The following is a 72,089-nucleotide window of genomic DNA, read 5'->3' on the forward strand; positions in this document are numbered from 1 at the left end:
ACAGAGAATAGTATGTTCAATAGGGAAGATAAGTAACGAAGAGCGTGCACTTCATTCACGCGCCAACAAGACCACTTTTCTAATGAGAAACACCTTGTAGTTTTTTCAACTACTTGCTCATTTTTCAAAAAAGCCTGAAACCCTTTCCAAAGACTGTTGACATCTAGTGGAAGCCATAGGAACTGCAATCTGGGTCCTATCTATTTGTATTTCCCATAGGCTAGCACTGAAATGGCCTGTGACCTCAAAAAAATTATAATTCCGGATGGATTTTCCTTGTGTTTTCACCTGCCATATCAGTTCTGTTATACTCACAGACATTATTGTAACAGTTTTAGAAACTTCAGAGTGTTTTATATCCAATACTACCAAGTATATGCACATCCTAGCTTCTGGGCCTGAGTAACAGGCAGTTTTGTTTGGGCACGTCAGTCATCCGAAATTCAAATAAAAAACCAGTCTCTAAAACAGGTAGGCTACTATCAATATAGAGTAACAACCTTTCATTCAAATAAGAAGCAGTTTGACTATGTTCCTCTTTGACAACTTAGAAAAAAGAAACGCACACCTATAAAGGCGAGGTGCTGGCTAGCGGAGTAGAAAACTAGAAAATAAGGGAAAGCCGCACACTCTAAAAGCTCAGATGCAAAAATTGAATAACCAACGTTTCGACAGCACAGCTGTCTTCATCAGGGTATCATCACAAACACTGCGAGATGAGTAATTTATATAGTGTCAAGAGACACACAGGTGTTTGTAATCATGGCCAAGTGTGGCCTAATATCATTGGTTAACTCAAATATTAAAAAAAAATGGCATACAAAGAACATACAAAAAAAAAACATTTGATTTCGTCTCTGCGTTATATTGGCATCGAACATGTCACCCTCCCGAGGAGAGGGGGTGACCTTGATCATTTATTGTTAAAATGAGAGGCTGCCTGGATCTTTAATTTAAAGACCCTTGCTCCCTTCGGTCTCAACATAGACTTTGATCTGAAGCCATTCTTGTGATTATTGTGATTTTGCCATTGTAATTGTTTGTTAGATACATTTTAGACTACAAATGCTATGATCGTATGGTATCCATTTGTTTGTCTTTTTGTATGTTCTTTGTATGCCATTTTTTTTAAAATATTTGAGTTAACCAATGATATTAGGCCACACTTGGCCATGATTACAAACACCTGTGTGTCTCTTGACACTATATACATGACTCATCTCGCAGTGTTTGTGATGATACCCTGATGAAGACAGCTTTGCTGTCGAAACGTTGGTTATTACATTTTTGCATCTGAGCTCTTAGAGTGTGCGGCTTTCCCTTACCCTCTTTGACAACTTACCTTCAGAGCAGATTGTACATTCTTCAGAACCTCCATTTCCCACTGTGAGTATACCTTTTTGAGGCTGGTCAAGAACAGCGTGATTCTGTCCTGCTTGAGGATAGGAATATGGAACGTACTCTGTGGACCAGTTTCTGTAGGCAGATCTCCCTCCATCAGACCACTCCCAGTCATCATACAGCAGGCCGATCCAGTAAGGAGTGGTGCTGTTCATCCCTTCGTTCTTCACTTCCTCCTTCTGTCCCTCATTCCCGATGCTGACCAGGTCAGTGTAGTTCTCTCTGCAGTAACTCTGAGCCTTATACCAGGTCATGTTCTGTTCAATCAGGAAGTAATCACCAGACCCTGCACACAGAGAATGGACTAACATTTTACTCTACTCAACTTAGTTTGATATAAAATAATTATATCTTGATATTGTTGAAGAAATATATTAATATGAATTGGATGTTGGTGAGGCGCAAGGAAACACGAAATCTGATGTGTTTTGTAGTATGGAATGTTTTACCTTTTCTGTAACACATAAAGTATTTCTGCTCTGTACATTTCTCCCATGTTGTATTATCTTTGAGTATGGCTGAACACATTGGCTCTGTGCACGGGCTTGGAAGTGGTGACCATGTAGTGTCATTAACAATGTCTCCATTGGACCACTTCAGACTGTGCTCTTTGCGATGGAGACCTATCCAGGCTTTAGTGTTGCAATGAGATCCCTTTAACTGTATTAGATGCTCAGATTCCTCCCGATTGTACAAAGTGATGAGGTCAGTATAGTTCTTCCGGCAGACGTCCTGTGCTTCTGTCCAATTTAAACTCCTTTCAATGAGATGGAACTGTTTGAGGCGGCTGAGTGAGACTGTGCAGCAGACAACTGAGGACAAAAACAATTTGATTAAGTTCAACATTAGCATGCACATGACCAACAAAATAAGGCGGTTTTCGTAACACTTAATTAAGGGGTCCTTATTATAGTGTAATTACACTCACACCTATTGTAGTTAACTGTATTATCTCATAGTTACAGTGTAATAACAACATGTGACTAGTAGTAATTGTGGTATGTATTTACAAAGTTGTAACAATGAATGGTTGTTACTATGCTTGTTACAAATGGGCAGGTTTTCACTAAATTAACCTACTTAGTGTTTAATTTGTTCTCAGAGGCATAAAGTAACAACTGTCACAAAGGTTTTGACCCCTCGTGGATGAGCTGGGTGTCTGAGAGATTGTATCCTATGCTCAATAGGCTCTAATTACGTACCCTTGAATGTCCACTTTTCAAGCTATATCTCCACTCCATGTTGTTGCTAGCACTTGCCCCCAAAATAAAGTGTACCATCTGGGTAATTTCACAATAAGGTACAGAAATAAAGTGAAACTTCCAGAAACATTATAATGAGGGTCAGGTTGTCAGGATGGGTAATGTATTATATATGTACACATTGATTACAATTACCCCTCAAAATACACTTCATTTTAACTAGCTAAATCCTGTGTAATACCTAGTAATTACATTGTACTTAGGCAAACATTACATGTACTATGGTTTAAAAGAAGAAACAAAACACTATCTTTGTGAATTTAGTGGAAACCTGCCCATTTGTAACAAGCATGATAACAAGCATTCATTGTTACACCTTTGTAATTATAGATCACAGCACTTACTACCATTTACATGTTGTTATTACAGTGTAACTATCAGTTGTTACAGTTAACTGCAATGCTTGTTAGAGTGTAATTACACATGTAATTACACTGTAATAAGGACAGCTTAAAATGAAGTGTTACCGAGGTTTGTTTCATGGTTTGTGATGTCATACATGTAGCTATAGAGTATGTTTTTATTGATGGGGTTAACGAAATTTCTTCTTTCTGTAAAATCGTTGTCTGGTTTATATCTCGAAAAGCAGGTATGTTCACTGTGAACAATCAGTGTTACAACAATGTATCAGCCAAAATAGAAGACCAGCAAACAATCAGGCGCAAGAGGAGTTGCTCATTTCTGTGTTAGATACACTGTAAAGTGGTTAACATGAATTTAGAGGCAGGCCAGGGCAAGTAAACTGCTCTATTTACTCTGAACAAAGCTATAAACGCAACATGTAAAATGTTGGTCCAATGTTTCATGAGCTGAGATAAAAAAATACCAGAAATGTTCCATACGCTAAAACCTCTTGACGCACGCCCAGGATAGGGGGCGCTACAGCGATTTTTGAAAAAAATATGTGCCCATTTTAAACGGCCTCCTACTCAAACTCAGAAGCTAGGATATGCATATAATTAATATATGTGGATAGAAAACACCCTAAAGTTTCTAAAACTGTTTGAATGGTGTCTGTGAGTATAACAGAACTCATATGGCAGTCAAAACCCCGAGACAGATCGTAACAGGATGTGGAATTCTGAATTGCGGACTCAACTTCATCACTTTGCCTATAAATCACACCGTGAGCTATGGTTCATTGAGCACTTCCTATTGCTTCCACTAGATGTCCCCAGTCTTTACAAAGTGGTTTGAGTCTTCTATTGTGAAAACTGACAGAATGACAGGCTGTTGATCTTGGTCACATGGGGAGGGCCATCACCATTATGACGCTGGCGCCCCTGGCTACCCTCCCCTTTCGAAACGTTTTGAAAGACAATGCAACCGTCCCCCTTGAATATTATTGGAGCTCTGGTTGAAAGAGGCCCTAAAGATTTATGTTATACAACATTTGACATGTTTGAACAAACTTAAATATTTTTTTTTTGCATTTTGGTGACAGAGAAGTCCCGCGGACGACGGTACATTTGGTGCAGCCTTCAGAACGCGCTAACAACAAGAAGCTATTGGGACATAAATTATTAACTTTTTCGAACGAAAATACATTTGTTGTGGACCTGGGATTCCTGGAAGTGCCATCTGATGAAGATAATCAAAGGTAAGGGAATATTTACAATAGTATACAAGAGTAGATTTGATATGCGATTGTTCCAAGATGGTGCTGACCTGTAACGGTAGCCTACTTTTAGTATCGCATCCCCTTTTATCGCAAAGTGTGATTACCCAGTAAAGTTATTTTTAAATCTGGCATTGCGGGTGCTTTCACGAGATGTTAATCTATAATTCTTAGAATGACAATATTACATTTTTAAAATGTTTTCGAATAGTAATTTAGTAAAGTGTAGCGATGCATTTGAGGGAAAATAGTTAGTCAACGTCACGCGCCGATGTAAAATGCTGTTTTTATATATAAATATGAACTTTATCGAACAAAAGAATGCATGTATTGTGTAACATGATGTCCTAGGAGTGTCATCTGATGAATATTGTCAAAGGTTAGTGCTGCATTTAGCAGTTTTTTGGTTATTTGTGATGCATGTGGTTGGTCGGAAAATGGCTATGTGAATACTTTGACGATATACTCCTCTAACATTATCTAATGTTTTGCTTTTTCTGTAAAGCCTTTTTGAAATCGGATAACGTGGTTCGATTCAGGAGAGGTGTATTTATAAAACGATATAAAATAGTCCTATATTTGAAAAAAAAAAGATGACATTTTTCTATTGTTCAGTAATGAACATGGTGAAATGATTTTACGCTGGATGTTGATCCCGCATGCGGGACGGGTGCTTCAACAGGTTTTAACACAAGAAATGTACATAACAATAACGAGACTATATACAGGGGGTACTGGTACCGAGTCAATGTGTGGGGGTACAGGTTCATTTGTAAAGTGACTATGCATAGATAATAAACAGCGAGTAGCAGCAGTGTAAAAACAAAGGAGGGGTGGGGGGTCAACTTAAATAGTCCAGATGGCCATTTGATTAACTGTTCATCAGCCGTATAGCTTGGGGTTAGAAGCTGTTAAGGAGCCTTTTGGTCCTGGACTTAGCGCTCTGTTACCGCTTGCTGTGCGGTAGCAGAAAGAACAGTCTAGGAATTGGGTGACTGGAGTCTTTGAAAAAATCTTGGGTTTTCCTCTGACACTGCTTAGTATATAGGCCCTGGATGTCAGGAACCTTGGCCCTAGTGATGTACTGGGCCATACACACTACCCTCTGAGATATATACAGCCTGTATTATACAGTACACATTTCAATTCTTCTGTAGTGGAAAATGAGTGAATGTGACACTCTCAAATTGCAATTTGCTGGCTCCGAGGCCCAGCTTGAGGATTCATGACATTGTTTGCATGGATGGCTATACTGTATATATATCTCACAGGAGAGAGTCACATCTTTGTCGTGGCAATCTTTAGGAAGAGACGTTCCCACAGATGTCCTGGGGTCACTGACAGAAGGAGAGGTGTGAAGAGGTGTGGTCATTTCAAATAAGGAGCAAATATGGGGTGCACTCCTATCATTTAAATTGTGTTGATTAGATTAGAATCTGGGTGTGTTGTTCCTGTCTATTGTTTTTCCTAACAAAGTGCAAAGACATTTTAATTTAGGTTGGGGGTGAGTTGCTGCTTCAATTTGGCTAAAAGGGCAATGAGTTCGCTCATATTTTGAGAACTTGTTAGCAAGCTCCTGTAATGGGCGTCGTATAGAGGGGACCAAGGCGCGGCGTGTTGATTGCTTATGATTATTCTTTAACCTGTCTGGGATAGGGGGAAGTATTTTCACGGCCGGATAAAAAACGTACCCGATTTAATCTGGTTACCACTCCTACCCAGTAACTAGAATATGCATATACTTATTAGATATGGATAGAAAACACCCTAAAGTTTCTAAAACTGTCTGAATGGTGTCTGTGAGTATAACAGAACTCATTTGGCAGGCAAAAAACTGACAAGGTTTCATGCAGGAAGTGGCCTGTCTGACAAGGTGTCGTTCTTCTTGTCTCTGTTTATTGAAGAGTGAGGATCTTAGCTGTCCCGTGACACTTCCTATGGCTGCCATAGGCTCTCAGAAGGCGGTAAAAAGCTGAATCGTGGCTTTGCAGGCTCTGGCTGAAAAAAAGTATCGTGTTTGGGTAGTGGCTGGTTACAGTACTGTGAGACTCAGGCTCGTGCCCGCGTTGACCGAAAGCTTTGTTTACTTTCCTCTGTTTAGCTAAATGGACGTTCCCGGTCGGAATATTATCGCTTTTTTACGAGAAAAATGGCATAAAAATGGATTTAAACAGCGGTTGACATGCTTCGAAGTACGGTAATGGAAAATTTTGATTTTTTTTGTCACGAATTGCGCCATGCACGCGACCCTGATTTACCATTTCAGATAGTGTCTGGGACGCACGAACAAAACGCCGCTATTCGGATATAACGATGGATTATTTTGGACCAAACCAACATTTGTTATTGAAGTAGCAGTCCTGGGAGTGCATTCTGACGAAGACAACAAAAGGTAATCAAACTTTTATAATAGTAAATATGATATTGGTGAGTGCTAAACTTGCCGGGTGTCTAAATAGCTAGCCCGTGATGCCTGGGCTATGTACGTAGAATATTGCAAAATGTGCTTTCACCAAAAAGCTATTTTAAAATCGGACATATCGAGTGCATAGAGGAGTTCTGTTTCTATAATTCTTAAAATAATTGTTATGCTTTTTGTGAACGTTTATCGTGAGTAATTTAGTAAATTGTTAGCGAATTCCCCGGAAGTTTGCGGGGAATTTGCTAGTTCTGAACGTCACATGCTAATGTAAAAAGCTGTTTTTTGATATAAATATGAACTTGATTGAACAAAACATGCATGTATTGTATAACATAATGTCCTAGGGTTGTCATCTGATGAAGATCATCAAAGGTTAGTGCTGCATTTAGCTGTCTTCTGGGTTTTTGTGACATTATATGCTAGCTTGAAAAATGGGTGTCTGATTATTTCTGGCTTGGTACTCTGCTGACATAATCTAATGTTTTGCTTTCGTTGTAAAGCCTTTTTGAAATCGGACAGTGTGGTTAGATTTAACGAGAGTCTTGTCTTTAAATAGCTGTAAAATAGTCATATGTTTGAGAAATTGAAGTAATAGCATTTCAAAGGTTTTGAAAATCGCGCCACAGGATTCAACTGGCTGTTACGTAGGTGGGACGAATTCGTCCCGCCTAGCCCAGAGAGGTTAATGAAAACTAAACACTTTTACAAAGAAACAAAACGACAGCAAACAGTTCCGTCAGGCAACAGACAACTATACGGAAAACAACTACCCACAAAACACAAAAGAAAAAAACCCAACTTAAATATGATCTCCAATTAGAGACAACGCAAACCAGCTGCCTCTAATTGGAGATCATCCCAAAACTCCAATATAGAAATAGAAAAACAAGAACTAAACATAGAATGCCCACCCATATCACACCCTGACCTAACTAAACAGTGAAAAAACAGCTCTCTTAGGTCAGAGTGTGACAGCTCAGTGTGTATGAAACGTATACAGTTTTTCTCTTAGAGATTATTCTGAACTGAGACACATGTAACCACTGTAATGGAATTTTAATGTTTGTGCTTTTCTTATAACTAATTTCTGTGTTCTATATGTGTGCTGTTCTATAAACCAATTTCTGTGTTCATGCAATTGGTTGACTGAACATATCCTCACTATCAATAACGACAATTTGGCAGTACGCCCATACCTTGTTTTGAGAACGAACTAAAGGTATCTCAGTTTCAAGGTCTCAGCTTAGAGAGAAGAAGCCTCATGAGGTATTGGTCTGTCACATATTATGAACCAGTATTGATCAGTCACATGAATGAAACAAAATGGTAATGATTAAGTATTTATGCTAAATCATGCTGTTATAACTTGTCTGTGAATAGCTGTATATAAGATAACTGCTGGGACTGCCCAGGCAGAGCTCCTGATTGACATGTGTACTATGGTGCATTGAGTTGGTTGGAACCTCTCCAGCACGCTGACAATAAACAATGATTCATTTAAGATTGACTTTGAGTGTCCCTGTGTAAGAATTTCCACAACACCACATTAAGTCTTATTTAGTTGTTAGTCAATAACGCTGTGTCTTCTGTAATTTATCATGTATTTCATGTACACTGTAATTGTTTGAGTGTCAATTCTGTTGTGACTAATACATTGGACTAGTTGAATGGAGTAAATGCATTTCACATTTTACAGAGTAATTATTTGAATGACTGTACGTTCATCATTTAGTAGGTCTAATGGTAGTTGTTATTTACACTACACACATAGCATATGCTTGGGTTCCTTCTTAACATCCCTGATCTACTTGCCTCAATAAATTAATGCTAGGACATTGGTTGCCAAGATTAGCTATCTGTATCTGGTCTTATATCGTTATAGTCAAACTGAGTGGTGATGCAAGGCTCGCTACCTTGACTAGATCCTGAAGAGACGCACAGGGCCTGTTGCTTTTATTCACTTAATAATAAAGTCAGATGAATCATTTCTAAATAATGGTAGATTCACAGTATTTTACTGCAATTAAAAGGGATTGGTGCAAGCAGATTGGCTGCACTTTACAGTAAACTTTACATTAATGTACTGCTCAACCAAAGTTTGTTTGGAATTTACAGAAACATACTGTGCTTCTTTTTTTTTACAGTAATTTACAGGTAATAGGCTGCCTGTAAGTTACAGTGAAAACAGTGTACCACTCAAAATACAGCAATTTTCACAAAATGCACCATCATTTACAGTATGCTGCAAAAAAGCATTTCATAGTTTTTTTAAACTTTCTTGTAATACCTAAAATTACCATGTGAATTTGAGTTTTCCGTAACAGTGTAGAGTAGGTTGACTGAATACTTACCGGCTGAGAGTAGGAGCAGGAGAGGTGTCATGTCTATGGTGACAGCAGGGTCAGGAGAGACAGCGGAGAAGTGATAGGATGCTGTCATGTATGAGGATATGTGTAAAATGTATGAGTTTAAGTTTTCACACTTTGACCATTAGTATTTTCAATCAAGAAATCAAGATCAGAACACTGTAACACAATGAAAGTTCCAAATTCCAATTCCCCAAAATCTCCTTCTCCATTTTGTCAACAGAACAATTATATTAGAGCAATACTACAATGGGTCAAACAAATTCCAAATCTAGCTGTATCTAGAAAACTGACTATAGTGTTGCATGAGTTACATACATTTAGTAACCTCACAAACTGTTACAGTGTTATCATCATCTCAGATAAATTGTTGTTATGTCTCTCTTACCTGCTGAGGGCTGTGTAGAGTATGATACGGTCTTGTCTCTGTAAAGTATGACTGTCTCTGGCCTGTGTAGAATGAAGGTGTCTAGTGGAAACTCAGGTATTTATACATTTGAAATAGTATTCTTGTTTTGCCTACCTATAAACATATTAAAAATACAATTCCTGGAGAGAGGGATGACACATGTTTTACATGAGCAAAACATTGGGACTATGTTAGGCAAAACAGTTGGTAACCACAGATGGACCACAGCCTTCCTTAACCCCCACCTCTCAATGAGACAGAAGTTCAGTAGTGTATCTGTAGATGTAGGATTTTAATTTGAGCCAGTTTAAAATAATCCTGCAGCAACAGGAAATGTGAATTATTATGTGAATGAATGGATATTTGTAGGGGTTGATATATTTGTTGCAAGGGAAAATTTTTATTTGAAATTTTAAAGTGGATATTACAAACTTCAGAAGCCTTTTTAATCCTCAAATACACTTCAAGTTGAACCTTTCCTGCATTGAAGGGAAGTTCTCCTACAACAAGGTTCAGTCAAATTAAGACCCTACATTTGTAATATAGAAAATGAGTTTAGCCTCATACACACCCATGTCATACAATGGATGTACAACACATTTGACAGAATGGTTGTGATACAACTGAGAGTTTGTCTGTGTAGCAGTGTGATGTTGTTTCCCTAATGTTGTTTGTCTGTGTAGCAGTGTGATGTTGTTTCCCTATTTCCATTTGATAATAATAATAATACTTCAGTGTGTTTTTTTTATTTAATTACAGCTGCATAGCTAATGTTATTTTTTGGTGTACAAACACTTTTTCATATCTATATTGTACATACACGTGATTGTAAAAGTTGTGTATATTTTGGTTTGGTCCATCGTGGGTTATCTGTATTTTCCTTGTTGTTCTCTTTAGTCTGACCTTCCGCTAGAGAGGTATGTTGTCCTTGGTTCCTCAATTGTTCAATATAAAACTGTGGTAATGTTACACAATGTGCTGTTATGCAACCATAAGTTTTGTTACAATGTGGACAATATAAAGATTTATGTTAACATGTTTCACCGAGCTCGCTAACTAGGGTACCTATTGTAACTTGTGGGTACCTGGGACAGTGTTTGAGTTTCCATGTGCTCGCACAGGTGCCTGAGAGCTGTGACTGCGCCAAAGGCTAACATATTGTGCGTTGTCTCTTCGTGCGCAGGTATGTCTGTCATTTTGTAGGAATTATGTTGTATATCATTTTACTTGTATTGTGCTGTTGTGCACTGAATGTGTGCATGCAGCACTAGTTTAATTCTTTTTGGTGCTCTTTTGCCTGACCTTCAGCTAGCGATTTGCCTGAGAGCTGTGACTGCATCAAGGGCTAACATATTGTGCGTTGTCTCTTCGTGTGCAGGGCAAATAAAGATCCAACAAGCAGACCTCCAGTTGTGGCAGTGTCCTCATTAAAGTACACAAAGCAGAACGAACCACGCTACACAAACATTGTGCGATGTCTCTGCGAATGTTGTGTAAATATCTTTGTGCAGACAATCTGTTGGATCAAAACAGTTATGGCAAATGTCTTGTACATCAGTTGTACAAACTGAGTGTGTATGTGGTCAGAGATGGGTACCAGAAACTATTTTGAATAAACTATCTACTAACTAGGTACATTGAATATATTGCTGTGTGGTTTCATTTTCAAATCAAATCAAAATCAAAATGTATTGGTCACATACACATGGTTAGCAGATGTTAATGCGAGTGTAGCGAAATGCTTGTGTTTCTAGTTCCGACAGTGCAGTAATATCTAACAAGTAATCTAACAATTCCCCAACAACTACCTAACACACACATATCTAAAGGGATGGAATAAGAATAGGTACATATAAATATATGGATGAGCGATGGCCGAGCGGCATAGGCAAGGTGCGATAGATGGTATAAGGTACAGTATATACATATGAGATGAGTAATGTAAGCTATGTTAACATTATTAAAGAGGCATTGTTTAAAGTGACCAGTGACATGAGTCTCTATGTAGGCAGCAGCCTCTCTGAGTTAATGATTGCTGTTTAGCAGTCTGATGGCCTTGAGATAGAAGCTTTTTTTCAGTCTCTCAGTCCCAGCTTTGATGCACCTGTACTGACCTCATCTTCTGGATGGTAGTGGGGTGAACAGGCAGTTGCTCAGGTGGTTGTTGTCCGTGATGATCTTTTTGGCCTTCCTGTGATATCGGGTGCTGTAGGTGTCTTGGAGGGCAGGTAGTTTGCCCCTGGTGATGCATTGTGCAGACCGCACCACCCTCTGGAGACCATAGCGGTTGAGGGCGGTGCAGTTGCCGTACCAAGCGGTGATACAGCCAGACAGGGTGCTCCCAATTGTGCATCTGTAAAAGTTTGTCAAGGTTTTAGGCGACAAGCCAAATTTCTTCAGCCTCATGAGGTTGAAGAAGCGCTGTTGAGCCTTCTTCACCACACTATCTGTGTGGGTGGACCATTTCAGTTTGTCTGTGATGTGATCGCCGAGGAACTTAACCTGTTAGGGCTAGGGGGCAGTATTGACACGGCCGGATAAAAAACGTACCCGATTTAATCTGGTTACTACTCCTGCCCAGTAACTAGAATATGCATATAATTATTGGCTTTGGATAGAAAACACCCTAAAGTTTCTAAAACTGTTTGAATGGTGTCTGTGAGTATAACAGAACTCAAATGGCAGGCCAAAACCTGAGAAGATTCCATGCAGGAAGTGGCCTGTCTGACAAGTTGTGTTTCATCTTGGCTCTTTTTATTGAAGACTGAGGATATTTGCTCTAACGTGACACTTCCTACGGCTCCCATAGGCTCTCAGAGCCCGGGAAAAAGCTGAACGATATCGAGGCAGCCTCTGGCTGAAACACATTATCGCTTTTGGCAAGTGGCCGATCAGAGTACTATGGGCTTAGGCGCGTGCCCGAGTCGACCGAATGCTTTATTTTCTTTCGTCTGTTTACCTAAACGCAGATTCCCGGTCGGAATATTATCGCTTTTTTATGAGAAAAATGGCATAAAATTGATTTTAACCTCTTACATCTAGACGTTCCGCTAGCGAAACACCTGCTCCAATATCCAATGATAGGCGTGGCGCGAATTACAAATTCCTCAAAAATACAAAAACTTCAATTTTTCAAACATATGACTATTTCACAGCATTTTAAAGACAAGACTCTCCTTTATCTAACCACACTGTCCGATTTCAAAAAGGCTTTACAGCGAAAGCAAAACATTAGATTATGTCAGCAGAGTACCCAGCCAGAAATAATCAGACACCCATTTTTCAAGCTAGCATGTAATGTCACAAAAACCCAGAAGACAGCTAAATGCAGCACTAACCTTTGATGATCTTCATCAGATGACACACCTAGGACATTATGTTATACAATACATGCATGTTTTGTACAATCAAGTTCATATTTATATCAAAAAACAGCTTTTTACATTAGCATGTGACGTTCAGAACTAGCATACTTCCAGAGGAATTTGCTAACAATTTACTAAATTACTCACGATAAACGTTCACAAAAAGCATAACAATTATTTTAAGAATTATAGATACAGAACTCCTCTATGCACTCGATATGTCCGATTTTAAAATAGCTTTTCGGTGAAAGTGGGTGTCTGATTATTTCTGGCTGGGTACTCTGCTGACAATCTAATGTTTTGCTTTCATTGTAAAGCCTTTTTGAAATTGGACAGTGTGGTTAGATTAACGACAGTCTTGTCTTTAAAATGGTGTAAAATAGTCATATGTTTGAAAAATTGAAGTTTTTGAATTTTTTAGGTTTTTGAATAACGCGCCACGGGATTACACTGGCTGTTGAGTAGGTGGGACGATTTGCGTCCCACCTAGCCCATAGAGGTTAAACATTTCCACCTTCACCACTACTGTCCTTTGATGTGGATAGGGAGTGCTCCCTCTGCTGTTTCCTGAAGTTCACGATCATCTCCTTTGTTTCGTTGACATTGAGTGAGAGGTTGTTTTCCTGACACCACACTCCGAGTGCCCTCACCTCCTCCCTGTAGGCTGTCTCGTCATTGTTGGTAATCAAGCCCACTACTGTTGTGTCGTATGCAGACTTGATGATTGAGTTGGAGACGTGCATGGCCACGCAGTCATGGGTGAACAGGGAGAAACATGAGGGGGCTGAGCACGCACCCTTGTGGGTGCCCAGTGTTGAGGGTCAGTGAAGTGGAGATGTTGTTTCCTACCTTCACCATCTGGGGGCCGCCTGTCAGAAAGTCCAGGGTACAATTGCACAGGGCAGGGTTGAGACACAAGGCCTCCAGCTTAACAATGAGCTTGGAGGGTACTATGGTGTTGAATGCTGAGCTGTAGTCAATGAATAGCATTCTTACATAGGTATTCCTCTTGCCCAGATGGGATAGGGCAGTGTGGAGTGCGGTTGAGATTGCATCACCTGTGGACCTGTTGGGACGGTATGCGAATTGGAGTGGGTCTAGGGTGTCCGGGAGGATGCTGCTGATGTGAGCCATGACCAGCCTTTCAAAGCACTTAGCTTTGAAAGGCTTCCGACGTGGCTTCCGACGTGAGTGCCACGAGGCGGTAATTATTTAGGCAAGTTACCTTCGCTTCCTTGGGCACAGGGACTATGGTGGTCTGCTTGAAACATGCATGTATTACAGGCTCGGTCAAGGAAAGGTTGAAAATATCAGTGAAGACACTTGCCAGTTGGTCCGCGCATGCTTTGAGTACACGTCCTTGTAATCCGTCTGGGCCAAAGGCTTTGTGAATGTTTACCTGTTTAAAGGTTTTGTTCACATCAGCTACCGAGAGCGTTATCTTCCATGGGCTACGCGGGACACAGCCAGTGAAATATCAGGGAGGCAAATTCTAAAACAACAAAATGTCATAATTCAACTTTCTTAAATTATACAACTATTTTACACCATTTTAAAGATACACTTCTCCTTGATGTAACCACATTGTCCGATTTCAAAAAGGCTTTTCAGCGAAAGCAAAACATTAGATTATGTTACGAGAGTACATAGACAAAAATAATCACACAGCCATTTTCCAAGCAAGGACATGTGTCAATTAAACCCAAAACACAGCTAAATGAAGCACTAACCTTTGACGATCTTCATCAGATGACACTCCTAGGACATTATGTTACACAATATATGTATGTTTTGTTCGATAAAGTTCATATTTATGTCCAAAAACAGCATTTTACATTGGCACGTGATGTTCAGAAAATGTATTCCCACCAAAACGTCTGGTGAATGTGTACATCAATTTACAAAAATACTCATCATAAATGTTGACAAAATATATAACAATTATTTAAAGAATTATAGATGGACTACTCCTGGATGCAACCGCTGTGTCAGATTTTAAAATAGCTTTACGGAGAAAGCACATTTTTCAATATTCTGAGTACATAGCTCAGCCATCACGGTGAGCTATTCAGACACCCGCCAAGTTCGGGGCAACTCAGAATTAGTATTAGAAATATTCTCTTACCTTTGCTGATCTTCGTCAGAATGCACTCCCAGGACTGCTACTTCTATAAGAAATTTTGTTTTTGTTCCAAATAATCCATATTTATGTCCAAATACCTCCGTTTTGTTCGTGCGTACAGATCACTTATCCAAAGGCATAACGCGCAAGCGCGGAACCAGAGACGAAAAGTAAAAATGTTCCATTACCGTACTTAGAAGCATGTCAAACGCTGTTTAAAATCAATCTTTATGGTATTTTTAACGTAAAATTGCGATAATATTCCAACCTGACAATAGCATATTCATTCAAGAAGAAAAAGAAGGAACGGCGTGCTCTCGTGACCGAGCATATCCAATCCCTTTGTTGCCAGGCAGACCACTCAGTAACTGAGCTCCTATTATCTGCCCAGTGACAGGAAAATGCTCAAACTACATTCTGAAGGCTGTTGAAAGCCAATGGAAGCCTTAGGAAGTGCAACGTCCCCCACAGCCACTGTAGTTTCGATAGAGAATCAAAAGAAGAACTACAATTCTCACTTTCCACTTCCTTCTTGGATTTTTCTCAGGTTTTTGCCAGCCATATGAGTTATGTTATACTCACAGACACCATTCAAACAGTTTTATAAACTTCAGAGTGTTTTCTATCCACATCTACTAATAATATGCATATTCTAGTTTCTGGGCCAGAGTAGTAACCTGTTTAAATTGGGTACGTTTTTCATCCGGCCGTGAAAATACTGCCCCCTAGCCCAGACAGGTTAACACAGTCGTAAAGAGCAGCTAGTGCTCTCGTGCATGCTTCGGTGTTGCTTGCCTTGGAGTGAGCATAAAAGGCATTTAGCTCACTGGGCAGCTCGCATCTGGATTTCCTTTTCTAATACGTAATAGTTTTCAAACCCTGCCACATCCGACGAGCATCAGTGCCGGTGTAGTAGGATTAATCGGTGTAATCTTAATCCTGTATTGACGCTTTTCTTGTTTGATGGTTCGTCTGAGGGCATAGCGGAATTTGTTATAAGCGTCCAGATTAGTCTCCCACTTATTGAAAGCGGCGGCTTTGTTGTCAAGAGACTGGACATTGGCGAGTAGTATACTCGGAAGCTGTGGGCGGTGTGCACGCCTACGGAGCCTGACCAGGAGGCAACTCCGTCTGCCATCGACGTTGTTTTGGGTCGGCTTCTGGAATTAGATCCACTGTCCTGGGTAGTTCTTCGAACAAATGATCCGCTTTGGGAAAGTCGTATTCCTGGTCGTAATGTTGGTAAATTGACGTCGCTCTGAATGTAATGACACTTAAGATTTTCTTGGCTAACAAAGTAAGAAATAATACATAGAAATTACAAAATACTGCATAGTTTCCTAAGGACTCAAAGCGAGGCGCCATCTTAGATGTTTTTCAAAAGTGTTCCTGGGAAGCTAATGCTAACATACACAATCTTAATGCCATTTCTGCTGATCACACATTAGAAGGTAATTTTATATTATTGACATACAGTGCCTTCATAAGGTATTCACACACTTTGACTTTTTCCAGATTTTCTTGTATTACAGCCACAATTTTAAATGCATTACATTGAGATTTTGTGTCACTGGCCTACACACAATAACCCATAATGTCAAAGTGGAATTACATTTTTACAAATTAATTACAAATGAAAAATGTAAATGTCTTGAGTCAATACGTATTCAAGCCCTTTGTTATGGCAACCCTAAGTAAGTTCAGGAGTAAACATTAGCTTAACAAGTCACATAATCATTTGCATTGACACTCTGTGTGCATTCATAGTCTCTAACATGATTTTTGAATGGCTACCTCATCTCTGTACCCCACACATTCAATTATCTGTAAGGTCCCTCAGTCAAGCAGGGAATTTCAAACACAGATTCAGCCACAAAGGCCATGGAGGTTTTCCAATGCCTTGCAAAGATCATGGTGAAGTTATTAATTACACTTTGGATGGTGTATCAATACACCCAGTCACTGCAAAGATACAGCCATCCTTTCTAACTCAGTTGCCGGAGAGGAAGGAAACCCCTGAGGGATTTCACATTGAGGCCAATGGGGACTTAAAAGAGTTACAGAGTTTAATGGCTGTGATAGGAGAAAACTGAGGATGGATCAACAACATTGTAGTCACTCCACAATACTAACCTAAGTGACGAAGTGAATAGAAGGAAGCCTGTACAGAATACAAATATTCCAAAACATGCATCCTGTTTGCAATAAGGCACTAAAGTAAAACTGCTAAAAACATGGCAAATAAATGAACTTTGTGTCCTGAATACAAAGCGTTATGTTTGGGGAAAATACAGCACAATACATCACTAAGTTCCACTCTTCAGATTTTCAAGCATGTTGGTGGCTGCATCATGTTATGGATATGCTCATCATCTTCAAGGACTAGGGAGTGTTTTAGGATAAAAATAAATGAAACACAGCTAAGCAGAGGCAGAATCCTAGAGGAAAACCTGGTTCAGTCTGCTTTCGAACAGACACTGGGAGACAAATTCACCTTTCAGCAGGACAATAACCTAAAACACAAGGCCAAATATACACTGGAGTTGCTTACCAAGACGACATTGAATGTTCCTGAGTGGCCAGGTTACAGTTTTGACTTAAAATGGGTTAGAAAATCTATGACAAGTCTTGAAAATGGCTGTTTAGTAACAATCAACAACCAACTTGACATTGCTTTAAGAATTACAAAATAAATAATGTGCAAATATTGTCCAATCCAGGTGTGCAAAGCTGTCAGACACTTACCCAGAAAGTCTCATTGCTGCCAAAGGGGATTCAAAAATGTATTGACTCAGGGGTGTGAATACTTATTTCTGTGTTTCATTTCCAATACATTTTCAAAAACATATTTTCACTTTGTCGTTATGGGGTATCGTGTGTAGATGGGTGAGAGAAGAAACAATTTAATCCATTTTGAACTCAGGCTGTAACACAACAAAATGTAGAATAAGTCAAGGGGTACGAATACTTTCTAAAGGCACTGTATTTATGTGAATGGAAACTTTTCTTTAGGTCTTGTGATTGATGTTGTGTTTTGTAGCCATGTCAGGGAAAATCTCGTAATACCTGAAATCATTTATCTGAGAATATGAAGATGATTTGGTTTCCAGTAATCTCCTGGAGTTACTCGTACAGACGTCTTGTTGCTATTATTACTGTGTTTGTGTATCTTAAAAAGAAGACTGTTTTGTATATTTTATGTGATGTAAGAACATAAAAGGAGTAAAGAGAAACAATCGACATCATGTATCCTACTGAGGTAAAAACAAACTGGAAAGATTTGAAAAAACATTTGCAATATTTTTCACCATCAGCAATTACCTAAATACAACATGTTGATCCACATGTGTAGAATGGTAGTGATTGACAGAAGGGAATGAAAAAGGGGGAAATGTATCACTCCTCAGCTTCTGCCCCACAACCCTGGAACTTCTCAAGGTAGTCTGAAGGAGTTCAATTCATAGGGGAAAAATAAAGGTTATTTATTTTTTATTTTAACAGTTTTATAACCTTGCACTGATACATGTCAAGGATGCATTTTGAACCATCTTAATCTCTCTATCTTTACCGAACTATGTTGAAATATTGGCTGAAATAATTAAAAACCTTTTGGATAGTAATTTTACTTATTATGACTACCATAAAGTTATCCTGTATCCAACACGTGGTTGCACTTTTCTATTTGGACTTCCACTCACCCTCATAGCATAATGAATCTCCTTGGTCTGCACTCCCAAGAGCTATCAGTCTTCCAGGTGTAATGAATTTTACATAGGGTTGGTCACCACTTGGTTCCAGTAACCAGTCTCTATAGGCATATCTCCATCCATCAGACCACTCCCAGTCATCATACAGCAAACTGATCCAGAAAGGAGTGGTGGTTGTCATCCCTCTCTTCTTCACCACCTCCTTCTGTCCATCGTTTCTGATGCTGACCAGGTCAGTTTACTCCTCTCTGCAGTAACTCTGGGCCTCATACTAGACTCTAAGAACTGCCGGGTTTAAAACAACACAATTAGGGTAAATATTGGACAGAACACACGTTGGGTTATTTTGACCCAGGTAGTTGGGTCTCTCCCGCTCAGCCCAGTCAAAACTGTTCGCTGCTCTGGCACCCCAATGGTGGAACAAGCTCCCTCACGACGCCAGGACAGCGGAGTCAATCACCACCTTCCGGAGCCACCTGAAACCCCACCTCTTTAAGGAATACCTAGGATAGGATAAAGTAATCCTTCTAACCCCCCCCCTTAAAATATTTAGATGCACTATTGTAAAGTGGTTGTTCCACTGGATATCATAAGGTGAATGCACCAATTTGTAAGTCGCTCTGGATAAGAGCGTCTGCTAAATGACTTAAATGTAAATGTAAATGTAGTTGGGTTGTTGGGGTATTAATGCTGGGTTATTGAGCTATGACCCACCGGGTCAGATCAGAAAACTGGAGGTGTTGCTTAGTGGGGGCTTGGCTTTCAAATAGATCTTTAAGGCCACTCTTAAGAGAACATTTAGGTCCGGTTCATGTTGTGTTGTGTTGTCATCACATACTCAATTTAGCACTGACACTTTTGTAGCTTTTGTGAGACTTACACAAGAGTATGAGCTCCTCATGTGTCTATGTCATCAATGATGTCAGAAGCTTTGTTTGATCACATGCTTTTTCAAACTGTGTGTTGCAAAATGCGAGATCCCACAGATTTTGCTGTGGTTCACAGTACAATACCAGATAATGACAAAACAAAAACAGATTTTGGAGGTCTCTCCAGAAATGTTCGATCGGGTTCAAGTCCGGGCTCTGGCTGGGCCACTCAAGGATATTTAGAGACTTGTCCCAAAGCCACTTCTGTGTTGTTTCGGCTGTGTACTTAGGGTTGTGGTCATGTTAGAAGGTGAACCTTCGCCCCATTCTGAGGTTCACCACTGGCGGGCTCCAATTAAGTTGTAGAAACATCTCAAGGATGATGAATGGAAACAGGATGCACCTGAGCTCAATTTCGAGTCTCACAGCAAAGAGTCTGAATACTTATGTAAATAAAGTATTGCTGTTTTTTATATTTAATACATTTGCCAAAATGTCTACACACGTGTTTTCGCTTCATCATTATGTGGTACTGTGTGTAGATTGATGATCAAAAACATTTTAGAATAAGGCTGTAACGAAACAACATTTGGAAAAATAATTTAGAATTTAAGGCACACTTAAACAGCATGGCTACTACAGCATTCTGCAGCGATAAGCCTTCCCTTCTAGTTTGTACTTAGTGGGACAATCATTTGTTTTTCAACATGACAATGACCCAACACACCTCCAGGCTGTAAGCATTCCAGGTGAAGCTGGCTGAGAGAATGCAAAGCTGTCATCAAGGCATAGCATTGCTTCTTTGAAGAATCTCAAATATAAGATATATTTTTATTTGTTTAACACTTTTTGGGTTACTACATGATTCAATATGTGTTATTTCATAGTTTTGATGTCTTCACTATTATTCTACAATGTAGAAAATAGTGTTACGTACCCCAGCTTCTGTGTTGTTGTGGGTTTGTATGTATTTGTATGTATTTCATGGCTTCCCCCAAGCAGCTGATTGGTCGGCCCCATCAATAATTGGAGCTCTGACCACGCCCTCTCGTCAAAAGATACAGCTGTCTTCAATTACAGACTCCTTCTCCAGCTGTATAAATGCCAGTGTTCCTTTGCTCAGAGGGAGAGCTAATTGGTATGTCCTGTGTTGGTTGTTGTGCAGGCAGTTTTTATGAAGTAGTTTGTAGCCGGTCCTGCTGAGGTATGTTTTTGTCACAAGGACTGTGTTTTGATTATTGAAATTGTTCACGTTACGTTTGTATTATCCTGTTTCATTTGTTCCCAGGGGGAAGGGGAAGGCACCTTGGGAGTGCTTAGGCAAGAGGCCTGTGGGCATACATATACCCGTAGTACATACTATGTCTACGCACACTAGGTAAGACCTGAGCGGACCCCACCTGTATTTTGGTTAGCGCGCCAGGTGGTGCTAAAGGTTAGGTAAGTAGTGGGAAGGCAGGTAAAGTAGGATTACCGTGTGAAGGAATAAATTCCCTGTTAACGGTAAACTTCTCTGCCTCTGTCATCCTTACCCGCACCTACAATCACATACCTCTTTCACTCCGCTGGGAGTTGAGGGTAGCAGGGTGTCGGGTCTTTGGCTATGCCGGATTAAATGATATGACATGCTATTCTATAAAATCCTTTCTCTGTAATTAATATCACCTGATTAGCAAATCATGTAAATATAATTAACTAGAAAGTCGGGACACCACGGAAGAGTGTTTATAGAGCCGTTATCTTCTGAATAAACTCTTAAAAGCGTAGTAATATTTCACATCGATAGCCATCAATATTTATCCTCATCTTATTTTCAGTCTCATAATGACAGTTGTAAATTGTTGGTTATCTGCACGAACCCTGGCTAACAAGTTGAATCAGCAATACAAAATTGGGTTTAATTATTTATTTACCAAATACCTAAACTAATCACAGAATTACATATACACATAATGCAAATGATGTCATACAGAAAAGGCCCTGGTGGACGGAGCCGACATGGCGGCTTGTTACACAAAGAAAGGGGTGGGCTTGAATGAAAGAGCGGGAAGACTGAGGAACACCAAAACAGCTTTGCTATGCCATCGTAAATACATTATCGTATGCATTCTAAATTACCGCCCATTTGGAAAAGGAAAATGCAATAAATATTTACTCTGAGCTGCGCTTCGGTAGGTTGGTCGTAGATGCTGAAGGTGTTGGCCAACAGAGATCTTCCTGTCCTCGGAAGAATGTCTCTGGTGGTAAATTGGATACGTTGTGGTATCTTCGTCGTGTTAGACTGGATCCGTCGTCCGTCCTTTCCTAGCCCACGTCTACAGCGGCCGCTGCTAACTCAACGGCTAGGAAGTATCACTTCTGTAGTGAATAAGTTCATACCATTCGCAACCAAAGCTCACGCTGAGGTTGGCTTAGTTCTGTACTTGACGGGTTAGTCCTTTTAACGCAGAGGCTGCAGACCTCACGTACCGGAACTCTGGTTACATTGTCTTATATAGAGGGGAGAAGGGTGTGTTTCATCGTTTATAACCCCTGTCTCTTCACAGGGGCGGGCCACTGATTAAGCAGGGCACTTTCCTTATGAAAACCCAATTCTCTCATTTGGAAGCTAAAATTACATTTAATCTTCTAACAAACAGTTTGAATATCAAATATTTAACCTGTTAGGGCTAGGGGGCAGTATTGACACGGCTGGATAAAAAACGTATCCGATTTTAATCTGGTTACTACTCCTGCCCAGTAACTAGAATATGCATATAATTATTGGCTTTGGATAGAAAACACTCCAAAGTTTCTAAAACTGTTTGAATGGTGTCTGTGAGTATAACAGAACTCAAATGGCAGGTCAAAACCTGAGAAGATTCTGTACAGGAAGTACCCTCTCTGACCATTTCTTGGCCTTTGCCATCTCTATCCATTACAAAGGATCTCTGTTACGTGACACTTCCTACGGCTGCCATAGGCTCTCAGAAGGCGGCAAAAAGCTGAATCGTGGCTTTGCAGGCTCTGGCTGAAAAAAAGTAGTGCGTTTGGGTAGTGGCTGGTTACAGTACTGTGAGACTCAGGCTCGTGCCCGCGTCGACCGACTGCTTTGTTTTCTTTCCTCTGTTTACCTAAACGGAGATTCCCGGTTGGAATATTATCGCTTTTTTACGAGAAAAATGGCATAAAAATTGATTTTAAACAGCGGTTGACATGCTTCGAAGTACGGTAATGGAATATTTAGATTTTTTTTGTCTCGAATTGCGCCATGCTCGTAACCCTGATTTACCATTTCGGATAGTGTCTGGAACGCACGAACAAAACGCCGCTATTTGGATATAACGATGGATTATTTTGGACCAAACCAACATTTGTTATTGAAGTAGCAGTCCTGGGAGTGCGTTCTGACGAAGACAACAAAGGTAATCAAACTTTTGTAATAGTAAATCTGACTTTGGTCAGGGCTAAACTTGGTCGGTGTCTAAATGGCTAGCCGTGATGGCTGGGCTATCTACTGAGAATATTGCAAAATGTGCTTTCACCGAAAAGCTTTTTTAAAATCGGACACCTCGATTGCACAAAGGAGTTCTGTATCTATAATTCTTAAAATAATTGTTATGTTTTTTGTGAACGTTTATCGTGAGTAATTTAGTAAATTGTTAGTAAATTCCCCGGAAGTTTGCGGGGGGTATGCTAGTTATGAACGTCACATGCTAATGTAAAAAGCTGGTTTTTGATATAAATATGAACTTGATTGAACAAAACATGCATGTATTGTTTAACATAATGTCCTAGGTGTGTCATCTGATGAAGATCATCAAAGGTTAGCACTGCATTTAGCTGTCTTCTGGGTTTTTGTGACATTATATGCTAGCTTGAAAAATGGGTGTCTGATTATTTCTGGCTGGGTACTCTGCTGACATAATCTAATGTTTTGCTTTCGTTGTAAAGCCTTTTTGAAATCGGACAGTGTGGTTAGATTAACGAGAGTCTTGTCTTTAAAATGCTGTAAAATAGTCATATGTTTGAGAAATTGAAGTAATAGCATTTCTAAGGTATTTGAAAATCGCGCCACGGGATTCAACTGGCTGTTGCGTAGGTGGGACGAATTCGTCCCGCCTAGCCCAGAGAGGTTAAATTGCACAACAATTCCATGTGAATTTGATAACTAGAATATGTAGACTTTCCCAGGTACAGTTTGTCATCAGTCATAATGTCTCAGATGACAACCGAACTGGCATCCATACTCATTAAGTTCCAACGCATATTTCCAACTGGTTCTATTACCGAAATATGGTTCCTTTTCCCCCATTTGTTTGATGTTCCCAGACTCTCTATATTTAACAAAGGCTATTCAACAGTCCTTTAGTAGGGTCAGAGAGAGAGGGGAAGGGAGAAAGGTATTTATGGGGGGGTCATAAACCTTACCCACAGGCCAACGTCATGACAAGGGTGTTGCGTTCCCTCCTCCAAGAGGTGTGCGTAACAATAGTAAAAATAAAGAAAAACCCTTGAATGAGTAGGTGTGTCCAAACTTTTGACTGGTACTGTATATATTTGTAATAAATGCTCTGGCATTTGCAACCATTTTCTTTACTCACTCACATAACTCATCAAACTTTTCCAGTCACACAGAATGCACAGGCACGCCATCTTCCAACACACCCGCGCTCCCCCCACATATACACCTGTACATACCCACAAATTGTTCCTTTCATGTCCTCTGTAGTGTTTTTATTTCTACCTTGTTGATTACAGCCTAATTTTGGGCTTTTGTGTTCCAGTTCTTTGTATTTGGGGATTTATTATTTCATGAATTGTCCTATCCTCTACCTATTTATAAATAAAAAAAGAATACAAATTATTTCACAACATTCCCTAACTTAAACAGTGTAGTGTATTTTATACTTTATTAATTGCTGTATTTAATTGTTTTAAATAAATTCATTACAATCACTTCCATTGATAGTGTTGGATGTTCCATTTTATTTAGCATAGCCTTAGAATAGTTGTCTTGGTGTCTCAGAAAAGTTATCAACATACAGCTTGTCGACTACGAGAGCTACACGAATCCTTTTAGTCTATTCTCTTTGAAGTGGGTACAGTACTTTGTCATTCTGCAAGTCTTTTGCCCAGGATTTCAACCATAATTTTATCTTTAAAGGATGCAAATTTGGCAATGACTGGATGCTCGGATCGCTGTCCTCTCTGTCCGAAACAATGTACGCGTTCAAGTTTAATTTGGTCAACAGTATCGCCTGGGACCTGCAGAACTTTAACCATGAATTCTTTCACCATACTCTCTGGATCTTCACCTTAATCCTCTTTAATTCTGGGAAGCACCAGATTTTCTCACGTTGATCTAGTCTGTATATCAAGTAGGGATTCTCTTTAAGTTAAAGTCAGCTTCGATAACATTGACAGTACTAATCAGCTTTTTAGTTTATTTGTCCATTGCTGCTCAGTTTCCTCCTGATTGTTAACAGTGACAATATCAATATTGTGCTCTTGGCAGTAGTCCCCAGCTTCTGTGCAGGTGACTGAACCTTTTATTAGTTGTAACTGTCTGAGGAGGCTGAGTGTGGCTGTGTAGCAGACACCTGAAGAGAGAATATTCTATCACCCAAACGTAAGTATGCATATGACCAACAAATGAAGCATGATAAGTTGATTTTATGGTTTGATATGTTGTGCATACGGTTACTGTATGATGTGGTTAAATACAGAAGTTTGAGTCCTAATGGGTACAGAGTAGGAGATGGGGCATCACCGTGGTGAGAGCAGGGTCAGGAGAGATGGAGGAGAGGTGATTGGATGATTTTCTGAGTGAGGACACAGAGGTGTGAGATGTAGGCGTTTACATCCAACACATTGACCGTTAATATTATCAGAAATCAAGATCAACACACTACAACATTTTGAAAGTTCCAATTCAAACTCAATGCAATTCCTTCACTTTATCATCATAAACATGATATCATAGCAATACTACGATGAGTCAATGATATCATAGCAATACTACGATGAGTCAATGATATCCCAATCTAGCTTTTGTGTTTTGGGTTACATGCCTTTAATAACCTCACAAACTGCTCCAGTGTTATGAGTATCTCAGATGAATTGGCTTAATATCTGTTTTTAATGCCGTGGGCTGTGTAGAGAATGACTGGCTCTGTTCTGGGGTCTGATCCTCCTGTCTGAAGGGGTCTAGTGGGGACCCAGGTATATTAGACAAAACAGTATGGTAACTATAGAGTTCCTTAATTTACTACACTTCACCTCACCTCTCAAATGTATTTTAATTTCACCTTTATTTATTCAGGGTAAAACACATTGAGAACACGTTCTCTTTTAAAAGTGTGCCCTGTTCACATTGTTGAAAGACAAAACACAACAAAAACATGCAAGTACTCCAACACAGGCAAACATATTACAACAACAAGCATTCAACCAGAAACAAACACATTCCCCTGAAGAGTCTCCTCCATCAATGCTTTAAATTCCTTTAAAGGCACGCAGCTAATTTTACAGAACATTCCACTTCTGCTTAGAAGATGCATTTGCATTTTAGTAATTTGGCAGAGGCTTTTATCCATGCGACTTAGAGATTCTCAGAGTGTCACGTCCTGACCATAGTAAGAGGTTATTTTCTATAGTAGAGTAGGTCAGGGCGTGACGGGGTGTTTTGTGTTTTTCTATGTTTTCTATTTCTATGTTTTTTTTGGGTTGATCGCCAATTGGAGGCAGCTGGTCCTCGTTGTCTCTGATTGGAGATCAGATTTAAGTAGTGGTTTTTCTTCCTGGGTTTTTGTGGGTAGTTTTTCCGTTTTGTTGTCTGTTGCCTGACAACTGTTTGCTGTCGTTTTGTTTCTTTGCAAAAGTGTTTAGTTTTCATTAAAGAATAATCATGAGCACTCAACACGCCACGCCTTGGTCCCCTCTATACGACGCACATTACAGAACTACCCACCACGATTGGATCAAGGGGCGTGCACAGGCAGAGATGGATACCTGGTCTAATGAGGATTGGATTGAAAGGAGAAACTGGACTTGGGGCCAGGTAATAGACAGGTATCGTAGCCTACTGGGGAAGAACGAGAGGCAGCCCCCCCCAAAAAATTGGGGGGGGGGGCACACGGATAGTTTGGCGGGGTGAGACCTGAGCCAACTCCCTGTGCTTATTTGCGTTGAGCATGTGCCTGCCTCTTGCACTCTCCCTCCAGTGCGCCTCCATAGCCCAGTAGTCCTGTGCCTGCTCCTCGCACTCTCCCTCCAGTGCGCCTCCACAGCCCAGTACGTCATGTGCCTGCTCCTCGCACTCTCCCTCCAGTGCGCCTCCATAGCCCAGTATGGCCGGTGCCTGCTCTCAGCACCCGGTCCTCAGTGCGTTTCTCCAGTCCGGTGAAACCTGTTCCTGCTCCACGAGTAAAGCTTCCAGTGATAAGCTATGGTACGAAGCTTTTAGAGATGATCCATGGCACGAAGCCTCTAGTGATGATCCATGGCCCGGAGCCTGTAGGGATAATCCATGGCAAGAAGCCTGTAGGGATTATCCACGATCCGGAGCCTGTAGGGATAATCCATGGCAAGAATCTTGTAGGCATAATCCATGGCCCGGAGCCTGTAGAGATGATCCATGGCACGAAGCCTCCAGTGATGATCCATGACATGGAGCCTGCAGCAACGGTCCCTAGTCCGGAAGCTACAGCGACGCTCCCCAGCCCGGAGCCTCCAGCGACGCTCCCCAGCCCGGAGCCTCCAGCGATGATCGACAGTCCGGTTCTTTCGACAATGATCCACGGTCAGGTGGTAATAAAGCAGAAGGATCAGTGGGTGGAGCGGGGATCATGCTCCGAACCGGAGCTGCCGCCTCTGCTGGAGGTTACGTGGACTGCATTTGAACCGCCATAGGAGTTACCCACCCAACCCTCCCTCTTGTTTTTGTTTATGCTTTGTTTGGGTAGCATTCGGAGGGGGGGGGTACTGTCACGTCCTGACCATAGTAAGAGGTTATTTTCTATGGTAGAGTAGGTCAGGGCGTGACGGGGGGTGTTTTGTGTTTTTCTATGTTTTCTCTCTATGTTGTTTTTTGGGGTTGATCTCCAATTGGAGGCATACATCATTACAGTTGTTGCTCAGCTAGCTAACGTATTGTAGCCACTGTAGCATAGAAATGAAATGAGTCAAAACACCTCAAAACAAGACATGGTATCAATAACAAGATACAATGAGCTGAAATGAGTCACAAGGCAGCTTCTTGCTTTGTTGCTAGCTATCTGACCATTCAGAATCATAACACCCCGTGGCCTTCTGGCTCATCGATACATGAGCATCATGTTCTTGATGTTGTCAGCCAACCCATCTATATAGAAAACATACATCTATAGACATAAACAGATTTGACAAAACACTTGTGATACAAGTTGCAACAGACATGTTTGTGATACAACATAGTTTGTCTGCACAAAAATGATTACACAACCATCTTGTGGTGCCTCGGCGATCGTTGTGGAAATATTTTTGTGCAGACAAACTATCTGTTGTGTCAACAGATTTGTGTCAAATGTCTTGTAAATCAGTTGCACAAACTGAGTGTGTATGGGGTCAGAGATTGGTACCAGAAACTATTTTGAATAAACTACCTAACCAGTAGGTACATTTATGTTGTGTGGTGTCTCTATCGAGAGTCTTACTGGTATAAGTTAATGCTAACACGCACAGTCTACATTAAACAAAAATATAAACGTAAAGTGCTGGTCCCATGAGCTGAAATTAAAAATATCTGACATTTTGCAGACGCACAAAAATCGTATTTCTCTCAAATGTTCCGCACAAATGTATTTACATCCCCCTCCTTTGCCAAGATAATACATCAACCTGACAGGTGTGCCATATCAAGAAGCTGATTAAACAGTATGATCATTACACAGGTGCACCTTTTGCTGGGGACAATAAAAGGCCACTTTTAAATTGTGCAGTTTTGTCACACAACACAAAGCCACAGATGTTTCAAGTTTTCAGGGAGCATGCAATTGGCATGCTGACTACAGGAATGTTCACCAGAGATGTTGACAGAGATTTTAATATTAATTTATCTCCCATATACTGCTTTCAACGTCGTTGTCACGTCGTGTGTGTAGGTGGCAGGGAAGTCAGGCGCAGGAGAAACAAACTTGGTGTAACTGGAGTAGTTTAATTAAGATAAACCAAACTCCAAAACCAAAGTACAATAATAAAATAAACATGGGTATAATAACCCGTCGCGTACCAATCTAACAACACGAGCATAATACAACAAACAATCTCTGACAAGGACATGAGGGGAAACAGAGGGTTAAATACTCAACATGTAATGAAGACAAGACAAAACCAATGGATAATGAAAAATGGATCAATGATGGCTAGAAGACCGGTGACGTTGACCGCCGAGCACCACCCGAACAAGGAGGGGCATCGACTGTGACAGAAATCGTGACAGTCGTTGTAGAGAATTTGGCAGCACGTCCAACCGGCCTCACAACCGCAGACCGTGTGTAGCCACGCCAGCCCCTCCACATGCGACTTCTCCACCTGCGGGATCGTCTTAGGGTGGGTACTGAAGAGTATTTCTGTCTGTAATAAAACCCTTTTGTGGGGAAAAAAATCATTCTGATTGGCTGGGCCTGGGTCCTTAGTGGGTGGGCCTGGCTGCCAAGTGTAGGGCCTATGCCCTCCAAGGCCCACCTATGGCTGCACCCCTTCCCAGTCATGTGAAATCCATAGATTAGGGCCTAATGAATTTATTTCAATTGACTGATTTCCTTATATGAACTGTAACTCAGTAAAATCTTAGAAATTGTTGCATATTCTTTATTTAGTATAAATGCCCTTTCCTACTAAGGGCCAGTTGATCCGTGTTTGAAAGGTTATTTGATACTGCCGTCTCGTAAAATGTCTGCATACAGTTGTAGGGATGTCCGTTTGAATTTAATAAATGTATATTTTTTGCTCCAGGAAGTAATCCAACAATGTGTACGCTGCCATCTATGTGTACTGTATTTCAAGTCTTCTCTCATTGATTGAGGCAGATGTCAGTCATCCTGACATGTGGCACTTGGGGATGGACACCCACCTGTCTCGATCAGTGTGAGAGAACTTGAAATAGACAAGATGGTGGCATGCACTCTTCCCTGTAATGTCCTGGAGTTACTCATACGGACATCTTGTTGCAACATCTACTGTGTTTATGTATGTTTAAAAGAAGACTAAAACATCTCTTTCTTATGTTTGTTTATTTTTGTCAAGATGATTTCAATCAGTAATTACCTAAAAAAACACATTTCAATCAAAATGTGAGAAATGGTTAGAGAGTGTTTAAATTAACAAGGGGGAAATGTATTACAACTCTTCTTCACAAATAAGAAAGCGCATGGACAGACAGTCCTGATCACTCCACTTGTATCCCTCCTCCATTGCCATGGCACCACAATGGTTGGACAGAGGCTGTTCAGGCTGTCTGTCTCCCTCCCAGTTACTCCACCCCACTGGCAGGCCATTGGTCCAGACCCAGAACCCAAAGAGACGGCTCTGTCTCAGACCCACCCACACATGACCAGTAAAATCAGTCCCATTGAACTTCTGCTTGATCACCTCCAGGTCTTCTGCTGTCTCAATTCTCAGCAGTCCATGGTAGTACTTCTTGCAGTATCCCAGGGCCTGTTCCCAATACATTAGTTTACTGATAATGTGGATGCGAACTGATCCTGAAAGACATAAATGTGGTATTCAAGATATTTAACTTTTTCATATTAGCTTGTTTTAGCTCCCATTTTAACTCAGATTTTAGGGGCAAGATAAGCAGGCACATAATAATTTCAGTAATAGTTCAATAACATTACAGCCCGGTGGAACCAATGTGATTGCATGACTGCTTGCATTGTGTTTGAATTGACAAGTGAAGGGAAAAGGGAGTGCAGCGTTCAGTCCACTAAATCCGCTTAACCAGGCTACTATCAATATAGAGTAACAACCTTTCATTCAAATAAGAAGCAGTTTGACTGTGTTCCTCTTTGACAACTTACCTTCAGAGCAGAGTGTACATTCTTCAGAACCTCCATTTCCCACTGTGAGTATACCTATTTGAGGCTGGTAAAGAACAGTGTGATTCTGTCCTGCTATAGGAAATTCAGACAATGTGGACCAGTCTCTGTAGGCAGATCTCCCTCCATCAGACCACTCCCAGTCATCATACAGCAGGCCGATCCAGTAAGGAGTGGTGCTGTTCATCTCTTCGTTCTTCACTTCCTCCTTCTGTCCCTCATTCCTGATGCTGACCAGGTCAGTGTAGTTCTCTCTGCAGTAACTCTGAGCCTTATACCAGGTCATGTTCTGTTCAATCAGGAAGGAATCACCAGACCCTGCACACAGAGAATGGACTAACATTTTACTCTACTCAACTTAGTTTGATATAAAATAATGATATCTAGATATTGTTGAAGAATTATAATAATATTAACTAGATGTTGATGAGGAGCAACAACATCCAGGAAATCTGATGTGTTTTGCGGTATGGAATATTTTACCTTTTCTGTAACACATAAAGTATTTCTGCTCTGTACATTTCTCCCATGTTGTATTATCTTTGAGTATGGCTGAACACATTGGCTCTGTGCACGGGCTTGGAAGTGGTGACCATGCAGTGTCATTAACAATGTTTCCATTGGACCACTTCAGACTATGCTCTTTGCGATGGAGACCTATCCAGGCTTTAGTGCTGCTATGAGATGTTATTAACTGTATCAGCTGCTCAGATTCCTCCTGATTGTACAAAGTGACAAGATCAGTGTAGTTCTCCCGGCAGAAGTCTTGTGCTTCTGTCCAAGTACATTTTTTATTTGTATTTTCATAGAGATGGAACTGTCTGAGGCGGCTGAGTGCGGCTGTGCAGCAGACACCTGAGGACAAAAACTATTTCATTAAGTGAAATGTAAACATACAAAAAAACAAATGAAAGAAGAGAAGTTAGTATGGTTAGTCATGTTGTGCATACCGTATACTGTTTTGTGGTTAGGTCAGGTAAATTCTATACCTGCACAGAGTAGGAATAGGAGAGAGGTCATCTCCATGGGAACAGCAGGGTCAGGAGAGACAGAGGAGAGGTGATGGGATGGTGTCCTGTGTGAGAATAAAGAGGTGTCATATTTAGGATTTGACAGATATCACACTTTGGCTTTGAGTTGTTAATTTAATCAGGTACTAGTACTACAGCGCCTGCATCATTACAAGCGTTGAGCTGCATGATTGATCATTTTTAAAAAGTCATTACTGTAAACAACGTCTGATATTATTTTCTGATAACACAAACTTTAATTAATTTAATATGCACATTTAGAGGTTAATAGACTAACATTTAATTTATATTATTATACAAATAGTTCCCTTATTAGTTTCAACAAGAATGCTGTTTAAAAAAGTGTAATGTTTAATATGTCAATTTGATTAAACCACATTAAAAGTGGTCCTTAACTTGCTGTAACTTTTTATTAAAATGCATGTGATTAGTTCCTGCTCAAAAACATGGTCAAATTTGATAAACTTTTAAATGTATCAAAAGTCTGTCTCACCTGCTGTAGCTTTTGTAGAGAATAAATGTGTCTGGTATGAATCGAGTATAATGAGGTCTAACCTGTGTAGAAACAGTGCAGTGAATGTGATGTTTATATTTAAAAATATCCCATTAATGGCACTTTGTAAGGCTATTTGATACTCTGGACATGTTGGTGTGAAAGATAACTTTTCTGTAGGTGTTGTGAGAAGTATTGAGCTGTGTTTCTATCCATTTCAGGGGATATATCTCTCTGGGTTAGAGGAAACATGTATCAGGGTATCCTGAGGACTTGTTTCCTGATAGTGTAGTGTGAGTCAGGCCTGGTCTGTCTGCTCTCTAGATGGGTTGGACAACAGAGACTGAGACACAACCAGAGAGGGATATCAACAGTCTGACCGTGCTGTATCGGCTTTCTGTCCTCTCTGGTTAGCCAAACAATCAAACAAATTACCTCCAAAGATCTCACATACATCTTTTCTATGGTATACATTTCTGGTATCCTAACTTTGCACTAACTTTGTTGCACTGAACAAATAGTTGATTTATTTGGACTCAAAAACATAATTATCACAGTGGTTATTTGTACAGTATACAGTAAATGCTTATGTAACGGTTGTCGTCGGGAATGGAGGACCAAAACGCAGCAGGAATGTGGATGCTCATCTTGTATTTATTTTAAAATAAAGAGAACACCAAAATAACAAAAACGAAGAACTCACGAACAACAAAACAGTCTTGTCAGGCTCACACAGGCAAAACAAGAAACAATCTCCCACAAACACTTAACCAAACACATACCCATATATAGGACTCTCAATCAGAGGCAACTAAAAAACACCTGCCTCCAATTGAGAGTCCAACCCCAATAAACTAGACAAAGAAATACAAAAGACTAGAGACCACATAGAAATACAAACCTAGAACATAACCACAAAAACCCGGAAATAATAAATCAAACACCCTACTACATAAAACACCACCCCGAACCACATAAACAAAATACCCTCTGCCATGTCCTGACCAAACTACAATAACAAATAACCCTTATACTGGTCAGGACGTGACAGCTTAGTATAGTGCAGTATTTGGCACATTATAACGTTGTCTATTCACCATGCAGAGGTCATGAACTGTTTTGTTTTCACCATCATAGAAACACCTCCAGTCTTCCTGGAACACACATTTGAATGACTGCATCACATGCAAATATATTCCAGTAATAGCCTTCAGTTACTGTAGTGACTTCATACATTGATGATTGTGTGTTATGCAGCAGGGGAGACTATAAAGCTCTGTATCAGCTTTTTGGGGTCTAATTTAGCATTTAGGCAGAGAGATGCAATAGAAACATTAACTGAGTAAAACACTTTGCAAAAGAATAACACTCCAAAATTATAATCATAAAGGATATTTATGTGAGCTTGTTTACCTGGTACATAATGGACACCACATTGCTGAACAACATTGCATATGCAAAATTGATTAAAATAGGTGTTTGAGAAGACCTGGGTCTGTCTGAGTACAATCGTGCTTTTGAGCCATACAGTCAACCACTGATCATGTCCCATTTTAATACATTTTGGTCATATTGGAAATATTGGAATACAATATTAGGTACTCTGCCTAACATCAATCACTATAATCTTAGACAAAATATCTTCATGTGAATAGTTTTTTATCAGAGTCCAGTTCTCTGTGTGTTTCAGACCTAGGCAAAAAATAGTTATATTTTCTAACTAATTTGAAAATACACATTTTTCAGATACTCAAGGTAGTTGGATATAGTTTATATAGAGTTTCAACTAAAATGTAATTATTTTCTTTGATATTAAAATACAGGTTTCAGAAAAACAAATCATATTTGAAAGTATTTTGGAATACGACTCAGAAAACCAAATAATACTATGCAAGTTATTTAAAGAAAACATATATATACACTGCTCAAAAAACAGTTAAACACTTAAACAACACAATGTAACTCCAAGTCAATCACACTTCTGTGAAATCAAACTGTCCACTTAGGAAGGAACACTGATTGACAATAAATTTCACATGCTGTTGTGCAAATGGAATAGACAACAGGTGGAAATTATAGGCAATTAGCAAGACACCCCCAATAAAGGAGTGGTTCTGCAGGTGGGGACCACAGACCACTTCTCAGTTCCTATGCTTCCTGGCTGATTTTTTTGGTCACTTTTGAATGCTGGCGGTGCTTTCACTCTAGTGGTAGCATGAGACGGAGTCTACAACCCACACAAGTGGCTCAGGTAGTGCAGCTCATCCAGGATGGCACATCAATGCGAGTTGTGGCAAGAAGGTTTGCTGTGTCTGTCAGCGTAATGTCCAGAGCATGGAGGCGCTACCAGGAGACAGGCCAGTATATCAGGAGACGTGGAGGAGGCCGTAGGAGGGCAACAACCCAGCAGCAGGACCGCTACCTGCGCCTTTGTGCAAGGAGGAGCAGGAGAAGCACTGCCAGAGCCCTGCAAAGTGACCTCCAGCAGGCCACAAATGTGCATGTGTCTGCTCAAACGGTCTGAAACAGACTCCATGAGGGTGGTATGAGGGCCTGACGTCCACAGGTAGGGCTTGTGCTTACAGCCCAACACCGTGCAGGACGTTTGGCATTTGCCAGAGAACACCAAGAGTGGTAAATTCGTCACTGGCGCCCTGTGCTCTTCACAGATGAAAGCAGGTTCACACTGAGCACGTGACAGACGTGACAAGAGTCTGGAGATGCCGTGGAGAACGTTCTGCTGCCTGCAACATCCTTCAGCATGACCGGTTTGGCGTTGGGTCAGTCATGGTGTGGGGTGGCATTTCTTTGGGGGGCCGCACAACCCTCCATGTGCTCGCCAGAGGTAGCCTGACTGCCATTAGGTACCGAGATGAGATCCTCAGACCCCTTGTGAGACCATATGCTGGTGCGGTTGGCCCTGGGTTCCTCCTAATGCAAGACAATGCTAGACCTCATGTGGCTGGAGTGTGTCAGCAGTTCCTGCAAGAGGAAGGCATTGATGCTATGGACTGGCCCGCCTGTTCCCCAGACATGAATCCAATTGAGCACATCTGGGACATCATGTCTCGCTCCATCCACCAACGTCACGTTGCACCACAGACTGTCCAAGAGTTGGCGGATGCTTTAGTCCAGGTCTGGGAGGAGATCCCTCAGGAGACCATCCGCCACCTCATCAGGAGCATGCCCAGGCGTTGTAGGGAGGTCATACAGGCACGTGGAGGCCACACACACTACTGAGCCTCATTTTGACTTGTTAAGGACATTACATCAAAGTTGGATCAGCCTGTAGTGTGGTTTTCCACTTTAATTTTGAGTGGGACTCCAAATCCAGACCTCCATGGGTTGATAAATTGGATTTCCATTGATTCTTTTTGTGTGATTTTGTTGTCAGCACATTCAACTATGTAAAGAAAAAAAGTATATATTATTATTTTATTCATTCAGATCTAGGATGTGTTGTTTAAGTGTTCCCTTTATTTTTTTGAGCAGTATATATATATATATATTTGATAGCTGCCAATTTTTTTTAATGAAGAGTCAAAACTACAGTATTTAGTTTAATTCGTCTAAATATATTATCATAAGCATATGGTTTGGAGGGCTCTAAGACATCAATCTTAATATAGCCTATAGCTAGTATGAAATACATGAGGGACATGGAATCAACTCAACATTAGAGCAGGTAGGTGTTATGTATGCTCTGGTCTTTTGAATGCACATGTTCGCAAATGTTCACAAATTCACAAGAAAAGACAAGCAAAAGTTTTATCGTCACTGATTTAGTGTTGCATTACTGTTTATAGGAATATATGTGAATGTGGATAATGTTCGAGTGCAACTTTTCAAGGCTAGCTGTAATGGCTGTCTTCTGAAATGAACCAAGGCGCAGCAGGTATGTGAATACTCATTTTTTAATTACCCAACAAAAGGAGTAAAGCATCCACAGGAAACAATGTGACAGCAGCAACAGTTTGCAGGCTAACAAACGCAGTGCAAAACAACCACCCACAACCCCAAAGAAAATCACACACACCTATATAGGACTTCCAATCAAAGGCAACTCAACACACCTGCCTTCAATTGGAAGTCCCAATCAACAATACAAACATACCCAACACAAACATGCCACGTCCTGACCAAAACTAAAACACTAGCTCCATCTGCTGGTCAGGACGTGACAGTACCCCCCCCTCAAGGTGCAGACCCCGGAATGCACCTACCAACAGAAAAACACCAACAAAAAACCCATAAACAATAACCCTTAAACAATAAGGGAGGGAAGGGAGGGTGGCTGCCGTCACCGACGACACTGTGCTACACCCTCCCTCCCCAACCCACCTATCCTGGAGGTGGCTCAGGTGCAAGCCGTGGACCTCGCTCCACCTTCGGCGTTGCCCACTTTGATGGCGCCGATAGCTGAGCCGGGCAGACGGGCCACTCGGGCTGACCCTGGCAGACGGACCACTCGGGCTGGGCCGGGGGACAGGAGGGCCTCTCGGGCTGGGCCGGGGGGCAGGAGGGCCCCTCGGGCTGGGCCGGGGGGGGCAGGAGGGCCCCTCGGGCTGGGCCGGGGGGCGGGGCAGGAGGCCCCCGCCGGGGCAGAGGCCCTCGGCGGGGACCTCGGCTGGGCCGGGGGAGAGGGCCCCTCGGCTGGCCGGGGGCAGGAGGGCCCCTCGGGCTGGGCCGGGGGGGGCAGGAGGGCCCCTCGGGCTGGGCCGGGGGGGGCAGGAGGGCCCCTCGGGCTGGGCCAGGGGGCACTCCGGCAGTTCAGCGCAGTCTGGCCACTCCGGCAGTTCAGCGCAGTCTGGCCACTCCGGCAGTTCAGCGCAGTCTGACCTCTCTGGCGACTGTTGACTGGCGGGCAGCTCTGGCGACTGTTGACTGGCGGGCAGCTCTGGCGACTGTTGACTGGCGGGCAGCTCTGGCGACTGTTGACTGGCGGGCAGCTCTGGCGACTGTTGACTGGCGGGCAGCTCTGGTGACTGTTGACTGGCGAGGCTGGGTTGACACACTAGACTCCTGATGCGTGGGGCTGGTATAGGACGTGCCAGCCCGGAGACACGCACCTCCATGCTAGTGCGTCTGGCGGGAAACACCGGACCGAAAGGCGCGCTGGCGGTCTTGATTGTAGGGTTGGCATCACCCCTTCCGGCTCGATGCTCCCCTTGCCCTGGCACCTGCGGGGCGCTGGTACTGGGCGTACTGGGCTGTGCGTCCGTATCGGCGAGATGGTGCGTACCACAGCGTAACATGGCGCCCTCCACCTCAATTGCACCTCCCTGTAGTCACGGGTAGCTGGCTTACGGCTCTTCCCTGGCCTGGCCAAGCTACCCGTGTGCCCCCCCAAAAAAAATTATTGGGGGTGCCTCTCGGGTTTCCTAGCCAACCGTGTTCCAGCGTAACGTTCCCGATGGTTCCTCTGTCCAGCTGCCTCCACTCTCCTGAGTGCCTCCACCTGTTCCCATGGGAGGCGATCCCTTCCGGCCAGGATCTCTTCCCAGGTGTAGGCTCCCTTGCCGTCCAGGACGTCCTCCCATGTCCATTCCTCCCTTTTTCTCTCCTGTCGCTGCTCCTTCCTCTTCCGCTGCTTGGTCCTTGTTTGGTGGGTGGTTCTGTAACGGCTGTCTTCTGAAATGAACCAAGGCGCAGCAGGTATGTGAATACTCATTTTTTAATTACCCAACAAAAGGAGTAAAGCATTCACAGGAAACAATAAATGTGACAGCAGCAACAGTTTGCAGGCTAACAAACGCCGTGCAAAACAACCACCCACAACCCCAAAGAAAAACACACCTATATAGGACTTCCAATCAAAGGCAACTCAACACACCTGCCTTCAATTGGAAGTCCCAATCAACAATACAAACATACCCAACACAAACATGCCACGTCCTGACCAAAACTAAAACACTAGCTCCATCTGCTGGTCAGGACGTGACACTAGCTCAACTACCGTTAGCTTTGTTGCGAGAGAGGGTTTCTTTCAGGTGCAGATATCGTGAGTTTTTTTTATTATTTTCTCACTGGTTTTCTGCACTGTCTTTTTTCTTTTATCAGGCAAATATACATGTATGGAGTCCAGACGGCAGCATTAACTTTAGCCTTGTATTTGTATCCATTCCATGCAGTCATTAAAGAGAGACAACTGGCAGAATTGTGTCCAAAGCCTTATCTTCCACCTACACCTCACCAGAACACAACACAGAAAGGTACCGGTACAGAACCGGTTACAGTTACATACACAGCAAGTGTATTAAATTGAGAGTTAAGGTCACCTTGTCCACTTATTAATGAGTCCAAGTGTTTGACATGGGGGAGGGGACCAGTTCACCTCTAAGACTGAACACATGACGTTATTGTAGCGATGGACAGCCTAATATGCAATGGCTGCAAACATGGGTGCTACCAGCCACGACCAGCCGTGTGTGTGATTGTGTTACCTACCATTGTGTGTGTTTGTGATGGTAAATAAAAATATATTAGCATTGGTACAGGCTACAGGGCAGGAGATTCCATCCGTTTATCTACAACAGAGTGGACACAGAGTGGCCTCGACACAGAGGCCTAGGGATTCACCATACGATACACTTTGTTGTTCATTTGGAGCTTTATTGTCCCCAGGAGAGTTTGTTCTTCCAAAGTCGGCACATTCATGAAGATGCCTTATTCTAGATATGTAAATATTGTATATTGTGTATGTGGTATTAGTTGGCACACTCTTGGTCCTCAGAGACAGTTGAGGATACATGGTGCGAAAAGCAGCAGAGGTAAATATAGAGTTGTTGTATTGGGGGTTAGGGTTAATTTTCATTTGTGAATTCATTCCCCACTAAGATAATGTTGAGCTTAATATACAGTAACTACTTCACAACCTAATGAATATTTGCTTGCCTTGAATAGCTGTCATGTTGAAAACGTTTTCTCCTGTTTTGTGCCAACTGAACATAACCCTGATGTGGAGCAGAGGCCTTTTGACCAGACTTCCAGTTGTGTCATGGCCCTGGCAGTAGCCAGACACAGAGATGCTGGGTGCATCCCAAATAACATCCTTGTCCTTATTTAGGGCACTACTTTTCAAAAGTAGTGCACTATATAGGGAATAGGGTGCCATTTGGGATGTAGCCTCTGTGTGTTGATGAAGGGCTATTGGTCTTCAAATGAAACAAACATTACTGTATCCAGGCATGTAAATGATTAGCCATGAATAGCTGCAAAGAGAACCAGGGAATATATATTTAAATAGGAATACACTGAGTCAAGGCTGTAGACTGATAACACTGACACACCATCTTTGCATATGTCCTTCTATCTTACTAAGGCTTGATGTTTGTTTAAACAGTGAAGCTATCCTAGCACTGTACATTAAATAAGGTTGTGTACTGTGCTGTATGTGTTTTCCAATGGGAGATCAAGATGTCTTACCAAATGTCTTCCTCTTCTAGCTTCTCTGAATATCTCTAGAGAGAGAGAGAGAGAGAGATAAAATGTCTGCACACATGACTGTAAGTCGATTTGGATAAAAGCGTCTGCTAAATGGCATTTATTATTATGTTGTTACATTATATTTGAGAGAGAGGGAGAGAGACAGAGATCAGTTGTTTCAGGTCAGGTGAGATGAGGTGTGTGTAGGTGTGCAGAGGTCTTAATTAAAGAGACCCCTTTTCATCCAAACCAAGTGACAAACTTGACTTTCAAATAGGATCTTTGTTTACTTTCACAGGCAGCTGTCTATCTGTTCACTGTCTGTAGCACCCACAGAGACCGACTTTGAGGAAATGTAGAATGGGATGGGTACTAAATGGCACCCTATCCACTATATAATGCACTACTTTTGACCAAGGCCCATAGGGAATGTGGTGCCATTTGGAACGTACCCATGGGTGGGCAGAGCACTGTACATTTAATGTTGCATATAATCTACAATCATGAACGTTGTAACACTTGAGCCATGTTGTAGTTGACACAAACATGTAGTAAATAGACAAAGGCATTTTGTCGTCAACACACTTGAAAGAGAGTTTAGAATATGCTAAAATTAGCATAATATTTTATATAGCTTCTCAACCATTCCATCACAATCCCAGTGTGAATTTGGCAGCTGGTATCTTAACTCTGGGATAGGGGTCCCACTAGCGGGACAACTTCCGGTGAAACTGGAAGGCGCGTAATTCAAATGAATAATCATAAATATTATGGATATTAAACATTTAGAAACATACAAGTGTCTTTGTTACGAATCCCTTTGGCCCTGCAGTCTAGGGGGGATGGCAACGAGACCGTAACATAAATCATGCAAATTATAATAGTGATAAGAAACAGTGAGAACCAATAACCACAGACAACTACAATCTACCGTCAAACACTAAAGGTTTATTGTTTAAACACACGGTAAAGGGGGGGGGGGGGGGGGGGGTGAGAAAAGGGGCTGAGCGGGACCCAAGCAAAGAAACAATAATCCAAAACCACCCCTAAGCTAGACTAGCCTATTTCAACAACAGCTAGCTAACTAACCAAAAATACAGTGGGTGGTCCGCCCAGTTCTAACTAGGGTACTTAGACACAGTATTCCTACGGGTAATGTATGCCCATGGGCGACTTGTCTTGGTACCCCCTTTTCCCACCAAACAAACAAACAGTCAAACAACAAAACAATACTCACAGGATTACCGGACAAATGTGACATGTAGTTGCAAAAACAAAAGAGATCAATACAGAGATAGAGAGAGACACAGGGAGATAGAGATTGGACACAAGAGCGAATGAGCACAAAGATTGATCACAGAGTGAGAATGAGCTAGCGAGATAATGAGCTGGGGAGAAAACAACTGACTGGGTTTTTAAACCAAGGGAAAGGGACTGTGATTGGTTGAGGGAAAAGGAACAGGTGTCTTCTGATTGGGGACTGATTGGGGACTGATTGATGACTGATTGGGGAGTGATGATTGTCAGCTGTGAGGGGAGAAGGAAAGAAAAGAAACACACAGGATACACACTTGTATCCGTAACAGTCTTATATCGGTTAAAAGCTTCAATTCTTGTTAATCTAACTGCACTGTCTGATTTTGCTAAGTCAAACGACACCGCTGGTCCTGCTCACACTGCCCTACCCTGTGCTTTGACCTCTTTCTCCCCTCTCTCTCCAGATGAAATCTCGCGTCTTGTGACGGCCGGCCGCCCAACAACCTGCCCACTTGACCCTATCCCCTCCTCTCTTCTCCAGACCATTTCCGGAGACCTTCTCCCCTACCTCACCTCGCTCATCAACTCATCCTTGACCGCTGGCTACGTCCCTTCCGTCTTCAAGAGAGCGAGAGTTGCACCCCTTCTGAAAAAACCTACACTCGATCCCGCCGATGTCAACAACTACAGACCAGTATCCCTTCTTTCTTTTCTCTCCAAAACTCTTGAACGTGCCGTCCTTGGCCAGCTCTCCTGCTATCTCTCTCAGAATGACCTTCTTGATCCTAATCAGTCAGGTTTCAAGACTGGGCATTCAACTGAGACTGCTCTTCTCTGTGTCACGGAGGCTCTCCGCACTGCTAAAGCTAACTCTCTCTCCTCTGCTCTCATCCTTCTAGACCTATCTGCTGCCTTTGATACTGTGAACCATCAGATCCTCCTCTCCACCCTCTCCGAGTTGGGCATCTCCGGCGCGGCCCACGCTTGGATTGCGTCCTACCTGACAGGTCGCTCCTACCAGGTGGCGTGGCGAGAATCTGTCTCCGCACCATGCGCTCTCACCACTGGTGTCCCCCAGGGCTCTGTTCTAGGCCCTCTCCTTTTCTCGCTATACACCAAGTCACTTGGCTCTGTCATATCCTCACATGGTCTCTCCTATCATTGCTATGCAGACGACACACAATTAATCTTCTCCTTTCCCCCTTCTGATAACCAGGCGGCGAATCGCATCTCTGCATGTCTGTCAGACATATCAGTGTGGATGACGGATCACCACCTCAAGCTGAACCTCGGCAAGACGGAGCTGCTCTTCCTCCCGGGGAAGGACTGCCCGTTCCATGATCTCGCCATCACGGTTGAGAACTCCCTTGTGTCCTCCTCCCAGAGTGCTAAGAACCTTGGCGTGATCCTGGACAACACCCTGTCATTCTCCACTAACATCAAGGCGGTGACCCGATCCTGTAGGTTCATGCTCTACAACATTCGCAGAGTACGACCCTGCCTCACACAGGAAGCGGCGCAGGTCCTAATCCAGGCACTTGTCATCTCCCGTCTAGATTACTGCAACTCGCTGTTGGCTGGGCTCCCTGCCTGTGCCATTGAACCCCTACAACTCATCCAGAACGCCGCAGCCCGTCTGGTGTTCAACCTTCCCAAGTTCTCTCACGTCACCCCGCTCCTCCGCTCTCTCCACTGGCTTCCAGTTGAAGCTCGCATCCGCTACAAGACCATGGTGATTGCCTACGGAGCTGTGAAGGGAACGGCACCTCCATACCTTCAGGCTCTGATCAGGCCCTACACCCAAACAAGGGCACTGCGTTCATCCACCTCTGGCCTGCTGGCCCCCCTACCTCTGAGGAAGCACAGTTCCCGCTCAGCCCAGTCAAAACTGTTCGCTGCTCTGGCACCCCAATGGTGGAACAAGCTCCCTCATGACGCCAGGACAGAGGAGTCAATCACCACCTTCCGGAGACACCTGAAACCCCACCTCTTTAATGAATACCTAGGATAGGATAAAGTAATCCTTCTAACCCCCCCCCTTAAAAGATTTAGATGCACTATTGTAAAGTGGTTGTTCCACTGGATATCATAAGGTGAATGCACCAATTTGTAAGTCGCTCTGGATAAGAGCGTCTGCAAAATGACTTAAATGTAATGTAATTTACAATAGGCTTTACAGCGAAAGCATGCCATACTGTTTGAGGACGGCGCCTCACATTGTTTGATTGTTTGAGGACGGCGCCTCACATCAAATTATTTTTCCACCGGCACAGGTTTCATAAATTCACAAATAGTGATTAAATATTCACTTACTTTTTGAAAATCTTCCCAGCTACAACATATAGTGTTGTTTTGTTAGATAAAATCCTTCTTTATATCACAAAAAGTCTGTTTAGTTGATGCCATCGATTTGAGTAATCCATTCGTTCAACATGCAGAGAAAGGAATCCAAAAAGCTACCGCTAAACTTTTTTAAAACAAGTCTTAATACGTTTCTATATAATCCTCAGATCCCCTAAAATGTAATTAAACTATAATATTTCATACGGAAAGAAGGATGTTCAACAGGAAAATTATATTAACAGGTGTGTGTCCTCTTCGTCGCGTCCGCACAGACTGATTTCCATATATGTATCCCAGTACTAAAACTCATAATTCTTCCTCGTTTGGGAAGAAACACACCTGAAACCTTGAACAAAGACTATTTACATCCAGTGGAAGCCATAGGAATTGCACACTGGGAGCTAAATTACATTTTTTCCCTATCTAATGGAAGAGCATGGGCTCGCTCAACAACCAAATAATCTGGTTGGTTTTTCTTTGGATTTTCTGCTACAGTATCTATTGTGTTATAGTCTCCTACATTATTTTAACATTTCTACAAACTTCAGTGTTTCTTTCTTGTATCCCTCCTCCATTGCAATTGCACCACAATGGTTGGACAGAGGCTGTTCAGGCTGTCTGTCTCCCTCCCAGTTACTCCACCCCACTGGCAGCCCAATGGACGAGACCCAGAACCCAAAGAGACGGCTCTGTCTCATACCCAGCCACACAGCACCAGTTAAATCACTCCCATATAACTTCTGCATCTCTATCTTCAGGTCTTCTTCTGTCTCAATTCGCAGCAGTCCATGGTAGTTCTTCTTGCATTAGTCCTGAGCCTGTTCCCAAGACTTTCTTTCACTGATGACATGGATACAAACTGATCCTGAAATACATGAATAACAGGAACCACATAGGTGAATTTGAGATTATTGAATCGTTTTTTTTGTTACTCGTTTTGACCCCCAGAATACTAAATGACACATTTTATGAGAAAGACAAGCAGCAGGCACATAAATATTTCATTCAAACGTTCCCTATATCATTCTACAGTAACAACATTTCAAACAAATAAGAAGCAGTTTGAACGTTTTAAAACATTATCTATGCTCTTATTTGACAACTTGCCTTCAGAGCAGAGTGTGTCGTAAGAACCTCCATTACCCACAGTCATCACACTTTTCATGAACAGAATTGTGGTATGTTCATTTTTATTAGAACATTGAGTTATAGAAGGCCAGTTTCTGTAGGCAGATCTCCCACGCAAAGTCATCATACGGCAGGCCGATCCAGAAAGGAGTGGTGCTGTTCTTCCCTTTGTTCTTCATCTCCTCCTCCATTCCCTTGTCCTGATGCCGACCAGGTCAGTGATGGGTTGGTGTCCTGTGTGAGAATATGGAGGTGTCAGATATCATTGCCAACTTTCACTGTATTGTGAGTACCTTCATTGTAACAAGAGTTGCACTGTTTGGTTGATCAGAAATGGTCAGGACTGCAAATAAGGTAGCCACTTGTTCTGCATGCAAGCATGTCCATGTCTCACAGACAGTCAAACCAAACCCTCTTCCATGTCATAACGCAGGTTAACATTAGCATAAACCTGATTTTCAGAGATGAATACAACTTTTCTGCATTTATTTTCTAAATTGTCTAAAAGGAAAAAAAAAAAAATGGTGTTGCTTATGAGTATGTTTTTGTTTTAGGATTTAGAATTAAAATGTCCAATGTTTGGTATAAAAATATGATAAAACCACATTTAAACACATACGCCGAGCCTTCATGAAGCACTTATTAAAGATAATATTAGAACTTTCAGACTGAAGGAGTATAGTGGGAACTGCGGCATATATGTACACATACTGTACACTTGTAATAGCATTCTAAAGCTAAGCTCTGTCGAACTAGGTACTTATTAAAAATACAAAACGCTGACAGATGAATGATTAAGTGAGTGTATGCTCACTGTACACGGCCAAAACATTGGGCCTGAGTTGGGCAAAACAGTACGAGTCCTCCGAGCCAAACAACAAATCGCCATTATATCCATCTAAACAGTACTGTACTGTGAAGCAGACACACAACCTGCTTATTGTTGACACTCAGTGAATGCCATGTACATGTAAGATAAATAACAAAAATAGTGCTGCTTGGAAGCACTAGATGACGAGCGATTTGGACATTTTGATGTGAATGATAACTTTTCTCTAGGAATTAGTGATCAGCCGAAGGATAATATAACAGATGACATGTACTGAGATCAAATAAACTCAATATTTCCCTTACAATATCCAGTAGATAAAGTACATTACTTATGTCAGACCCTGATCTGTTTCACTTGTCTTGTGCTTGTCTCCACTCTCCATGCATTCAGTTGTAGGGGGTCCATTTGAATTTAGAAAAAGCTCCGTTATTAAAATAAATGTATACTTTTTGCTCCATGAAGTAATCCAACAGTGTGTACGCTGCCATCTATGTCTACTGTATTTCAAGTCTTCTCTCATTGATTGAGGCAGGTGTCTGTCATCCTGACACGCAGCACTTGGGGATGGACACCCACCTGTCTCGATCAATGAGAGAGAACTTGAAATAGACAAGATGGTAGAATCCACTCATCCCTGGTATGTCCTGGAGTTACTCATACGGACATCTTGTTGCAACATCTACTGTCTTTTTATGTGTTTTAAAGAAGACTAAAAAAACTCTTATATTTTGTTTCTTTTTTAAAGTAAGAACAGAAATTGGGAGAAGGGATATATTACTTTACTCTTATTTTTATTTCCTTAGTCACCGTTAACATGCATGATACTATTAATTAAATATAATTGTATTTAGACTATATGGAGTATTAATTACAGTAACCCATAGTTACAATAGTGATGACTGTGTGTAAATCTAGGATAAACGAGTTAGCTTAATGGCAAAAGTATTATGACAAGAGAATATAATATTTTAAAAACATGACATAATGATCTATATTTTATTGTTTAACATTTTTTATATATCTGAAATATCACACAATTTTATTCAAAGATTTTTGAGAACACGTTATATCAATGACAAGTTATATCGCACATTGCATTGCATGCTGAAAGCTTAAACATAAAAACATCTTTGTCAAGATGATTTCAATCAGTAATTACCTAAAAAGAACACATTTCAATCAAAATGTGAGAAATGGTAAAGACAGTTAATTAAATTAACAAGGGGGAAATGTATTACAACTCTTCTTCACAAATAAAAAAGCGCATGGACAGACAATCCTGATCACTCCACTTGTATCCCTCCTCCATTGCCATGGCACCACAATGGTTGGACAGAGGCTGTTCAGGCTGTCTGTCTCCCTCCCAGTTACTCCACCCCACTGGCAGCCCATTGGACCAGACCCAGAACCCAAAGAGACGGCTCTGTCTCAGACCCACCCACACAGGACCAGTAAAATCAGACCCGTTGAATTTATGCTTCACCACCTTCTGGTCTTCTGCTGTCTCAATTCGCAGCAGTCCATGGTAGTTCTTCTTGCAGAAGCCCAGGGCCTGTTCCCAAGACATTCTTTTACTGATAATGTGGATGCGAACTGATCCTGAAAGACATAAATGTGGTATTCAAGATATTTAACTTTTTCATATTAGCTTGTTTTAGCACCCATTTTAACTCTCAGATTTTAGGGGCACGATAAGCAGGCACATAATAATTTCAGTAATAGTTATATATCATTATAGCCTGGTCGAACCAGCATGATCGCATGTTAGCTTGCATTGTGTTTGACTTGACAAGTGAAGGGAATAGAAAGGCAGTGCCGAGTTCAGTCCCCTTGACCAGGCTATTATCAATACAGAGTAACAATCTTTCATACAAATAAGAAGCAGTTTGACTATGTTCCTCTTTGGCAACTTACCTTCAGAGCAGAGTGTATAATCTTCATGACCTACATTTCCCACTGTGATTATACCTAGTTCAGTCGGGTAAAGAGCAGTGTGATTCTCTCCTGCTTTAGGATAGTAGGAATATGTAACGTTGGACCAGTTTCTGTAGGAAGATCTCCCTCCATCAGACCACTCCCAGTCATCATACAGCAGGCCGATCCAGTAAGGAATGGTGCTGTTCATCCCTTCGTTCTTCACTTCCTCCTTCTGTCCCTCATTCCTGATGCTGACCAGGTCAGTGTAGTTCTCTCTGCAGTAACTCTGAGCCTTATACCAGGTCATGGTCTGTTCAATCAGGAAGGAATCACCAGACCCTGCACACACAGAATGGACTAACATTTTACTCTACTCAACTTAGTTTGATATAAAATAATGATATCTAGATATTGTTGAAGAATTATAATAATATTAACTAGATGTTGATGAGGAGCAACAACATCCAGGAAATCTGATGTGTTTTGTAGTATGGAATATTTTACCTTTTCTGTAACACATAAAGTATTTCTGCTCTGTACAATTCTCCCATTTTGTATTATCTTTGAGTATGGCTGAACACATTGGCTCTGTGCACGGGCTTGGAAGTGGTGACCATGCAGTGTCATTAACAATGTTTCCATTGGACCACTTCAGACTGTGCTCTTTGCGATGGAGACCTATCCAGGCTTTACAGCTGCTATGAGATGTCATTAACTGTATCAGCTGCTCAGATTCCTCCTGATTGTACAAAGTGACAAGATCAGTGTAGTTCTCCCGGCAGAAGTGTTGTGCTTCTGTCCAAGATAATTGTTTATTTGTATTTTCATAGAGATGGAACTGTCTGAGGCGGCTGAGTGCGGCTGTGCAGCAGACACCTGAGGACAAAAACTATTTCATTAAGTGAAATGTAAACATGCATACAAAAAAAACAAATGAAAGAAGAGAAATTAGTGTGGTTTGTCATGTTGTGCATACCGTATACTGTTTTGTGGTTAGGTCAGGTAAATTCTATACCTGCACAGAGTAGGAATAGGAGAGAGGTCATCTCCATGGGAACAGCAGGGTCAGGAGAGACAGAGGAGATGTGATGGGATGGTGTCCTGTGTGAGAATAAAGAGGTGTCATATTTAGGATTTGACAGATATCACACTTTGGCTTTGAGTTGTTAATTTAATCAGGTACTAGTACTACAGCGCCTGCATCATTACAAGTGTTGAGCTGCATGATTGATCATTTAAAAAAGGTCAGTACTGTAAACAACGTCTGATATTCTTTTCTGATAACACAAACTTTAATTTATTTATTATGCACATTTAGAGGTTAATAGACTAACATTTAATTTATATTATTATTAAAATAGTTTCCTTATTAGTTTCAACAAGAATGCTGTTTAAAAAAATGATGTTTAATAAGACAATTTGATGAATCCACATTAAAAGTGGTTCTTAGCTTACTGAAACTTTTATTAAAATACATGTGATTAGTTACTACTCAAAAACATGGTCAAATTTGATAAACTTTTAAATGTATCAAAAGTCTGTCTTACCTGCTGTAGCTTTTGTAGAGAATAAATGGGTCTGGTATGAATGGAATATGATGAGGTCTGACCTGTGTAGAAACAGTCCATCCTAAGCTATGCTCTGCCTAACTATATGTATATATTCAAAACACAAGGCCGACCAGTGCAGTAAAACACATAATTAAGTTATTACACTACAATAAAATGTCCTGGGTGGCACGCAAACAGCACATGGCCTTTATAAAGTACTGTCAATGAGATTCACAATTGTGTCTTAAGACTTGAACACATGAACCCCACTTCACCAGCACCCCTCGCCCCAACCCATCTCTAAAACAGTAATAGACCTAATACAGTGAATCTGATGTTTATATTTATAAAGATCCCATTAATGGCACTTTGTAAGGCTATTTGATACTGGACATGTGTGAAATATAACTTTTCTGTAGATGTTGTGAGAAGTATTGAGCTGTGTTTGTATCCATATCAGGGGATATCTCTCTCTGGGTTGGACGAAACATGTATCAGGGTATCCTGAGGACTTATTTCCCGATAGTGTGAGTCAGGCCTGGTCTGTCTGCTCTCTAGATGGGTTGGACAACTGAGACTGAGACACAACCAGAGAGGGATATCAACAGTGTGACAGGGCTGCAACGGCTTTCTGTCCTCTCTGGTTAGCCAAACAAACAAACAAGTTACCTCCAAAGTTTTCACATACTGTCACGACTTCCGCCGAAGTCGGTCCCTCTCCTTGTTCGGGCGGTGTTCGGCGGTCGATGTTACCGACCTTCTAGCCATTACTGATCCATTTTTCATTTTCCATTGGTTTTGTCTTGTCTTCCTTCACACCCGGTTCCAAACCCATAAATTACATGTTGTGTATTTAACCCTCTGTTTACCCTCATGTCCTTGTCAGAGATTGTTTATTGTAAGTGTTTATGTACGTCTGTACTGGTGTGCGTCGGGTTATGTTACCCATTGATTTTGATTATTATGTTTTCCGGTGTTTTTTTTGTAATAAACTGCGCCGTTGGAAACACAGTTATTTCTCTCCTGCATCTGACTTCTCTGCCGCAAGTTAAACACCGCTTACACATACATTTTTTCTATGGTATACATTTCTGGTACCCTAACTTTGCACTAACTTTGTTGCACTTAACAAAGAGTTGATTTATTAGAACTAAAAAACATTAAAATTATCACAGTGATGCCTATTGGTTATTTGTTATTATTTGTACAGTATACAGTAAATGCTTAGTATAGTGCAGTATTTGGCACAGTATAACGTTGTCTATTCACCATGCAGAGGTCATGAACAGTTTTGTTTTCACCATCATAGAAACACCTCCAGTCTTCCTGGAACACACATTTGAATGACTGCATCACATGCAAATATATTCCAGTAATAGCCTTCAGTTACTGTAGTGACTTCATACATTGATGATTGTGTGTTATGCAGCAGGGGAGACTATAAAGCTCTGTATCAGCTTTTTGGGGTCTAATTTAGCATTTAGGCAGAGAGATGCAATAGAAACATTAACTGAGTAAAACACTTTGCAAAAGAATAACACTCCAAAATTAAAATCATAAAGGATATTTATGTGAGCTTGTTTACCTGGTACATAATGGACACCACATTTCTGAACAACATTGCATATGCAAAATTGATTAAAATAGGTGTTTGAGAAGACCTGGGTCTGTCTGAGTACAATCATGCTTTTGAGCCATACAGTCAAACACTGACCATGTCCCATTTTAACACATTTTGGTCATATTGGAAATATTGGAATACAATATTAGGTACTCTGCCTAACATCAATCACTATAATCTTAGAGAAAATATCTTGATGTGAATAGTTTTTTATCAGAGTCCAGTTCTCTGTGTGTTTCAGACCTAGGCAAAAAATAGTTGTATTTTGTAATTTATTTGAAAATACACATTTTCCAAATACTCAAGGTAGTTGAATATAGTTTATATAGAGGTTCAACTAAAATGTAATTATTTTCTTTGAATATAAATACAGGTCTCAGAAAAACAAATAATATTTGAAAGTATTTTGAAAAAATATATATATTATTTTATTTTATGAAGAATCAAAACTTGAAATAGTCGAAATATAGAATCATAAGCACACGGTATGGAGGGCTCTCAGATATGAATCTTAATATAGCCTATAGCTAGTATGAAATACATGAGGGACATGGAATCAACTCAACATTAGAGCAGACCACTTTTGCAGCTTCAAAATGACAAAAACGTATATTTACATAACAAGTGAGACATAATACAGTAACACTTGACATCAAGTCATGTACATCAAGTACTATACATGTTTGGTAACTTTGTGATTATTACAAGAGCAAAATTGTTGTTACATACACAGCAAGTATATTAAAAGGAGAGTTAAGGTCACCTTGTCCCCTTATTAATGAGTCCAAGTGTTTGACATGGGGGAGGGGACCAGTAACTTTTTGATCCAACTTTATCAATGTAGAAGCAACAGTCATTTTTCATACTTTGATCTGGTTTCCTTCAAGTATCATCCAATTTCATGAAAAACATGATTTTGACTCTTCATGACCTTAACACTTAAGAATTTGCTGTTGTAATAATCACAAATTACAACTCACATATAGGACTTTATGTATAAATTACAGTATATTCGACTACCTCAAGTATTTTAAAAGTTGGTATTTTCAAATAAACTACAAACTACAACATTTTCTGCCCAGGTCTAGTGTTTAGGGGGGGATTAGTATAGCCCCAGTTGCTCTGAGACTGAACACATGACATTATTGTAGAGATGGACAGCATAATGGGCCATGAAGGCAACCATGGGTGCTACCAGCCAAGCCCAGGTGTGTGTGTGTGTGCGTGTGAATGTGTGTGTGTGTGTGTTTGTATGTGGCCTTTGTGTGTGTGTGTGTGTGTGTGTGTGTGTGTGTGTGTGTGTGTGTGTGTGTGTGTGTGTGTGTGTGTGTGTGTGTGTGTGTGTGTGTGTGTGTGTGTGTGTGTGTGTGTGTGTGTGTGTGATGGTGAATTAAAGTATGTTAGCATGGGTACAGGCTACAGGGCAGGAGATCCCATCTGTTTATCTACAACAGAGTGGAGTTTTTTTAAATTGTGAATCTCGATACAGAGGCCTAGAGATTCACCATACAACAGAATATGATACACTTTGTTGTTTATTTGGAGTTTTATTGTCCCCAGGAGAGCTTGTTCTTCCAAGGTCGGCACATTCATGAAGATGCCTTATTGTAGATATGTAAATATTGTATATTGTGTATGTGGTATTAGTTGGCACTCTCTTGGTCCTCAGAGACAGTTGAGGATACATGGTGCGAAAAGCAGCAGAGGTTAATATAGAGTTGTTGTATTGTGCGTACATTCATTCCCCGCTAAGATAATGTTGAGCTCAATATACAGTAACTACTTCACAACCTAATGAATATTTGCTTGCCTTGAATAGCTGTCATGTTGAAAACGTTTTCTCCTGTTTTGTGCCAACTGAACATAACCCTGATGTGGAGCAGAGGCCTTTTGACCAGACTTCCAGTTGTGTCATGGCCCTGGCAGTAGCCAGACACAGAGATGCTGGGTGCATCCCAAATAACATCCTTGTCCTTATTTAGGGCACATCTTTGCATATGTCCTTCTATCTTACTAAGGCTTGATGTTTGTTTAAACAGTGAAGCTATCCTAGCACTGTACATTAAATAAGGTTGTGTACTGTGCTGTATGTGTTTTCCAATGGGAGATCAAGATGTCTTACCAAATGTCTTCCTCTTCTAGCTTCTCTGAATATCTCTAGAGAGAGAGAGAGAGAGAGATAAAATGTCTGCACACATGACTGTAAGTCGATTTGGATAAAAGCGTCTGCTAAATGGCATTTATTATTATGTTGTTACATATTATTATATTTGAGAGAGAGGGAGAGAGACAGAGATCAGTTGTTTCAGGTCAGGTGAGATGAGGTGTGTGTAGGTGTGCAGAGGTCCTAATTAAAGAGACCCCTTTTCATCCAAACCAAGTGACAAACTTGACTTTCAAATAGGATCTTTGTTTACTTTCACAGGCAGCTGTCTATCTGTTCACTGTCTGTAGCACCCACAGAGACCGACTTTGAGGAAATGTAGAATGGGATGGGTACTAAATGGCACCCTATCCACTATAAAATGCACTACTGATGACCAGGGACCATAGGGAATGTAGTGCCATTTGGGTGGGCAGAGCGCTGTACATTTAATGTTGCATATAATCTCCAATCATGAACGTTGTAACACTTGAGCCATGTTGTAGTTGACACAACCATGTAGTAAATAGACATTTACATTTACATTTACGTCATTTAGCAGACGCTCTTATCCAGAGCGACTTACAAATTGGTGCATTCACCTTATGATATCCAGTGGAACAACCACTTTACAATAGTACATCTATATCCTTTTTTTTTTGGGGGGGGGTTAGAAGGATTACTATATCCTATCCCAGGTATTCCTTAAAGAGGTGGGGTTTCAGGTGTCTATGGAAGGTGGTGATTGACTCCGCTGTCCTGGCGTCGTGAGGGAGCTTGTTCCACCATTGGGGTGCCAGGGCAGCGAACAGTTTTGACTGGGCTGAGCGGGAACTGTGCTTCCGCAGAGGTAGGGGGGCCAGCAGGCCAGAGGTGGATGAACGCAGTGCCCTTGTTTGGGTGTAGGGCGTAGACAACGGGTGTAGACAACGGCATTTTGTCTTCAACACACTTGAAAGTAATTTAGCAGACGCTCTTATCCAGAGCGACTTCCAGTAGTGAATGCATACATTTCATACATTTAATTTCATTTCATGCCTTTTTTTTTGTACTGCCCCCCGTGGGAATCGAAACCACAACCCTGGCGTTGCACACACCATGCTCTACCAACTGTGATTTGGCAGCTGGTATCTTACCTCTGGGATAGGGGTCCCGCTAGCGGGACAACTTCCGGTGAAACTGGAGGGTGCGCAATTCAAATAAATAATCATAAAAATTATGGATATTAAACATTTAGGAACATACAAGTGTTTAGTATCGGTTATAGAGGGACAGTTTCGGTAGGCAGATCTCCCACCATCAGCCCACACAAAGTCATCATACAGCAGGCCGATCCAGAAAGGAGTGGTGCTGTTCTTCCCTTTGTTCTTCATCTCCTCCTCCATTCCCTTGTCCTGATGCCGACCAGGTCAGTGATGGGTTGGTGTCCTGTGTGAGAATATGGAGGTGTCGGATTTCATTGCCAACTTTCACTGTATTGTGAGTACCTTCATTGTAACAAGAGTTGCACTGTTTGGTAAAAACCACATTTAAACACATACGCCGAGCCTTCATGAAGCACTTAAAGTTTTCAGACTGAAGGAGTATAGTGGGAACTCAGGCATATATGTACACATACTGTACACTTGTAATAGCATTCTAAAGCTAAGCTCTGTCGAACTAGGTACTTATTAAAAATACAAAACGCTGACAGATGAATGATTAAGTGAGTGCATGCTCACTGTACACGGCCAAAACATTGGGCCTGAGTTGGGCAAAACAGTACGAGTTCTCCGTGCCCAACAACAAATAGCCATTGTATCCATCTAAACAGTACTGTACTGTGAAGCAGACACACAACCTGCTTATTGTTCACACTCAGTGAATGACATGTACATGTAAGATAAATGACAAAAATAGTGCTGCTTGGAAGCACTAGATGACGAGCGATTTGGACATTTTGATGTGAATGATACATTTTCTCTAGGTATTAGTGATCAGCCGGAGGATAATATCTGTAAGAGTTACAACAGATGACATGTACTGAGATAAAATAAACTCACTATTTCCCTTACAATATCCAGTAGATAAAGTACATTACTTATGTCACACCCTGATCTGTTTCACTTGTCTTGTGCTTGTCTCCACTCTCCACCAGGTGCCTCCTAAAAAACAGAAAGGTGCCGGAGGAGATGGCTGCTATTTTACTGGCTCATAACCAATCGTGCTATTGTGTGTGTTTTCTTGCGTTATTTGTAACTTATTTTGTACATAATATTTCTGCCACCTTCTCTTATGACCGAAAAGAGCTTCTGGATATTAGGACAGCGATTACTCACTTCGTACAGGACAAAGATTTTTTTTTAAACTTCTCTAGGGCCAGTGGGACGATTTCGTCCCACCTACGTAACAGCCAGTGGAATCCCGTGGCGCGTTATTCAAATACCTTAGAAATGCTATTAATTCAATTTCTCAAACATATGACTATTTTACACCATTTTAAAGACAAGACTCTCGTTAATCTAACCACACTGTCCGATTTCAAAAAGGCTTTACAATGAAAGCAAAACATTAGATTATGTCAGCAGAGTACCCTGCCAGAAATAATCAGACACCCATTTTTCAAGCTAGCATATAATGTCACATAAACCCAAACCACAGCTAAATGCAGCACTAACCTTTGATGATCTTCATCAGATGACAACCCTAGGACATTATGTTATACAATACATGCATGTTTTGTTCAATCAAGTTCATATTTATATCAAAAACCAGCTTTTTACATTAGCATGTGACTAGCATGTGACTAGCATTCCCACCGAACACTGCCAGTGAATTTACTAAATTACTCACGATAAACGTTCACAAAAAACATAACCATTATTTTAAGAATTATAGATACAGAACTCCTCTATGCACTCGATATGTCCGATTTTAAAATAGCTTTTCGGTGAAAGCACATTTTGCAATATTCTCAGTAGATAGCCCGGCATCACAGGGCTAGCTATTTAGACACCCAGCAAGTTTAGCACTCACCAAAGTCAGATTTACTATAAGAAAAATGTTATTACCTTTGCTGTTCTTCGTCAGAATGCACTCCCAGGACTTCTACTTCAATAACAAATGTTGGTTTGGTCCCAAATAATCCATTGTTATATCCAAATAGCGGCGTTTTGTTCGTGCGTTCAAGACACTATCTGAAAGGGTAAATAAGGGTGACGAGCATGGCGCATTTCGTGACAAAAAAATTCTAAATATTCCATTACCGTACTTCGAAGCATGTCAACCGCTGTTTAAAATCAATTTTTATGCCATTTTCTCGTAAAAAAGCGATAATATTCCGACCGGGAAATCGTTTTTTTATTACAAAGAGAGTGAAAGTAAAAGCATGCTATCCCCTCATGCACGAGCCTCAGTCTAATGGCCCTCTGATAGAGCACTTGCCAAACGCGCTAATGTGTTTCAGCCTGGGGATGGAATTACATCGTTCAGCTTTTTCCTGCCTTCTGAGAGCCCATGGGAGCCGTAGGAAGTGTCACGTCATCCCAGAGATCCCCTGTATTTGTTAGAGATGATCAAGGAGGGCAAGAAATTGACAGACAGGCCACTTCCTGTAAGGAATCTTCTCAGGTTTTGGCCTGCCAAATGAGTTCTGTTATACTCACAGACACCATTCAAACAGTTTTAGAAACTTTGGAGTGTTTTCTATCCAAAGCCAATAATTATATGCATATTCTAGTTACTGGGCAGGAGTAGTAACCAGATTAAATCGGGTACGCTTTTTATCCAGCCGTGAAAATACTGCCCCCTAGCCATAACAGGTTAACGAGTCGGACGCAAAGGGTTTACTTCAGACTCCCGACAAGGCCCAAATCCCTTTCATTCGAAATGAAGAAGACATGGAGATATCGGGGACGTAGGTCGGGGTGCCTTGTAAGGATCCGATGGCGAGTGGGTAATCTGCCTCCACCATCAGTTCTATTAAAACTGTAATATCGTATGTTTCACCGAGTCATGGCTGAATGACGACATGGATAATATACAGCTGGCGGGGTTTTCGCTGCATCGGCAAGACAAGGTGTGCGGTTTGTGTATATTTGTAAACAACAGCTGGTACACAAAATCTAATATTAACCTCTTACATCTAGACGTTCCGCTAGCGGAACACCTGCTCCAATATCCAATGATAGGCTTGGCGCGAATTACAAATTCCTCAAAAATACAAAAACTTAAATTTTTCAAACATATGACTATTTCACAGCATTTTAAAGACAAGACTCTCCTTTATCTAGCCACACTGTCCGATTTCAAAAAGGCTTTACAGCGAAAGCAAAACATTAGATTATGTCAGCAGAGTACCAAGACATGAAATAATCAGAACCCATTTTGTCAAGCTAGCATATAATGTCACAAAAACCCAGAAGACAGCTAAATGCAGCACTAACCTTTGACGATCCCCATCAGATGACACTCCTAGGACATTATGTTAGACAATGCATGCATTTTTTGTTCAATCAAGTTGATATTTATATCAAAAAACAGCTTTTTACATTATGGCATGTGACGTTCAGAACTAGCATACCCCCCGCAAACTTCTGGCGAATTTGCTAACAATTTACTAAATTACCACGATAAACGTTCGCAAAAAGCATAACAATTATATTTTTAAGAATTATAGATACAGAACTCCTCTATGCACTCGATATGTCCGATTTAAAAATAGCTTTTCTGGTGAAAGCACACTTTGCAATGTTCTCAGCACTTAGCCCAGGCAATCACGGGCTAGCTATTTAGACACCCGGCAAGTTTAGCAGATCTCACCAATATCAGATTTACTATTATAAAAGTTTGATTACCTTTGTGTTGTCTTCGTCAGAATGTCACTCCCAGGACTGCTACTTCAATAACGAATGTTGGTTTGGTCCAAAAGCTAATCCATCTTATATCCGAATAGCGGCGTTTTGTTCGTCGTCCCAGACACTATCCGAATGAATAAGAAGGGTGCCGCGCATGGCGCAATTCGTGACGAAAAAAATCTAAATATTCCATTACCGTACTTCGAAGCATGTCAACCGCTGTTTAGCAAATCCATTTTTATGCCATTTTTCTCGCAAAAAGCGATAATATTTCGACCGGGAATGTCCATTTAGCTAAACAGAGGAAAGAAAACAAAGCTTTCGGTCGATGCGGGCACGAGCCTGAGTCTCACAGTACTGTAACCAGCCACTACCCAAACGCGCTACTTTGTTTCAGCCAGAGCCTGCAAAGCCACGATTCAGCGTTTTGCCGCCTTCTGAGAACCTAGTGGCAGCCGTAGGAAGTGTCACGAGCCAGCTAAGACCTCACTCTTCAATAAACAGAGACAAGAAGAACGACACCTTGTCAGACAGGTATCCACTTCCTGTATGAAATCTTCTCAGGTTTTTGCCTGCCATATGAGTTCTGTTATACTCACGACACCATTCAAACAGTTTTAGAAACTTTAGGGTGTTTTCTATCCAAAGCCAATAATTATATGCATATTCTAGTTACTGGGCAGGAGTAGTAACCTGATTAAATCGGGTACGTTTTTTATCCAGCCGTGAAAATACTGCCCCCTAGCCCTAACAGGTTAAGAATGTCTCGAGATTTAGCTCTCCTGAGGTAGAGTATCTCATGATAAGTTGAAGACCACACTATTTACCAAGAGAAATTTCATCTATATTTTTCGTAGCTGTCTATTTACCACCAAAAACCGATGCTGCACTAAGACCGCACTCAATAAGCTGTATACGGCCATAAGCAAACAGGAAAACGCTTATCCAGAGGTGGCGCTACTAGTGGCCGGGGATTTTAATGCAGGGAAACTTAAATCAGTTTTACCTCATTTCTACCAGCATGTTAAATGTGCAACCGGAGGCAAAGAAACTCCATACCACCTTTACTCCACACATAGAGACGTGTACAAACCTCTCCCTCTCCCTCCATTTTGTAAGTCTGACCATAATTATATCCTCCTGATTCCTGCTTACAAGCAAAAACTAAAGCTGGAAGCACCAGTGACTCGCTCAATATAGAAGTGGTCAGATGACTCAGATGCTAAGCTACATGACTGTTTTGCTAGCACAGACTGAAATACGCTCCGGGATTCTTCCGATGGCATTGAGGAGTACACCACATCAGTCACTGTCTTCATCAATAAGTGCATCAATGACGTTGTCCCAACAGTGACCGTACGTACATACCCCAACCAGAAGCCATGGATTACAGGCAACATCCGCACTGAGCTAAAGGGTAGACCTTCCGCTTTCAAGGAGCGGGGGGCTCTAACCCGGAAGCTTATAAGAAATCCCGTTATGCTCTCCGACGAACCATCAAACAGGCAAAGTGTCAATACAGGACTAAGATTGAATCGTACTACACCGGCTCCGACGTTCGTCGGGATTGAAAACTATTACAGACTGCAAGGGGAAGCACAGCCGAGAGCTGCCCAGTGACACGGGCCTACCAGATGAGCTAAATTACTTCTATGCTCGCTTCGAGGCAAGCAACACTGAAGAATGCATTAGAGCATCAGCTATTCCGGACGACTGTATGATCACACTCTCCGTAGCTGATGTGAGTAAGACCTTTAAACAGGTAAACAGTCACAAGACCGCAGGGCCAGGTGGATTACCAGGACGTGTATTCTGAGCATGTCTTCACTGAAATGTTCAACCTGTCCCTGACAGAGTCTGTAATACCAACATGTTTCAAGCAGACCACCATAGTCCCTGTGCCCAAAAACACTAAGGTAACCTGCCAAAATGACTACCTATCTGTAGCACTCAAGTCTGTAGCCATGAAGTGCTTTGAAAGGCTGGTCATGGCTCACATCAACCTTATACCCACTTCAATTTGCATACCGCTCAAACAGATCCACAGATGATGCAATCTCTTTGCACTCCACATTGTCCTTTCCCACCTGGACAAAAGGAACACCTACATATAATGCTATTCATTGATTACAGCTCAGGTTCAACACCATAGTGCCCTCAAAGCTCCTCACTAAGCTAATGACACTAGGACTAAACACCTCCCTCTGCAACTGGATCCTGGACTTCCTGACGGGCCTCCAACACCATCATTAAGTTTGCAGATGAAACAACAGTGGTAGCCCTGATCACCGACAATGATGACACATCCTATAGGGAGGAGGTCAGAGACCTGGCCGTGTGGTGCCAGAATAACAACCTCTCCCTCAACGTGATTAAGACAAAGGAGATGATTGTGGACTACAGGAAAAGAGGACCGAGCACGCCCCCATTCTCATCAACAGGGCTGCAGTGTAGCAGGTTAAGAGCTTCAAGTTCCATGGTGTCCACATCACCAACAAACGATCATGGTCCAAACACACCAAGACAGTTGTGAAGAGGGCACAACAATACCTATTCCCCCTGAAAATATTTGGCATGGGTCCTCAGATCCTCAACCAATTATACAGCTGCACCATCGAGAGCATCCTGTTTGCATCACCTCCTGGTATGGCAACTGCTCGGCCTCCGACCGCAAGGCACTACAGAGGGTAGTGCGTATGGCCCAGTACATCACTGGGGCCAAGCTTCCTGCCATCCAGGACCTCTATACCAGGTGGTGTCAGAGGAAGGCCCTAAAAATTGTCAAAGACTCCAGCCACCCTAGTCATAGACTATTCTCTTTGCTACCGTACGGCAAGCAGTACCAGAGCGCCAAGTCTAGGTCCAAGAGGCTTCTAAACAGCTTCTACCCCCAAGCAATAAGACTCCTGAACAGCTAACCAAATGGCTACCCTGACTATTTGCATTGTCCCCCCTCCTCACCCACTCTTTTACTCTGCTGTTACTCTGTTTATTATATATGCTTGCTCACTTTACCTATACATACTTGTACATATTACCACAACAACCTCGACTAACCTGTACCCCCTTCACATTGACTCTGTACCGTAGCCCCTGTATATAGTCTCATTATTGTTATTTTGTTGTTGCTCCTTAATTATTTGTTATTTTCAAATTGTTCAATGTTAATGTTTTACTTATCTATTCTTTACTTAACACTTATTTTTCTTAAAACTGCGTTGTTGGTTAAGGGCTTGTAAGTAAGCATTTCACTGTAAGGTCCACACCTGTTCTATTTGGCGCATGTGACAAATATCATTTTATTTTAATTCATTCGATTTTCCCCATTATCCCCTGTGTATTTATACCTGCGTTTTCTGTTTGTCTTTAGCCAGTTCGTCTAGTTTTGTCAGGTCTTACCAAAGTGTTTCTCGTATCTCCTGCTGTCAAGTTTTGTTTTCTAGTCTTCCCGGTTTGACCTTTCTGCCTGTCCTGACCCTGATCCCGCCTGCCGTTCTGTCCCTGATTGACTCTACCTTGGATTACGAACCTCTGCCTTTTGCCTGCCCCTGTATATTCAATAAATCACTGGGACTTGAACCATCTGCCTCACGTGTCTGCATCTGGGTTTCATCTTATATCATGATAGTATGAACTGGCCATGGCTGACCCAGCAGACTCAGACCAGCTCTGCAACACTGTCTCTTCACAAGGAGCCACCATTGGACACGAGGACTTACTACGTATCCACACATTGGCAGAACACCATGACCATGAAGACATCCTTGTCTTTTCCCGTTCGGCATGTTCTCCAAGTCCGGCAAGTCCTCTAGCGCCTCCTGGAGAACCAGTTGTTTGTCAAGGCTGAGAAGTGTGAATATCATTGCTCCCCTATCTCCTTTCTGGGATACGTCATCGCTGCTGGAAACATTAAAATGGATCTGGACAAGGTGAGAGCGGTGGTGGAGTAGCCCCAACCCACATCCAGAGTGCAGCTGCAACATTTCCTGGGGTTTGTTAATTTCTACCGCCGCTTCATCCAGGGCTACAGCACCCTGACTCCCCCCCTCTCTGCACTCACCTCACCCAAGGTTCTGTTCACGTGGTCCCCAGCTGCTGACCGGGCATTTTTGGATCTCAAACATCGGTTCACTACAGCCCCCATCTTAATGCATCCATTCCCATCCCGTCAGTTTATGCTGGAGGTCAACGCCTCAGACGTTGGAGTGGGGGCTGTCCTGTCCCAGCGTTCTGCCCAGAACCAAAAGCTGCATCCCTGTGCTTTCCTTTCCCATCGTCTTAATCCCACGGACAGGAACTATGACGTTGGTACTGGGAACTTTTTGCGGTTAAGATGGCGCTGGAGGAATGGAGACACTGCTAACCAATTGTTTGTCCCAGATTCTGGGGGTGGCATGTAGCCTAGTGGTTAGAGCATTAACCAAATGGTTGCTGGATCAAATCCCCGAGCTGACAAGTTAAAAATCTGTTGTTCTGCTCCTGAACAAGGCAGTTAACCCACCGTTCCCCGCTAGGCTGTCATTGTATATAAGAATTTGTTCTTAACTGACTTGCTTAGTTAAATATAGGTTATATTTATAAAAAATAAAGTTCTGCCTAGTCCCCGGTCCTGGAATGGGCTCGTTCTTCTAACCTGCCATCCCGGCTACTGCCAGACCCAGGCCTTCCTCCGACAATGTGTTTCTCCTGCTCTCAAGTTTTCCCGGTTTTTACCTTTTTGCCTGTGCTGACCCTGAGCCTGCCTAAAGTTCTGTTCCTGATTGAAACTTCCTTGGATTACAGTACGATCTTTGTCCCCATATGCAGTTGCAAACTGTAGTCTGGCTTTTTTATGGTGGTTTTGGAGCAGTGGCAACTTCCTTGCTAAGTGACCTTTCAGGTTATGTCGATATAGGACTCGACTCGTTTTACTGTGGATATAGATACTTTTGTACCTGTTTCCTCCAGCATCTTCACAAGGTCCTTTGCAGTTGTTCTGGGATTGATTTGCACTTTTCGCACCAGAGTACGGTCATCTCTAGGAGACAGAATGCGTCTCCTTCCTGAGTGGTATGGCGGCTGCGTGGTCCCATGGTATTTATACTTACGTACTATTTGTGTCTGTACAGATGAATGTGGTACCTTCAGGCATTTGGAAATTGCTCCCAAGGATGAACCAGACTTGTGGAGGTCTACAATTTTTTTCTGAGGTATTGGCTGATTTCTTTTGATTTTCCCATGATGTCAAGCAAAGAGGCACTGAGTTTGAAGGTAGGCCTTGAAATACATCCATGGGTACACCTCCAGTTGATTCAAATTATGTCAATTAGCCTATCAGAAGCTTCTAAAGCCATGACATAATTTTCTGGAATTTTCCAAGCTGTTTAAAGGCATGGTCATTGTAGTGTATGTAAACTTCTGACCAACTGGAATTGTGATACAGTGAATTATAAGTGAAATAATCTGTCTGTAAACAATTGTTGGAAAAATTACTTGTGTCATGCACAAAGTAGATGTCCTAACCGACTTGCCAAAAGTATAGTTTGTTAACAAGAAGTTTGTGGAGTGGTTGAAAAATGAGTTTCAATGACTCCAACCTAAGTGTATGTAAACTTCCGACTTCAACTGTGTGTGTGAAATTTGTTTTGATTTAGAGTGGACCATTATCATGCACCTGTCTTGATACAGGGGCAGCGGGGAAAAATTAATGCCGTCTATGCACTTATATAGCGAATCAAGGACGCTTTTCCTGTGGTTGATTTTCATGCCAGCTAGCTAGGTGATACTCCTGTTGTAAAGATAAACAATGTGCTTAATATTAGGAAAGTTGAGAAATAAATATAGTCAGCCTAGCCTATAGAAAGCTGATGGGATCCTCCTCTTTTTAGTAGAGGCCATCACTCTATTTTCTCAAGCAATTTCATAGCCTATAGAAATGTTGCGCAACATGAGCTCATGGGCTCTAATGAAGTGTTTGATTAGATTTTATAAAACAATTGCATTGATGTCAGAGTGATTAGAGGGACAATAGAGTGCTGAGTACCAGGCAGTTAGCACGTTTGGTAGGCTACTAATGACCATCAGCAGCGTCAGAGCTTGGAGTAGCCCAATTACTGTGACTAAAAGGTAACGTGTGTAACGTCTGCTTCCAACTCACACTCTCAAACGCATAGATCCCCTGAACGCAGCTCACTTTCCAGCCCACTTTCCAGCTCACACTCTCAAACACATTGATCCCCTGAACGCAGCTCACTCTCCAGATCCCAATCACCTGAATTCTGATCACTTGTTCACACACCTGTATGTCATTTACACACACTATTTAGTTCAGTTCTTTTCACCCCATCATTGTGAGGTATTGTTTGTTTTCTTATACGTTCTATTCAGGGCTCTGTTTATTAGTCCTCCCGTGTATCGTAGTTTTTGGCCATCCTCACTAACCACGCCTTTTTGCCTAACCCCTGCCTGTACTTTTTCCTATCAGATTTCCTGTCATCAACCTCTTGCCTGATCTCCCGAACTACGTTATTAGCCTTTTCCCTGCCTGTACTGTTACCTTTTTGGAATGCCTGTTTATGACATTCTACCTTCCCCTTGACCCAGCTACCTGCCTCCTCCTGTGGTCCTTTGCTAATAAACACCTGCTGCGCTCTGCGCTTGAAACCAGCACTCTGTCTCCCATCGTATTCATCACAACGTGGAATTTGACTGCCTTCATGACTCGTGACTGCCGGTGTGGCAGTAATACGGTCACCACAGCAGCCCTACACCAGGACACAGATGAAAGTATCTTAGCCATAAATGAATAGGGTAAACTTTGAATTATATTTGCTGACACCCTACAGTCAAATTGTGCCACCAGTAGAGTAGCTGTCTAGCTATATAAACCACGCCTCTCTGCAAACATGCCTTCTCCGATGCTGGTTACAATGCGGTACTTATTTAAAGAGAAGAGAATATGATGTTACCATTAGTGTATTAAAATAAGGTGATGTCACCTTGTCCCCCTAATAATGAATCAAAGTGTTTGACATGGTGAAGGAGACCAGTAACTCTATGATTAACCTTGATCAATGTAGAAGCAACAGTCATTTTCAAGTATCATCCAATTTCATGAAAAACATGATTTTGAATGTTCATGACCTTCAACACTAGAGAATTTGCTGTTGTAATAATGTATAGGACTTGATTTATAAACTATATTGAACAACCTTGAACATTTGAAAACGTGGTCTTTTCAAATAAACTACAAACTACAAAATTGTTCTGCCCAGGTCTAATGTTTAGGGGGGATTAGTATAGCCCCAGTTGCTCTGAGACTGAACTCATGACATTATTGTAGCGATGGACAGCCTAATGGGCCATGAAGGCCAACATGGGTGCTACCAGGTGTGTGTGTGTGTGCATGTGTGTGTGTGTGATGGTGAATTAAAGTATATCTGCATGGGTACAGGCTACAGGGCAGGAGATCCCATCTGTCTTACCAAATGTCTTCCTCTAGCTTCTCTGAGTAAGATGAAAGAAAAGAGAGAGAGGGAGACGAGATGAAGAGTGAGAAGAAGAGGGAGAGAGAGTGCGAGACAGACATACAGAGAGCGAAAGAGAGAGGTATAAAATGTCTGCACACATGACTGTAAGTCACTTTGGATAAAAGCGTCTGCTGAATGGCATTTATTATTATATTATTACATCAGTATTATATTTTGGAGAGAGGGAGACAGAGAGAGAGACAGAGAGAGAGACACACAAAGAGACAGAGATCAGGTGAGATGAATCGGTGTGCAGAGGTCCTATTCAACTAGAGAGAGGCCTATTCATCCAAACCAAGTGACAAATTTCACTTTCAAATAGGATCTTTGTTTACTTTCACAAGCAACTGTCTATCGCTTCACCGTCTGTAGCACCCACAGAGACAGAAGGGGGCTGTGGCATAGAACAGGAGGTAAAGGGGAGGAAGACTTTGAGGAAATGAAGCTAAATCCCCTATATAGTGCACTACTTTTGACCAGGGCCCATAGGGAATGTGGTGCCATTTGGGACGTACCCATGGGTTGGCAGAGCACTGTACATTTAATGTTGCATATAATCGACAATCATGAACGTTGTAACACTTGAGCCATGTTGTAGTTGACACAACCATGTAGTAAATAGACAATGGCATTTTGGCGTCAACACACTTGAAAGAGTTTAGAATATGCTAAAATTAGCATCATATTTTATATAGCTTGTCAACCATTCCATCACAATCCCTGTGTGAATTTGGCAGCTTGTATCTTAAGGAAAGATGTGTGTTTGTTTTTAAGATGGGCCTGCGGTGCATTGACAGGCAGAGAAGTGCTAGACGGTGCTTTCTGAGTGGCTAAAGTGGCAAGCCAGAGGGTGTGTGTGTGAGTGAGTGTATGTGCGTCTGTGCAAGTGTGCAATGTGTATATATGTGTGTGTGTTTGTGTGTATATGCCTTTATGTGCGTTTGTGTGAGTCTGCCTCTGCGTGTGCGTGTATGCACGTACGTTTGTGTGTGTGTGAAGGCAGAACTCCCAGGAAGGCACAGGGCAGGCTGACCCTGAGAGTGATGATGCAAGAACTCAGCAAGCTGAGAGGGATAATGTGGCCTGCCAGGCAGATCCTTTCATTATGGGGTGATGCCACTAGAGGAAAGTACAAAGACTTAAACTGTCGGTCGCCAAGCCATGTTGTCTCAGTTCTGTTCTGCTCTCTGGGACTGCAGGCCTGAACCCCTTCAGAGAGTTTTGGGGAACAGGGTGTGGCTGTGCGTATCTTATATTTGTGTCTGTCTGTGTGTGTGTGTGTGTGTGTGTGTGTGTGTGTGTGTGTGTGTGTGTCTTCACGCCTGAGTATGTGTGTCTGTGCATCTGTGCGTTTGAGTGTGTCCATGCGTGTGTGTCTGTGATCCTCCTGATCTAGCTTCAGAGATCACAGTCAGGAAATTGAGTCCAGTATAAATTATTGGATGAGGCCTGGCCCTAGGGGCACATCAAACCTGCCCTGAGTGGTCTGGGTCTCAATGTCAAATACAGGTCTACAGTCCGAATCCTCCCTCTTCCAACAGCTCACTGCTTCCCCGTTTCTGCATGGATCCAGGGTTTTAAGTCTCAGATTGATGTGGTGTGTGTGTGCACATGTGTGTTTGCACTTAAGTGCGAACATGCATATGCGATATGTGTGTGTGTGTGCATACGCCCGTGCTGTGTGTGTGCACTTGCAAAGGTGTGTGTGTGTGAGCCTGCCGTCTGTGGCGGTGCGTGGACAGTGAAGCAGGAGAGACTGTTTGTCTCTGGAGGGGGGAGTTACATTTACATTTAAGTCATTTAGCAGACGCTCTTATCCAGAGCGACTTACAAAATGGTGCATTCACCTTATGATATCCAGTGGAACAACCACTTTACAATAGTGCATCTAAATATTTTAAGGGGGGGGGTTAGAAGGATTACTTTATCCTATGTATTCCTTAAAGAGGTGGGGTTTCAGGTGTCTCCGGAAGGTGGTGATTGACTCCGCTGTCCTGGCGTCGTGAGGGAGCTTGTTCCACCATTGGGGTGCCAGAGCAGCGAACAGTTTTGACTGGGCTGAGCGGGAACTGTGCTTCCTCAGAGGTAGGGGGGCCAGCAGGCCAGTGGTGGATGAACGCAGTGCCCTTGTTTGGGTGTAGGGCCTGATCAGAGCCTGAAGGTATGGAGGTGCCGTTCCCTTCACAGCTCCGTAGGCAATCACCATGGTCTTGTAGCGGATGCGAGCTTCAACTGGAAGCCAGTGGAGAGAGCGGAGGAGCGGGGTGACGTGAGAGAACTTGGGAAGGTTGAACACCAGACGGGCTGCGGCGTTCTGGATGAGTTGTAGGGGTTTAATGGCACAGGCAGGGAGCCCAGCCAACAGCGAGTTGCAGTAATCCAGACGGGAGATGACAAGTGCCTGGATTAGGACCTGCGCCGCTTCCTGTGTGAGGCAGGGTCGTACTCTGCGAATGTTGTGGAGCATGAACCTACAGGATCACAGTGATCAATAGGACACATCATTATCAGGGGAGGGGGCAACATCCTGTACATTGGATTGGAGTGGTCTGGGGGAGCTGTTTGAGTGTCACTACTCAATGGCCACAGTGTTTGAGAGTAGGCCAGTATGTGTGTTTGTCTTTCTCTCTGCGTGTGTGTGTGTGTTACGCACGCCTCTAGAAAGAGGGAACGCAACACCCTACTACAACTTAACTCTCCGTGGTGTGAAAGAAATATGGACTGTAGGTGTGAGTAAGGATGACAAATAGGCAGAGAATACCGTTAACAGGGAATTTATTCCTTCACACGGTAAGTTTGGGGAAAAGGGGCTGGACGGAACCAAAGCAAAGAAAGCAAATATCAAAACCCCCTCTCCTACCTTACCTGCCTACCCACTACTTACCTAACTAGCACCACCTGGTGCACTAACCAAAATACAGGGGATGGTCCGCCCAGGTCTTTCCTAGTGTGCATAGACAGTAAACTACTACGGGTATATGTATGCCCGCGGGCCTCTTGCCTAAGCACTCCCTAGGTGCCTTCCCCTTCCCCCCTGGGAACAAATGAAACAGAGTAACACAAATGTACAAACTACAACAAAACCTGAGAAAACACTAACCCAGGACATTAAAGAAAACTCTGAGCACTAAACACAGAACATAACAATAAGCTTACTCAGCAACAACTAACTAAGTACATACCCAATTCTCTTTCTGAGAAACAACCAACATATATAACCCTCTGCCATCAACCTCCTCTCTCAGCAAAAATCTCTGTGTCTCTCTCTTTCTGAGCAACAGAACTGGGGCTTATATAGCTTCAGAAGAAGTTAGTAATTGGAGACAGCTGCGTCCTGACGAGGGGGCGGGGTCAGCTCTCCAATCATCAATGTTGATTAAACAATCAGCTGCTCGTAGAGAATTTCAGGAATCCATTTCCTGAAATACATACATGATAATACACAAACCACAACACAGAAACTGGGGAACGTAACTGTGTGTGTGTGTGTGTGTGTGTGTGTGCACCCAGGGTTAAGCCAGAGCCCCACACTAATGAATGACAATGGATTAGAAGTAGAAAGGGAAGGTGGGTTGCCAGGTTGAGAGGCAAAGGGCTTTCGACAAACGGCCACTTGAGAAAGGCTACAGTTCAGAGCCATCACAGATACACAGATACAGGCTGTGGGTTAGCTAGAGCAGGACCCTATTCCCTACGCAGTGCACTACTTTTGGTCAAAAGGGAATAGGGTGCCATTTGGGGCACATGCGTTATCTCTGGCGTAATGATAAACACAGTACGTGTTGGGGACCTGGGAGTCCTGGGCTGGGATAATAAAAGACCACAGGGAGTTGATCACAGACAGCTAGCAGCCAGCAGGGTAATCCCTAAGCATGGAGTGGACTGACTGACTCCTGGGGATTGGTACTGGAAGAACTATGCCCAAATTCTTCAAGGAGGACTGGAAGACTTTGAACTGCTTTTGAAATGGATAATAGTTTAAGAATCCTCAAGTGTGAGTGAGCCTTTGAGAGTCGAAGTCTGTCTCTGTCTGTCTGTCTGTGAAGGCATATGTGCATGTGCACACCTGTCAACGTGGTAATGTATCATAATACATCAAGTAGCCGTTTCCCTTCTAGTGAAGTTGAATCCCGGTAGGGGACTGATTGCTGCTCCTCAGGGCAGGCCGGCAACTGTCAGTGTGTTAGGAGGGGAGGTGAAGGGGTGCAGCTACAGAATAAGGTCACCATCCGTATTCAGTGGGACTGTAAAGTATAGTCTTTATAACTTTCACACCATTAAAGTACGGTGTCATCAGGAGAAGGAGAAAATATTATCTGAGAGCTCCACCAGAGCAGAGAGCGAGAGAGAGAGAGGGGGATAGATAAAGAGAGACAGACAAAGAAAGAGAAAGAGGGGGAGCGAGAGACAGACAAAGAAATTAAAAGGGCTGATAGAAAGGTGACAGCAGCACGGATCTTTGAACTCAACTCTAAAGCCTTTTGAAAAACACTCTTTATCTATCTGAACGTCGTCACACCGATACAGCAGAGCAGCCCGTGACCAATCCCAGCCTTCGCAATTTGCATTGGTAATGAGGAAGTTTATCAAGTGCGAATTGGAACTTTAGTCAGAGAGCTGAGTGGATGATTTTTTCCTCTGTCACATGACGCATTGTGAATACTAAGTGTTAAGTTATGTCTCCTCCCTTGGTCTTTGTGAAGGGATTTCATGTAGATTGACTCATGGTTTTTCATGGCTGTTTGGCAGATGTCTCTTTCTCTATACATTCACGTAATAATGGCTCTTACATGGACCACCTGAGTTTCTGTTCAATGATTCATCTGTACAGTTGATTTGAAAGGTGGTCATTTAAAACATTTGCAAAACCAAGTGCAGCCCTCTATCTGTTTATCTGAATGTTAACAGTGGTTGGTTTCCTATTCTTCTTCTATCTCCCCCTGCGGAGGCCAGAGAATGCTTCTGACTAGCCCCGTTATTATTATTGTTCTCACCACTTACTGTGTGAGTGGAGCGTTCAAGTGCCCTCTCCCCTGTTAGACCTGTAAGTACCAGGGCCGTCCCTGTAGCTCAGTTGGTAGAGCATGGTGTTTGCAACGCCAGGGTTGTGGGTTCAATTCCCACATTCCCGCAGCACAGAAAAAAATGTATGAAATGTATGCGTTCACTACTGTAAGTCGCTCTGGATAAGAGCGTCTGCTAAATGACTAAAATGTAAATGGAAAATGTACCTTGTTTAACTGACCTAAGTTGTCAGGCAGCGAGCGTTGCTATGGCAACATGATGTGCTTTTATCTTGGTAGAGGGGTGGTGGGGAGAGTGGCTAGGCTGAAAAATAGATGTTTGTTGGTTTGTGTTTGTGTGCGCATATGCGTTTTTTGACGACAGATGATTGACTCAAGAGGGTCATCAGCAATTCATTTCGTTTTTCAAAATCAGCTTCTTCCTCCTCCCGATTAAGCGCTCTAGCCTTTTGTTGTTTTTAAATAGCCTATTATTATTTTAAAGCAAAAAAAACTACATTTACAGTCCAGTCCAGTGCCTCTGTAAGTTTGCCGTTAAATCAACAGGACAGGCTAATGTGGAAATCAATGTAATCTACTGCCACAAGCATATTACGCATTCAGACATCCATTTTACATTTTGTAGGAAAATTGCTACGTTGAGTGCACTAGGACGAAATCACCTCTGATAAACTAACTCATTCACTTTTTGGGATCACAGCCAAAACAATGTTGCCTGAAACTGCTCGTTGTGTAGCAAAGCTTGACCTACAATATGGCTGTTGATTTTGATAGTATTACATACATGTCAGAAGAGGCATAAGATGGAAGGATTCTGCCGTCCTTGGGGCATATGCTTAGCGTTTTTTAATGATCACTCCAATTGAGTGGTTTAGGTCGTTCCGAGGTGTTCATTGGTTAAAAGTTGGGTGATCCAACTCTGGATCAACTCCGTATAAATGATCTCATCAGAGCTCCTGGAAAGTTCTCTCTCTCTCTCTCTCTCTCTCTCTCTGTCTCTCTCTCTCTCTCTGTCTCTCTCTCGCTCTCTGTCTGTCTCTCGCTCTCTCTCTGTCTCTCGCTCTCTCTCTCTCTCTGTCTCTCTCTCGCTCTCTCTCTGTCTCTCGCTCTCTCTCTGTCTCTCTCTCTCTCTCTCTCGTTGCTGTTAGCAAGCTCCCAGGTGTCAGCAGTATGTTCCATCGTGCAATACTCAGAGTGACAAATTGAAATGGCCCCCGTCCAAACGCAGCCTGCTCCTCACCTCTCTCCCCCTTGATCTCCTCCCTCCCCTCTGTCTGACATTTAAGTTGACTTATCTTACTTCAGGTGGAGGACTCTAACATTATTAAACAAAGTTTGATTTCCCCTATAATTGTTTTTGGTAGGAAAAGGATCTGAATCGTCTCCTGAATCTCTGTGTATGGAGCCTCAGTGGAATCAATACTGTTGAAATCGTTGGTGTAACTCATCAGTGTCCTTATGGAGAGATAGAGAGAGCTCAGGACTAAGAGGGCAGTTTGGTCTGGTCTCCATTGAATGCAATGTATTGACTTACGCATCATGGACCGTGATGTACGTCATTTCGCAAAAGCATCACTTTCTGTTGCTTATCAGCTGATGCCAGAGTGTTTGGTCTGATATTGTCTTCTCAACACATTACTGAACCTAGAGGTGTTCTCTTCTTGAATAGGGGAGAGAGAACCGCATGACTCACAGTTGATGAGTGGCAACAGTGAAATAGAGTGGACTGACTGGTTAGAGACGTGTGCCATGGTGCATTGAAGCAAGCACCTCTCTCTCACACACTCTCTCAATTAAATTCAAATGAGCTTTATTGGCATGGGAGCCATATGTTTACATTGCCAAAGCAAGTGAAATAAACAACAAACAAAAGTGAGAAGAAACTCATTTAACAACATAAACAAAAAACAAATAGAAATGACCAGAACACATTGGACTCAACAAAGGTTTCAAAAAGATAAAGACGTTATATTATCAGTTATGTACTGTGTTTTAGCAATGTGCAAATAGTTGTAGTAGAAATAGTAAGATAAATAAACAGATAAGTATTGGTGGTATTTACAGTGTTGTTTGTTCTCCACTGGTTGCCCTTTTCTAATGGCAACGGGCAACACATCATGCTGCTGTGATGGCACATTGCGGTATTTCACCTAACAGATATGGGAGTTTATCAGTGTTTGATTTGTTTTCAAATTATTATTTTGCGTCTGCGTGATCTGTGTCTCTAATGTGGTCATACATTTGGCAGGAGGTTAGGAAGTGCAGCTCAGCTTCCGCCTCATTTTGTGGAAAGTGGGCAGATATCCTGTCTTCTCTTGAGAGCCAGGTCTGCCTATGGTGACCTCTCTCAATAGCAAGACTATGCTCACTGAGTCTGTACA

The 72,089-nt window shown here is 42.0% G+C and overlaps 3 protein-coding genes across 7 annotated transcripts in view; all 3 read right to left on the reverse strand.

The window, feature by feature from the left end:
- LOC106576128 (secretory phospholipase A2 receptor-like) overlaps positions 1 to 9,514 on the reverse strand; it is an 11,853-nt gene extending 2,339 nt beyond the window's left edge. The window contains exons 1-4 of the mRNA XM_045699731.1: positions 9,458 to 9,514; positions 9,055 to 9,135; positions 1,851 to 2,213; positions 1,343 to 1,687 (exon numbers count right to left, since the gene is read on the reverse strand). Of these exons, the coding sequence (XP_045555687.1) occupies positions 1,343 to 1,687; positions 1,851 to 2,213; positions 9,055 to 9,085 (739 nt within the window). The 5' untranslated portion in view covers positions 9,086 to 9,135; positions 9,458 to 9,514. The remainder of the gene's footprint in view (positions 1 to 1,342; positions 1,688 to 1,850; positions 2,214 to 9,054; positions 9,136 to 9,457) is intronic.
- A 19,826-nt stretch (positions 9,515 to 29,340) lies between these two features.
- On the reverse strand, positions 29,341 to 43,984 carry LOC106576129 (secretory phospholipase A2 receptor). Of its 5 annotated transcripts, none has more exons than XM_045699732.1 (7): positions 43,121 to 43,984; positions 39,551 to 39,585; positions 32,126 to 32,187; positions 31,591 to 31,676; positions 31,085 to 31,456; positions 30,584 to 30,919; positions 29,341 to 30,265 (listed from the first exon to the last, which is right to left on the reverse strand). In XM_045699732.1, the coding sequence occupies exons 4-7, from the start codon at positions 31,625 to 31,627 to the stop codon at positions 29,901 to 29,903; spliced, it is 1,110 nt and encodes a 369-aa protein (XP_045555688.1). In that variant the 5' UTR covers positions 31,628 to 31,676; positions 32,126 to 32,187; positions 39,551 to 39,585; positions 43,121 to 43,984; the 3' UTR covers positions 29,341 to 29,900. The 5 variants fall into 5 exon arrangements, with proteins under 5 accessions (XP_045555688.1, XP_045555690.1, XP_045555689.1 ...); XM_045699734.1 differs by having other exon boundaries at positions 31,552 to 31,676; positions 43,121 to 43,983; XM_045699733.1 differs by lacking the exon at positions 32,126 to 32,187.
- A 1,900-nt stretch (positions 43,985 to 45,884) lies between these two features.
- Positions 45,885 to 48,665, reverse strand: LOC106576131 (secretory phospholipase A2 receptor). The gene is made up of 5 exons (XM_014153034.2): positions 48,575 to 48,665; positions 48,043 to 48,128; positions 47,532 to 47,903; positions 47,025 to 47,366; positions 45,885 to 46,709 (listed from the first exon to the last, which is right to left on the reverse strand). The coding sequence occupies exons 2-5, from the start codon at positions 48,077 to 48,079 to the stop codon at positions 46,345 to 46,347; spliced, it is 1,116 nt and encodes a 371-aa protein (XP_014008509.1). The 5' UTR covers positions 48,080 to 48,128; positions 48,575 to 48,665; the 3' UTR covers positions 45,885 to 46,344.
- Positions 48,666 to 72,089: the final 23,424 nt, after the last annotated feature.

The sequence above is a fragment of the Salmo salar genome, chromosome ssa17, assembly GCF_905237065.1.
Source record: "Salmo salar chromosome ssa17, Ssal_v3.1, whole genome shotgun sequence".
Lineage (NCBI taxonomy): Eukaryota > Metazoa > Chordata > Actinopteri > Salmoniformes > Salmonidae > Salmo > Salmo salar.

Coding starts and splice junctions, on each gene's coding strand:
- LOC106576129 (XM_045699733.1), bottom strand. CDS start 31,627: ATGGAGATGACCTCTCTCCTATTCCTACTCTGTGCAG. Junction 31,457..31,590: donor CCTATTCCTACTCTGTGCAG/GTATAGAATTTA, acceptor TTTTGTCCTCAG/GTGTCTGCTGCACAGCCGCA. Junction 30,266..30,583: donor ATGTACACTCTGCTCTGAAG/GTAAGTTGTCAA, acceptor TATGTCTTTCAG/GATCAGTTCGCATCCACATT.
- LOC106576131 (XM_014153034.2), bottom strand. CDS start 48,079: ATGGAGATGACCTCTCTCCTATTCCTACTCTGTGCAG. Junction 47,904..48,042: donor CCTATTCCTACTCTGTGCAG/GTATAGAATTTA, acceptor TTTTGTCCTCAG/GTGTCTGCTGCACAGCCGCA. Junction 47,367..47,531: donor CTTTATGTGTTACAGAAAAG/GTAAAATATTCC, acceptor CTGTGTGTGCAG/GGTCTGGTGATTCCTTCCTG.